The sequence below is a fragment of the Trachemys scripta genome, chromosome 2 (genome assembly GCF_013100865.1).
Source record: "Trachemys scripta elegans isolate TJP31775 chromosome 2, CAS_Tse_1.0, whole genome shotgun sequence".
NCBI lineage: Eukaryota > Metazoa > Chordata > Testudines > Emydidae > Trachemys > Trachemys scripta.
In genome coordinates, this window is record NC_048299.1 from 44163861 (window position 1) to 44235949 (window position 72089).

General features: G+C 41.4%; 3 protein-coding genes across 6 annotated transcripts in view; all 3 read right to left on the reverse strand.

Moving 5' to 3' along the window:
- Window positions 1-16952, reverse strand: part of EFCAB1 (EF-hand calcium binding domain 1) — a 25331-nt gene extending 8379 nt beyond the window's left edge. Inside the window, exons 1-4 of the mRNA XM_034760438.1 lie at window positions 16796-16952; window positions 15124-15279; window positions 10880-10984; window positions 5038-5189 (exon numbers count right to left, since the gene is read on the reverse strand). Coding sequence (XP_034616329.1) covers window positions 5038-5189; window positions 10880-10984; window positions 15124-15279; window positions 16796-16853 — 471 coding nt within the window. The 5' untranslated portion in view covers window positions 16854-16952. The remainder of the gene's footprint in view (window positions 1-5037; window positions 5190-10879; window positions 10985-15123; window positions 15280-16795) is intronic.
- A 3901-nt stretch (window positions 16953-20853) lies between these two features.
- On the reverse strand, window positions 20854-48512 carry FAM133B (family with sequence similarity 133 member B). 4 transcript variants are annotated; one of them, XM_034760440.1, is made up of 12 exons: window positions 48351-48511; window positions 43999-44096; window positions 36967-37045; window positions 35285-35359; window positions 35072-35104; window positions 34596-34664; window positions 29506-29601; window positions 27576-27623; window positions 24795-24890; window positions 23550-23636; window positions 22922-22969; window positions 20854-22140 (listed from the first exon to the last, which is right to left on the reverse strand). In XM_034760440.1, the coding sequence occupies exons 1-12, from the start codon at window positions 48372-48374 to the stop codon at window positions 22054-22056; spliced, it is 840 nt and encodes a 279-aa protein (XP_034616331.1). In that variant the 5' UTR covers window positions 48375-48511; the 3' UTR covers window positions 20854-22053. The 4 variants fall into 4 exon arrangements, with proteins under 4 accessions (XP_034616331.1, XP_034616330.1, XP_034616333.1 ...); XM_034760439.1 differs by lacking the exon at window positions 48351-48511 and adding an exon at window positions 45564-48308; XM_034760442.1 differs by lacking the exon at window positions 23550-23636 and having other exon boundaries at window positions 48351-48512.
- Window positions 48513-65904: 17392 nt separating this feature from the next.
- Window positions 65905-72089, reverse strand: part of CDK6 (cyclin dependent kinase 6) — a 189501-nt gene continuing 183316 nt past the window's right edge. The window contains exon 8 of the mRNA XM_034760443.1: window positions 65905-72089. This exon is cut by the window's right edge and continues 2240 nt beyond it. The gene's annotated coding sequence lies outside the window, so the exon portion shown is untranslated.

A 72089-nucleotide genomic window follows, 5' to 3' on the forward strand; every position in this document is an offset into this window, starting at 1 on the left:
GCAGGAAGGGGAGTTGAAGGCAACCAACAAATAAAATGGCCTACCACAAAGGAGTGTACGCTCTCAATACATGAATGATCAACTAATCCATCTCAGCACAAGAAATGTTATCTGTGCCAATGACCTATGCATCACTGCCCAAGCTAAAAATTTTGTCCAGATCGAAGCTAAACTAACATCAGCACTGTCTGAGCTCTCAGTTTGTTACACAAAGAACCAATTGCGTACCAACCTAGCCAAAAGAGAGGCGAGTCTCTTCCATCTTCAGAATCATGAGGCCAATAGACAACTAAACATTATCTGGAATGGGGTATCATTTGCCCACTGCTGGAATCCTGTCTAGTTTGGAGTGATGCTAGACCACACTCTCTCCTTCAAGGCACATGTGGAGAAGACAAAAGACAAAGTTAGCTCCCAGAACAACATACTGAGGAAACATGTAAATTCAAAATGGGGAACCAACGCAGCAACTCTTAAGTGTCACTGCACTTGCACTTTGCTATTTGATCACTGAATATGAATATCCAGTGTGGGAAAGACTGGCTCATCCAAAGAAGCTAAATCCTGTGCTGAATGAGAGCTGCCACTATATCACAGGATGTCTAAGACCAACAAATGTGAACAGCCTGTACATGCTTGCCAGAATCGTGCCGCTAGATATCAGGAGAGAATTCACAAGCAAAATGGAATGATTATGACTGGTCAAAGATACCAGACATCTGCTACATGAGTGAACCAGGGCACTTAGCCACATGAAATTGTGAAAAGGCTTCCTAGCAGCAATGGAACCGCTTAAAAATATCACCGACTACACAACTGGAAATGTTGCACACATGGTTCAAAATACTCAAGGGTGTCAACATGCACATCAATGTTGCTGAATGCCTTCATACATGTATAAAAGAATTGGTTGACTTGGAGATGTTTAAATTGCTTCTGAACAAGAGTTGGCAGCTCAAAAGTCAATATGCCTAAGTGGAGCTATTCCAGTGGCCCAGAAACATGTGATAGTGGTGAAACACAAATCATGGAACATCTGTTGGTCTGCCAGCTCCTGGAGGAGCCATGCACCATGGAAGATCTAGCTGGGCTACAGACCAGGCCATATCATGTGCCTACACTGGGAAAAAAAGTGTGTGTGTGGTGGAAGGACATGAGAACATGATCAACTGAGGAAGACATCGAGGGATTTACTGCCTCATTGAGGGAGGATGAGGAAATCACAGTGGAAACAAGTTGTTTCTCTCCTGGCAGATATTGTTCCTCATCTCTTTCCTTCTGCCTTTCCAGAATCTGAGGCTGCACTAACTGACATGGCTGGGTTGGTCTATACTGCCTCTTTGGGGAGGGAGAATCTAACTCTGGAAGGGGCAGAAGATGCAGGTTTACAAGAACATGGCTGTACATCCTCCCTCTGCCTCTCAGGTTCTTCAGTAGGGACAAAGCTGAGTCCTACAAAAAGTGGAAACTAGGTCAAATTACAAAGGATGAAATATAAACAAACACATATGTAGGAACAAAATTAGAAAGGCAAAGGCACAAAACGAGATTAAACTAGCTATAGATAAAGGGTAACAAGAAAACATTCTACAAATGAATTAGAAGCAAGAGGAAGACCAAGGACAGGGTAGGCCTGTCACTCAATGGGGGGCGGGACAACTATAACCGAAAATGTGGAACTGGCAGAAGTGCCAAGTGATTTTGTTGTTTCAGTTTTCACCAAAAAGTTTAGTAGCAATTGGACAGCTAACATAATGAATGCCAGTGAAAATGAGGTAGGATCAGAGGCTAAAATAGGGGGAACATTAACAATTATACAAGTTAGATGTTTTCAAGTCACCAGGGCCTGATGAAATGCATCCTAGAATACTCAAGGAGCTGACTGATGAAATATCTGAGCCATTAGCGATTATCTTTGAAAAGTCATGGAAGACAGGAGAGATTTCCAGAGGACTGGAAAATATAGTGCCAATCTATAAAAAGGGGAATAAGGACAATCTGGGGAATTACAGACCAGTCAGCTTAAATTCAGTACCTGAAAAGATAATGGAGCAAATAATTAAGCAATCAGTTTGCAAATACCTAGAAGACAGTAAGGTGATAAGTAACATAAGTGACTCCCCTTGTGCAACCTGGTGGAGGTGAGCAGGGGGCGTTTGTGTGAATATGTTGTAGATGACTCCATACTGTGGATCAATGGTGGTGAAGAAAAGGAAGAGACCTCTAAAGATGAAGCCATTTTGTCAAGAGTGTCCTGGCTCTGCTGTATTTTCTCTACTTGGGTAGGGGATGAAGTCAATACCAGAGAGACTTCCTTCATCTGCCATTCTGATGGCCTGGTAACTGGTGACTTAGCTATCACCAACCTCAACCTCTCAAGAAAAAGTGACTTTGGTACCAGTCCTATAGTTAGATCATTTGTTGCCATCTAAAGCATATAAGGCACCAGAGACAGGATAGATGCAGTAGATACCAAGGCAACGAGTTCCAATAGATTGGTGCCAGAGGAAGGGCAGTCCGCAGATTTAGTTGGAACTCCAGGCACATGTTTAACAGACAGTACTGAGGGATCTATGTCAGGCTGTTGACTAACCTTCAATTGTTTAGCCTCAGATGAATCAGGTATTTGCTGACTCTTGTATCTCAACTTGGTAGGCATCAGGGAGGGTGATCTACATTTCATCTTACCTCTGTAGTGGGTGCTCCTTCCCACCTGTCAGATGTAGTCAAAGCAGACGACTGGGACCTATTGGTCAATGTAGCATGGAATCTTGGGGTTGAATTTTGTCTCACCAGGGTGCTCATGGAGAGGTACTGACCGGAGGACTGACATCTTGCTACATCCTCTCTTTTGGCATCCATGGAGGCTTGTATAGAGTACTTCATGAGGAACAATTTAGGCAGGTTTCACTGTAGCTTTTGGAGTCTGCTTAGAACTTTAGAGGAGTGATATATGGACACTGCTCAAGAATATGTCCTTCCGTTAGGCAAAAAAGGCACCTGGTATGCTTTCTGTTAAGCAACATTGAAGTGTCACACTTGGACCAGGTTTTAAGCCCCAGGGATTTTGCTTCTGCTATGCTTCTAGAGCCCCCGTACAAGGGAGAGGGTGAGGTAGAAGGAGTGTTGTCTAATACTAAATATCTGACTGAAACCATTTTTTGTTGTTGCCACCAGGCAAGAGACTAATGCTTCTAACCAAATAAATAATTATCAGTACTACTGCTAACTACACAGTGCACAGAGATGTAGGTGGAGAGGTTCTCTTTCACTGCCCCAGGCACTAATTAGGAAATGAGGGATGATTGGGGTCACTCTACCCTTTATATCCTCGAGGGAAGAGGGGCCACAGGTATCTCGAGTGCAAACGCGACCCCAACAGACATGGCTGGCCAAGATGATCTGATTTCACATACATGGGATTCATGAGCACCAAGAGTGGAGTTCATATTGATAATTATTCAAAGAAGAAATTATTTTATTGTTGTATTTGAAGTTGCCCTAAACATACGAAATTTCTAACATTTGAAGAGTAGAATGATTAAATGTGAATTAAAAATGATCTTCCATTACTTTTTCCTTTGTGGTAGGAGTGAGTTTAAGCCACAAATACCCTCATAGGTTTCCCCCCTCTCCTCCCTTACATCTCTGTCTGGTGCTGCGTCAGCCCAGTCTTCTTCTACCTAAAGAGAAACAGAAGCAGTCAATGCCAATCCGACATTGGCTGGATGTGTCACTAGGGAGAGATTCAAAGCACTCTCTGTGCCTGATATTGCGCTTTCCTTGGTGCTGACAGGCTTGCTTTTAATGGTTCATTATTAACAGAACTCACATAAGACCCTGGTGTAACTTGTGAATGGCTGAATCTTCTAGTCTGACTCAGTAGCTCATTATAATAAACTGGAATAAACAAGTTTTTAAAAAAATGCTGTTGCAGCTATGCAATGCTTGTTTATGGCTCAGTTAAATCAGACAGTTTGATGAATATATCAACAATTTTTTTAACTTTATTGTTCTTGACATTCTTAATATTGCTCCATTGTTGCCAACTTTTGTGATTTTATCATGAGTCTTGTGATATTTGGTGTTTTTCTTAAAAGCCTCAACTCATCTTACTATGTGAGAATCTCCGCTTTTATACTTTAAAAAAAAAAAAAAAAAAAAATTTCTAGTCCTCTTAGGGTTAATTTTTTCAAGCTTTTCTCCATAACCATAAGTTTTAACCATAGAAAGCAAATAAGAAGAACCCTGAAATTACATTTTAAAAATCTCATTATTTAAGCCAATTTCATATTTCTGTGAGCCTGACCTGATTTTTGAATGTTTGAGGTTGGAAATTCTATTGTTCTCTCACACACATAACATTACTTGAGTATTAAACAATTTATACTTCTCACATGGCAAAGAAAGAGTATGACAATTTGCCTATGTTACTAGACATGTTGCTACAATTTTAGCATCCAATTCTGCATTCATTACTCTCAAGAATAGGCCCAATGATAAGGCCCTTAGTTTACACAAATAGTCTTGGGGTTGTACTCTAAACAGAATTAGTAAACTGGAGAAGTAAGTTTTACCTAATAAAAATCAAGTGATAACATACAATTTTAGTAAAGAATAAAATTGTAGGTGACACCTTTTAGTGAAATAAATACAGAGCAAGTTTGAGAATCATATGTTCTCACAGAATAGATCAGCTACACCTTGGAGTTTTGTCTACTGGACTTTTAAAAAAAAAATTCCCAAGTATCTTTAGTTGATCAGGAGAAAATATATTAGTGTGATGAACTGAGCAAGGAAGGATAGTTTTGTTAGGACACTGGACTGGGATTCATGAGATCTGGGTTATATTTTTGGCCCTTCTTAGACCTCCTGTATGACCTGGGCAAGTCACTTAATATCTTTGTGCCTCAGTTTCCATTTGTAAAGTAGGGATAATATTTTCCTACCTCCTGGAGTTGCTGTGAAGATCAATTCGTTTATATTAGAGAGGTGCACCTTAACTCAAATAAACTGCTATTTAGGTTTGATACTTGCCATTTTCTTCAGTGTTATTTCTACCAAGTCCTTAATTCCCTCATCAGGATCTTCTTCTGATGGTTGTTTTAGCAGGCTATTCTTCAGCATATGAAACATTTCCTCTCTTGAAATGTATCCATCACCATTCAGATCATAGACCTCAAAACAATCTTTTCAAAAGAAATCTAATTTAATTTCATACAATAATTTTCCCCAATCATTAGAGTTGCTTGTTAGTTAGTTATGTGTTAGAACAGGTAAAGACAATTTTATACTGAGTAGCTCAGGAACAGAGAAGATTTGCCATGTACAAATGTTTTATGCTGATTGTTAATTATAATTTATGGATTGTTCATAGCTAAACTTCATTTCAGCTAAAATATATAATAGAGATTGAACAATATTATGCAATGCATAATAAATGACAGATTTTAAATAATAGTTACAGAAGTGAGTGGTTATTTGGAGATAAGGAAGGCTGTAAGAAAGTTGAGTTTTTGGTCCTAAAATTGAGGACACAGTTTGTTAAAGTTGCAGTTTGGGGTGCAGGTGTGGGTGAGTGGCTGGGGAGGCTGCAGAATCTAAACTTGTTTTGTAAATGATTAAATGTCAAGTTGGCAGCAGAGTCCTTTACCCTTCAACAGGGGCTGGATACCCCCTATTCCACCAATCCACAGGGTGGAGGCCTGAGCCCTGGCACCCTACAGTTAGAGTCTCAATGCGTGGAGGAGATGATGGTGTAGAGAGGAGGGGTTTACATTCATTAGGAACTGGGGAAACATTTGGGATGGGGGGAGCCTATACAGGAGAGATGGGCTCCACCTAAACCAAAGTGGAACCAGACTGCTGGCACTAAACATTAAAAAGGTTGTAGAGCAGTTTTTAAACTAGGAGATGGGGGAAAGCTGACTGCTGCAGAGGAGCATGTGGATCGGACAGAGACTTCTCTTAGGGGAGAGTCTAATGATAGAGAATCTCCAGGTTATAGTCAGGAGCAGAAGATGGAGGATGATAATGTAAGGGCCAGATCAGATGATAGATTCTTTTTTATGTGAATGTTTAACACATCAGAAAAGGGCAGACAAATAAACAGTGACAAGTTTTTAAAGTGCTTGTACACAAATGCTAGAGGTCTAAATAATAAGATGGGTGAACTAGAGTGGCTCGTGATAAAGGAGGATATTGATATAACAGGCATCACAGAAACCTGGTGGACTGAGAGCAATCAATGGGACACAATCATTCCAGGGTACAAAATATATCGGAAGGACAGAACAGGTCGTGTGTGGGGGGGAGGGGGGAAGTGGCACTATGTGTGAAAGAAAATGTAGAATCAAATGAAGTAAAAATCTTAAGTGAATCCACATTTTCCATAGAATCTCTATGGATAGAAATTTCATGCTCTAATAAGAATAAAACATTAGGGATCTATTATAGACCACCTGACCAGGACAGTGATAGTGATGATGAAATGCTAAGGGAAATTAGAGAAGCTATCAAAATTAAGAACCCAATAATAGTGGGGGATTTCAATTATCCCCATATTGACTGGGAACATTTCACTTCTGGACGAAATGCTGAGATAAAATTTCTCGATACTTTAAATGACTGCTGGTACGGGAACCCACAAGAAAAGAGGCAACTCTAGATTTAGTCCTGAGTGGAGCGCAGGAGCTGGTCCAAGAGGTAACTATAACAGGACCGCTTGGAATTAGTGACCATAATACAATAGCATTCAACATCCCTGTGGTGAGATGTTCTTCCCAACAGCCCAACTCTTTGGCATTTAATTTCAAAAGGGGGAACTATGCAAAAATGAGGGGGTTAGTTAAACAGAAGTTAAAACGTACAGTGACTAAAGTGAAATCCCTGCAAGCTGCATGGATGCTTTTTAAAGACACCATAATAGAGGCCCAACTTCAATGTATACTCCAAATTAAGAAAACACAGTAAAAAAACTAAAAAAGAGCCACCATGGCTTAACAACCATGTAAAAGAAGCAGTGAGAGATAAAAAGACTTCCTTTAAAAAGTGGAAGTCAAATCCTAGTGAGGCAAATAGAAAGGAGCATAAACGCTGCCAAATTAAGTGCAAGAATGTCATAAGAAAAGCCAAAGAGGAGTTTGAAGAACGGCTAGCCAAAAACTCCAAAGGTAATAACAAAATGTTTTTTAAGTATATCAGAAGCAGGAAGCCTGCTAAACAACAAGTGGGGCCCCTTGATGATCGAGATACAAAAGGAGCGCTTAAAGACGATGAAGTCATTGCGGAGAAATTAAATGGATTCTTTGCTTCAGTCTTCACGGCTGAGGATGTTAGGGAGATTCCCAAACCTGAGCCGGCTTTTGTAGGTGACAAATCTGAGGAACTGTCACAGATTGAAGTGTCACTAGAGGAAGTTTTGGAATTAATGGATAAACTTAACATTAACAAGTCACCGGGACCAGATGGCATTCACCCAAGAGTTCTGAAAGAACTCAAATGTGAAGTTGCGGAACTATTAAACTAAGGTTTGTAACCTGTCCTTTAAATCGGCTTCTGTACCCAATGACTGGAAGTTAGCTAATGTAACGCCAATATTTAAAAAGGGCTCTAGAGGTGATCCTGGCAATTGCAGACCGGTAAGTCTACCGTCGGTATTGGGCAAATTAGTTGAAACAATAGTTAAAAATAAAATTGTCAGACACATAGAAAAACAAACTGTTGAGCAATAGTCAATATGGTTTCTGTAAAGGGAAATCGTGTCTTACTAATCTATTAGAGTTCTTTGAAGGGGTCAACAAACATGTGGACAAGGGGGATCCAGTGGACATAGTCTACTTAGATTTCCAGAAAGCCTTTGACAAGGTCCCTCACCAAAGGCTCTTACGTAAAGTAAGTTGTCATGGGATAAAAGGGAAGGTCCTTTCATGGATTGAGAACTGGTTAAAAGACCGGGAACAAAAGGTAGGAATTAATGGTAAATTCTCAGAATGGAGAGGGGTAACTAGTAGTGTTCCCCAAGGGTCAGTCCTCGGACCAATCCTATTCAACTTATTTATAAATGATCTGGAGAAAGGGGTAAACAGTGAGGTGGCAAAGTTTGCAAATGATACTAAACTGCTCAAGATAGTTAAGACCAAAGCAGACTGTGATGAACTTCAAAAAGATCTCACAAAACTAAGTGTTTGGGCAACAAAATGGCAAATGAAATTTAATGTGGATAAATGTAAAGCAATGCACATTGGAAAAAATAACCCCAGTTATACATACAATATGATGGGGGCTAATTTGGCTACAACAAGTCAGGAAAAAGATCTTGGAGTCATCGTGGATAGTTCTCTGAAGGTGTCCGCGCAGTGTGCAGAGGCAGTCAAAAAAGCAAACAGGATGTTAGGGATCATTAAAAAGGGGATAGAGAATAAGACTGAGAATATATTATTGCCCTTATATAAAATAGATGGTACGCCCACATCTTGAATACTGCGTACAGATGTGGTCTCCTCATCTCAAAAAAGATATACTGGCACTAGAAAAGGTTCAGAAAAGGACAACTAAAATGATTAGGGATTTGGAACGGGTCCCATAAGAGGAGAGATTAAAGAGGCTAGGACTCTTCAGCTTGGAAAAGAGGAGACTAAGGGGGGATATGATAGAGGTATATGGATGCAATCAAGCCTGTAACAGTCAATGCATGTTGGCGAAACCTATGGAAAGAATGTGTGAATGATTTTAAGGGTTTCCTGACCATTGACAGAGAAGTGAAATGCATTGTTCAGGTGGCCAGCAAGTGAGTGGTGATGGCTTCGTCGACATCCTTGAGGAAGAAACTGAAAAATTAATTGAGAGCCACAGAGAAACATTGACTAACGAAGAGTTAGAGGAACTGATAAAATCGTATGCAGAAGACGAAGATGATGACGACGAACAGGAAGAGCCAGCAAGTTGGAATCTTCATTAATTTGCTGAAGTGTTCCAAGCAGCGAAACACTTGAATGATTTAATTTCTGAATACGATCCCTCTATGGAACGAAGTCTCAAAATCACATGTAGTATTACGGACTACTTGAGACCGTATCAAGAAATGTTTGAGCAGCTCAAGAGACAACAGTGACAGTTGCCGATCACCATGGTTTTTCAAGGAAAAACAACCAGCAGTAGATGAGCATACGCAATCAACTTCTCTAGCTGAACCAGAGCCAACCACTTCGTCTACGACTCACTCTCCATCACCTCCGTCTCCTGGATTGACATCAAGCCCTGATGACCCCCCTGTAATTACCCCCTGTAATTAAAAATACAGTACAGTAACATTATATTTTGCATATGTACTCATACTGTATACATTATACATATTACTGTACAGGGTTGTATACACAAAACCATGTACAGTATACTGTACTTTATGGGTGATTTAAGGGATTTTCAAGGGTAATTTTGACGATATGCAATCTTCGCCTTACGCGCTGACTTTAGAACCTAACCCCCGCGTAAGATGCGACACCACTGTATGGCTCTTATTCTAGAATTAGGTGAGGGAAGTGAATTTGTGGAGCCCCTGACATCACTGCAGGGCACAGCACGAAACAGTTCAAAGGCCAAGCCCAGCACAAATGTAGCTGAGCCCCAGACTCATGTGTGAAGACATGGAAAGAGATGCTGCAGGCCACAGGCCTTGTTTAGACTAAATAGAAGGTATATTTTTAAACTGCGGTAGCTAACTTATATGAAGGTTGCAGGTTGAAAGGTCTGTGATAGAGATGGATATGGAGAAGACTGACAGTGCGTGTACACACACACTTTTCCCCTTCTAGCTGCAAATCTCTCCTTAATTGTCAAGTGGCTCCAAGTTTATCTTGGCTTTCAAACCATGTCAAGCCCAGCCCCAAAGAACAAATGACTCTAAACCAATCCTGACTTCTGCTAAAACCTTCTGGTCCATTCCTTTGCCAATTACACTATTAAGAAAAAGCTTTCAGTCAGCAAAATACCCACCCAACCCTCCTATTTGTAAATACTATTCCAAACTGGTTTAGCCTACTTGTATTTGTCAATACTTGAGCTGGTCAAAATATTTTCAGTGAAACATTTTTCTGTCAGAAAGTGCTGTTTTGTTGAAAGAGAAATGTTTCTTGGAAACATATCTGTTTCAATGACAGATTTGGCAGGAAGGTTTCTCAGGTCCAGTTTTGACTCTTGGAGGGATGGAGGTGGGGAAGTTAGCATGACTCTATAGCCCAGGGGCTAGGGCACTGGCCTGCAATGTGGGAGACCCATGTTCAACTCCCAGCTCTGCCTGATTTGGATGGCAAAAAACAAAAGTCCAACGGTAACAAGCTTAGGAGGACTCAACCCAGTGTCATTATGTCCACCTCTTGTATCCGACCAAGCAACTGCTTTTGCTTAAAATGAATGCAGAAATTTTAAAAAGATCTTAAGAGTTTTTAAGATTAGGTTAAAGGCTATGCTTCAAAATAACAATCTCACTATTTTAGGCTTTTACTCCAGTGTCTAGGACAGAGTGGCTTCTGGACTTTTCTGCACTGATTTAGTAGTCCCTGTGAGGCTCCCCATGAACAGCATTTCACATGCCCCAGCTTGGGCCTTTAAATGTCTTTAATTCTTGGTCTTAATATCTTGATAAAGACTTTTTTCATGTCTGTGGGCTCTCATGCAAGCACAGAAATGGAAAACACAAAATTCCAATGGTAACAAGCTTTGAAGGACTCAACCCAGTAGCATGAAATTGTTCAAAGGAAAACCCTCCAATTATCCTGAATTTTATAACAGCAGATGATTAGTATTAGTTACATTTAAAAAGTAGATTTAAATAGTCATACATTTAATTATTACTAAAAATTGACATACACATAAACCTTACATTTCATCTTTTCTTCTAATGTCCCGCGAAGAAATATTGATAAACCTTCCACCCATTCTGTTACACTGACACAGCTGTCATTGTCTGTGTCAAAAGCACGGAACACTGAAGAGAGGAGAAAAGCTAGATGTATTGCAAATAGAATACTTACAGAGGGGCAATGCAAAGACAAACAATTCAAAATGATTTTGACAAAATGAAGAAGGTGGTCTGAAATAAATATCATGAAATTCAATAAGGACAAATGCAAAGTACTACAATTAGGAAGGAATAATCAATTGCACAAATATAAAATTGGAAATGGCTGCCTAGGAAAAAGTACTACAGAAAAGGATCTGGGGGTTATAGTGGATCACAAACTATCAAGAGTCAACAAAGTAATACTGTTGCAAAAAAAAAAAAAAAAAAAAAGCAAACATTCTGGGATGTATTAGCAGGAGTGTTGTAAGAACACACAAGAAATAATTATTCCACTCTACTCAGCACTGATAAGGTCTCAGCTGGACTACTGTGTCCAGTTCTGGGCACCATACTTTGGGATAGATGTGGGCAAATTGGAGAAAGTCCAGAGGACAGCAACAAAAATGATTAAAGATCTAGAAAACATGACCTATGAAGGAAGACTGAAAAAAATGAGTTTGTTTAGTCTGGAGAAGAGAGGGGTGGGGGGGATATAATAATAGTCTTCAAGTACCTAAAAGGTTGTTATAAAGCGGAGGGTGATAACCGGTCTTCCTTACCCCTTGAGAACAGGGAAAAGAAGTACAGTAACTCCTCACTTAACATCCTCCCGCTTAACGTTGTTTCAAAGTTATGTCACTGCTCCATTAGGGAACATACTCGTTTAAAGTTGTGCAATGCTCCCTGTAACGGTGCACAACTCCCCCTTGTGGTGCCTCCTGCTGGTCGTTTCTGGGAATTAGCTTGTCCAGCCTCTGGAGCGCCCTCTGCAGGCCGGTGTCCCGCTTGTAGCTGGCCCCGTGTCCCTCCAGGACCCCAGTGCCCCTTTACCCTGGGGTTGCCCCCTGGCAATAACCCCACCAATCTCTGGGAAACTCCCAACCCTCTAATCCCCACCTTGCCTCGGTCTGGGCTACTGCTAGTCATCGCCAAGCCCCCGCTCCCTGGGGCAGACTGCAGTGCAAAAGCCACTCATCATAGGCAAGGGGGTTTGAGCTGCTGCCTTCCTCTGTCTCCCAGTACCTCTAATGGCCTTGGACCAGGCCGTGCAGCCTGGGGAGTTGCCAGCCTGGAGCTCCCCTACTCCTCCCTAACCCTGCTTCACTCCTAGTATCCTTTCTGCAGACTGCCAGGCCCGAGAGCCTTCTCCTGGGCCTCTGGCTCACAGCCTTTTATACAGGGCAGCTGTGGCCTGATTGGGGCGTGGCGCAGCTGCTCTGCCTATCAGCCCAGCTTTTCCCCTGCCCCAGCCCTCTGCCAGGGCTGTTTTAAGCCCTTCCGGGCAGGAGCGGGGAACCACGCTGCTACACTCCCTTATAACGTCGTTTGACTGACTTTACAAGGGAGATTGCACAAGTTCCTCCTCTCTGCCTCCTCCCCCTCCCTTCCTCTGTCCCTCCCAGCGCTTCCCCTGCTGCCAAACAGCTGTTTGGCGGTGCTTAGGACTTTCTGACAGGGAGGGAGGGAGCGGGGAAGCTGCCCTCCCTGGGCAGGCAGGGCCACCCGGAACGCAGGGGCCTTAGGGGCTGCAGGGCCCTGGGCTAAGGGGGCCCCGGGGCCCTGGCCTGCAGCTTTAAAGCCCCTTTCGGAATGTGGCCCTGTGAGCACGGGCCGGAAGAGCAGGGGCAGCTGCACAGCCAGTGGCCGGAGAGAAACGGTGCTTTGAAGGGGAAGTACTGTACAGTATATAATGCCTTTTGTCTGCCCCCAAAAAATTTCCTTGGAACCTAACCCCCCACATTTACATTAAATCTTATGGGAAAACTGGATTCGTTTAACATCGTTTCACTTAAAGTTGCATTTTTCAGGAACATAACTATAATGTTAAGTGAGGAGTTACTGTAATGGGCTTAAATTGCAGCAAGAGAGACATTAGTTAGACATTAGGAAAAACTTCCTAACTGCAAGGGTAGTTAAGCACTGGAACAAATTACCTAGGGAGGTTGTGGAATCTCTGTCTAACGTGTTCTTAAAAACTCCAGTGACAAACACCTGTAGGTAATGGTCTAAATAATACTTAGCTCTCCCTCAGTGCAAGGGACTGGACTAGATGACCTACTTTGGTTCCTTCCAGTCCTCCATTTCTATGATTCAATACACAAGGCAACATTTTCTTTCATTTAGTGTAAATATGAACATTTTTGGCTGAAGATATTTGTGTGTTTTGATTTGCTTCACTTTTGCAAAAATTCCCTTATTCTTGATAAAAGTATCCCATCCTGGTGAATTCCCATGCAATGTTTCCTGCTGCAATTTTTACAGTGCAAATGTTGTCTTCCCTTCTGCCTGTGAGCTGATTGCTTTGTTTATTGCTTTGCTGATGTATCCCTGTTGTCCATGGCTTGCAAGACAGACAGGGGGAGTTCACAAATCCTTGTCTAAGAAAAACCTGTTTATCAACTTTTCTGACATGCCTGCTTTAAACACATTTTAGTCACATATTTTCAGCATGTCTGTATTGTTCTTTGCATGAGTACTTGTGGCGCCTTAGAGACTAACACATTTATTTGAGCATAAGCTTTAATGGGCTACAGCCCACTTCTTCGGATGCATAGAATGGAACATATATTGAGGAGATATATATACACGCACATACAGAGAGCATGAACAGGTGGGAGTTGTCTTACCAACTTTGAGAGGCCAATTAAATAAGAGAAAAAAAAAAACTTTTGAAGTGATGATCAGGATAGCCCAGTACAGACAGATTGATAAGAAGTGTGAGAGTACTTACAAGGGGAGATAGATTCAATGTTTGTAATGGCTCAGTCATTCCCAGTCTTTACTCAAACCTAAATTGATTGTGTCTAATTTGCATATCAATTCGAGTTCAGCAGTTTCTTGTTGGAGTCTGTACCTTAATCTCTAAGGTGCAACAAGTACTCCTGTTCTTTTTGCGGATACAGACTAACACGGCTGCTAATCTGAAACCTGTTCTTTGCATGTCAACCATACATACATAATGCAAGAATATTAATGATCAGTGAGTTGATAGTTGTCCAATGTTAAGACACCTTTTAAATAAATATGACTACAATGTGTGGGGTGCACTGACCTGGTCAGGCCAGCTGAGACTCACTGCTACATACCAGAGAGCCCCTTGCCCTCTGACTTGGTATGCTCTTAGGGTCACACCTCCCCTCTTACAAAGCTGCAGGAGAGTTAGTCATTGAGTGACCCATATGCAGTGGGTCAGAACCCTGGACAGAGCGTATGCCACCATTTTTTCTTTCCCTTTTATACATACACTCTCCATATCTTATTCTTGGAGCATCACATACCAAATGTTAACCTGCAAGGCAAAGTAAGGACTGGCAGAGCCCTGAGGAGTTTATTTGGGTGGCTAACTGAATGTGGGTGTCAGAAGGTGACAGCAAATCTCTCTCTCATCGAGGTGGGAAAAACACAGTGACCTGGTTCTGGAAGAAAACATCACACACAGGTGAGCGATCATACTCAGTGCAGATGTGTCAATCAATGGCCTTTTCATAAGAAACTTTTATCTTCTGCTCTAAGCAAGAAATTGTCAATTTTTTCCATAGTTTGGATTGTATTTTAATAAATTGTCTTTTGGACTCGTCCAAATCAAATCACACACATCACTTTGCCTGCCATTCATGATCCCACTTGCAATTGTGCAACATCCTTGTGGCAACTACAGCAACTATTCTATTCTGTATAGGTTCTTATACTGCACTCATCATCATAGTATCTGAGCACCTTCTAGTAGTGCATTAAACAATATGACGAATATCTGTCACATCTGTTTTCTCATCTCCATGGGGAGAATGGTGTACAGTGGAGTGTCTTGTTTTGGAAGGATTTTTGTTTGGGGGGATGTTAATTAACATATATGCAGCTCCTCCTCCTTGTTTCCAGCTACCTTTACAGGCATCAAGGCTCTCCTCTCCAATGCTCTCGTAGAGCAACAAGAACGAGAAGCCAGCATCATGTGAACTGGGAACACTCCATGGACTACTAGCACTTGCTTCACAGACCAGTTTGGAAGCGGTTGCCCTATGTGTCTTTTACAGAAATTACAGCCTTTTTTAATCAGTTAGTCTCACCTCGGTCCATAATCATGTCATCTGTCATCCCAAATGTGACATGCAGAATGTTTCTGAACGTGTTACGATCTAAGCCAATGGTGGCATGCCGATCACTGGGTTCAACCACTAGGGTGTGGAACAGCTTTATGAGACATTCCACTTCAATTTTATTGACTGTGAAATAAAAAAAAAGTTATAATAGAGTTTATAATATTAAGTTCCATGCAAAACTAAGGAGAAGCTGCAACCTTAACATTGTAATAAATCTTTAACACGTTATAAAAAACAACAACAAAACATGAAGTAAATACCTCTCAGGGACCGCACCAGTTTCCTGAGGAGGCATGAGATGTTTGGCAGTTTTTTCCAAAAAGAGAGGTAACACTTGTTCAGCTCTATGTAAAGGAGGATACTATCATTTCATTAATGTTCAGTGGGTTTAGACTCTGTAATGCTGTCAAGGTGAGAAGTGACAAGAAGACTATTGTTTCAGTCTACTATTATATTTAGAAATATCACAAATAAAGCTGGAGAAATGCTATGTAAAGGCTTTTAAAATCAGGATTCATAATACTTTGATACTTTTTTCTTTTAACTGTTCCACATTTGAAATTGGTCTCTTCAGGATCAGACTGAACCACCAGCTCATCAGCTCCAATGCCATTTCCATTCCCGTGAAAACGGACTTCAGGTCACAAGAGAACAATATACACTTGTTTTCAATATACCTTAAAAACTTGTGTCCATATATAGCTTAATATAGGCTTAAAGAAAGAGAGAAGCATTTTCTAGCCCTCTCTCCTTTCTCTCAGCTACACATCCTTTTCTTAAATATTATAACAAATGTGTGACCAACAAGAGCTTCATGATTTTCATTGTACTGTTCACTATATTCATTTTACTGTGACAGCTAAAGTAGAGCTCACATCTTCCTACTCAAGCTAAAGGAGATTCCCAATTAGCTTTTAGCAAGGCCTTTACAAACTAATTAGTTATGACTCCGTCTTGTAGTAGGCCATGTTACACATTGGCCAGGTCTTTACAACATATAGAGACAGGTATGTTCCCCATCTTAATTTCAGAACCCAAATTTTGAGAGGCCTACAACAGTGTAAGAATTTAATAGAGATGCAGATTGAATATACAACATACTCTGTGGCAGACACATAAGGGGTGAGTGGGATCCAGTAGGGCTGATTTTGTAAGGGGACCAACATGGGTTTTCTAAGGGAGCTGGAAGAGTTTTGATGGCACTAGTTCCATGACAATGGGGAAGTGCAGGTGAATTCCTGGGGGTTGTTTCCATGGGGATGGGGCAGCTGCAGGGGAATGGGCTGGGCATTAGGGGATGGATCCATGGGGGCTGCAGGTGAATGCCCAGGGGTGGGCAGGGTATTAGGGGCTGGATCCATGGAGATGGGGGTGCAGAGGAGGTACTGGGATGATGAAGCAGGGGTGGGGGGACGTGAGTAGGGTGACCAGACAGCAAGTGTGAAAAATCAGGACAGGGAGTCGGGGGTGGGGGGAGGTAATAGGAGCCTATATAAGAAAAAGACCCCAAATCAGGACTGTCCCTATAAAATCGGGACTGGTCACCCTAGACATGAGTTTTGCTTGGGGCGGGGCTGGGAACTGCTGGGGGAGCCCGGGCCGTGGGCCGCAGCAGGCCCAGGCCGTGCCCCGCACTCACAGTGCTTCGCGGTCCTGCACAGCGACTCCGCGACCTTCTGCAGCTTCTTCCTGTTCATGGTGCTCTCGAGCCGGCGCGGCCCGTGCCCGGCAGCGGCTCTTCTCCTAGGAGCCGCACGCTGTCACCATGGAAACAGAAGACCGGGGACCAGCCAATCACAAAGCAAGAGACCGGGCCTCCCGCAGAGGGGCGGGGACTCATAAAGCGTCATTGCTCAGTAACGTTAGCAACGGCTTCCTCGGCCGCTGCCCAAGTACGGGGTGTGAGCAGGTCCTTTCTCAGCCGAACCCCGTTCACACACCTGTGCTGGCAGCAGCCAGCCTCGCTCAGCAGCCCCGTGGGCACCGGGCCCACACCGCCTGTGGGGAGCGGGCCTCCCTCTAGTGCCCCTCACCTCTGCTACGGGCTCAGCGGGGCCCGCTGCTCGAGGCGCTTCATGGCCGCCTTCAGCCATGGCCTCTCCCTCGGAGCCGCCGGGCAGCTCCATGCCCACCCCGCCTCTCGCTGTCCTGCCACTCTACCAAGGCGGCTCGCATCCCGCTCCGCCCCGCTGCTGCTGCTGCGCCCTCGGGCCGCTCTCCACCCTCCAACTCGCGGCTGCCTTAGTCCAGGCTGCCTGGCACTGGAGGCTTGAGAACCCGCCTGAAGCGCCACCTGCAGACTGCTGCTGCTGCTGAATTACAGTTTGTTCACCTGGGGAAATACAACTCCCTCCGCATCTCTCTGCTCTATGGGTCAGAGCTGTTGGCCTGCATTGTTTGCATTTTGCCTTTTCCCCCAGTTTTCGCTTTCCCCACTCCTTAATGGTTACTTATTGGGCAGCAGATAGTAGAGTGCTGCTCTAGGCAGGGCCAACCCTAGAGGGGTGCAGGGCCCCGGACAAATCAACCTGGGCAAGTGTAGGCTGATTTTTTTATACAGGTGAAATCTGGTGTGGGGAGGGGACACCAGTCCTGGGGCGGGGGGGCAAGGGATGATGGAGAGTCACAGGGTGGCACCTGTGTTAGGGAGGCCCCCTGTGCTGGGTAGGTCCCAGAAAAGGGAGGGGTTCAGGGCAAAAGGCCAATGGATGGGGTCAGTCTGCCACTGGCATGTTCCGGCAGTGTTAGGACGCTGGCGGCGGTCAAGCAAGAAAAAGAAATACAACACACGCTTCCCACCAACCCCTGGGGCTGGCTAGGCTCCCCGGCAACACCCAGGGCTGGGCTGGCCCCCTGAACTGCTAACTCCATTGCCCCAGGCTCCCCTACCCCACCCCCCAGGCCAGCCTAGCACCCCCCAACATAACACACACACTCAAGTGCAGGGCCCCCTAAAGCTTAGGGCCCAGAGTGATCATCCCAATTCACCATACCCAAGGGATGGCTCTGGCTCTAGGCTTGCACATTTCAGTGCCTCTAAGTCAGTCAATGAAGCTTGGACTGCTTATCCCTACCAGGCTTTGCAGTGAGCAAAGCTCTACTGCAGCTTTTATTTATAACCAGTGAATATGAGGCAGGAAGTGGAACTTGCACATATCACCTTATTGTTCAGAAAAGACCTAGTACAGTCCAGACCGGAGCTAAAAGACACCTCGACTGTTTTCAGAGGGTCCAGTTCAGGTGCCAAAGCTCACCCTTTAGTCACTCAGCAACTGCAACTGTTATAGTGTATTAAGAGGCTCTGGTTTGCCAAGCTTTGACAAGCCTTTAAACAATGTTCTTACCCTCTCCTATGAGAGAGTTTGGTATAATATCCTTGTGATGTTAAATAGATATTCAGACAGTGTCACCCTTTCAAGCTGTATAGAATCATAAAAGGATACATACTTCTCCTGATTCAAAGTTAAGCATCCAAATCTGAAAGTGGTGTTTCTGAAGTTAGGTGTGACTATCTTTTTAAAGGTGCTGTATACTCATAACTCCCACTGAAGTTGATGCAGGTATTCAGCACCGGTGAAAGTCAGGCCATTTTTATTTTGGTGCCTACATGTAACTCCAGATACAGGATATTTGGCCTGGGCATTCAGTGATGTTACAAATACAGTCAACTAGCTTACTTTAGAAGCACGACCTACTTTGTAATTATAACATCATAAGGAATGTCCCCTAAAACAAAAATGTATATAGAGTTAAGTACATCATGGTAACCCTTAAATGTACATATGGTATACAACAGCATTCTTGAGCTGCTCTAATGCCAACCATCAGAGAACATAAATTGGTTAGAAATACTCCTGCTACCAGAGCTCTACCTAAAAGGTTTTATGCTTCAAGGGGTTGAGTGCACTCAGCACCCACTAATTAAATGGGAGTTCAGAGCACTCAACCCCTCTTAGGTCTGAGCCATAATAAAAACTTTGCTGTGGATGAGAAAGCAAAAAACCATGATGGCTTGTGTTCCAAATAAAAACAATACAAAAATCTATGTTTACCACATGTAAAAGGTTAACAGTCAAAGGAAATAATTTGATTTCAAGCTTAAGTGTATGGAGGCTAAACATTTACTAGCTACTTTATATGATAGTACTTGACCATCTCTTAAAAAAAGGTGTTCAAAAATAATTGTAAAAATTTAAAACATTTTAAATGCACACATTGCTAGTTCTGTACTTTCTTCCCATTGTATAAACAAACTGCTAAAGTGGATGTTTTATATATTTTTCTTTAGTTTCCTAAATGTTAGTAGAAATTTTGGACTTTTCTGTTAAGAAGTTTGACACTTAAAATGCTCACATATGCTGAAAAAGACTAATAATCCAGGGTCTTAACATTCTTACTAGGATATGAATACAAACTCACATAACCGATAAGCAAATAGTTCTGGCTACATTTGCCACCAACACCCACATTCTGGTATATTGAACTTACACAAGTTAAGAAAGCTACAATACTATGACCAGACTATACACTTGCATCAGGGTTTGCAGTCCATGTGATTTGTGCTCCTAAGTAATTTTGAAAATCCCACACATAGAAACCTAATTTTAGGCTCCTATTTTTGGAAAATGTGGCTGATAGATATAAAAAGTTCACTATAACTTTTTTAAAGTATTGAAAAGCTGAATAATGTTTTTCATTGTTGATACTGAAGCAATTTGATTTTGAAGTGACAAAGATTTCATTCCACTAAAAATTTAATAAATATACCATAGTAGTTCCTGATGCGAATGTACATGCTTAATTTAACGCATGTGTAGTCCCACTGAAGTAAATGGGACTATTTATGTGAGTAAAGTCGCATACCTGCTCATGAATTTGCAGGATCAAGGCATTCATTTTCAATTTTTCATGTTTTGCCTACAGCAGTTTCATAAGATTCAAGTAAGATTTCCTACTAGTAGTAGCATTTATAATTTAGTTTATTATACATTTTAATCTAAAATTGCAATAGGACAAATTTTCAAATTAGTTTTTCAAAGCATTAAACCTGATTTAAATTACTTCATTCTGTCTTGAAGCCTTACATTTATTTTCAATAATGATGCAATTGTCTTCAAAACCGTCAATATCACCTAGCTGCAGCATGGATGATTGAACAAGAACCCTTTCAATGCGTTTTAATCTAGTAGTGATAGGAAGTCAGTTTCGTAAAATAAAAATGGATGTTTCCAAGAACTTGCTTGAAGAAGTCAATTTGACTGAAGACTCGCAAAAATATTAGTATCTTTCCTAATTCCTGTTTTTCTTTATGATCTGCAAATTTACGATTATTTAGGAAATGTGCAAAATTCTTGAGTAGCAGAAAACTATGTTTTGCACTTCAGTACTGCACTTAAGATAGTTACTAACTATCATGCATGCAAGGGGTTGAGAGGGGTTGGTCTGTTCTACAGCAGAACATTTTGGAATACCTTAAAGACAACAGCAGACCAGGCAATGGAAACAGTGAGAGGACGCGAGAGTGCGCACCTGTATAAAGCTGAAGTCCAAGGATTCTTTTAGTTTTTGTGTATGTTTTGTTAATTTATCATGTTTCTTTTCTGTTTTTGTTACTGAAGTAGTTGCAGGTGCAAGTAAAAGAGCTCAATCTGTTTGTGTCAATATTCCATGGTCCTGTGGTCCAAAAATACAAAGACAAACTTTTTAGAGTATCTTTACTGAGATTCTGGCAGTAGTTTTATATAACAAGACACATCCGCATAACAGGTCTGCCACTGAACTTGCTTAGAGTAAAATCAGCTTCAATATGAAGCTGTTAGATATCAAAACCCTGCTTTTTACATGCTAAATATTTTCAGCAAGTGTGCATTTTATCACAGCAAATGAACTTACTATAAGAATAAAGTAAATACATACATGAAACTCCACACCTGGAACATAATTCATAAAAAAAATAAATCACTAGTTACAACTGAAAACCTGTACGTTATTTAAAAATGGTACAAAACATACAAAATAATTCTAAATATCTCAATGGCAATGCAAAGGAAAAAAGCTACCAGTGTTTGCCAAAAATGTTCATTTAAACTCAAAATTACTTTAAATGATATAATGCATATTAATAGCACAGTATTCAGCATCATTTCAGTTAGTGGAGGTAAAGTCTTTAATTTTTGGATGTCAAGTTATGCTGCAGTGTGTCACTGCTCTTACTTAATGAAAAAGTACATGCTAGAGGCCCAGAATTGTTTATTCAGGAAAACCTGCTGATACCAGTTCTGATCTCCCTAGGAAATATAGCTGTTGTACTATTAAAAATAGTTAGATTTTGCAAGGATCAAAGGCACCCTAATTCAGCTAGCAAAATGGTAACACTCCCAAAAGAAAATAAAGGGCAAAATTATCATAAATACTTCTACAAAAGTAACCTTTAAAACTGTTACTATTCTATTCCCATTTCACAAATGGCAGTAGTAGTCAGCAAGTATCAATAGTCTTGTGTTATATTCCTCTTCAAGATGAATTTTTGATTTTATTTCTGCAGATTTAAAAATTGGACTATATTACTAACTTGTTAAAACACTATTTTTAGTATCTAAAAGGTTGCACTCTATTTCCTAATATTTTACATATTAGCTGGACCTCCCTCTCTTATGATTTTAAACTAACACTGGCTACTGTAATTAAAAAAAAAATTGTACCCCAGGTATTAAGCAGCAGGCAACAACAATGGACTTTTCGGGCACATTAGCACCTGGCTGGCTATTGAAAGTCTAGTAATATTTCTAAAACACTGGAAAACTCATGCAGTGTGGTAAAGTTTGCGATAATTTTCACAGTTGAAGTTTCCTTTTGTCATTGCACTTTTGTTGAAGGGACAGGCTTGATTTTTAAGTGTTATTCTGAATCTGAACTTGAACCAGCCGTCTTCTTTTTCTTCTTTTTACCATGTTTCTTGTGCTTCTTTCTCTTTTTTGTTTTATCCTTTAAAACAGTTAAATAATGTAAGTTATTTCATAAGCCAAAACCCATCTATTAAAATTCAGCTAAGGAAGTGGTGTAAGAACTTTGAAAGGGTGTTTTGTCCAAAATTATTTCAGATAAAAGATTACTAGATAAATAAATAGTATAAAACAAACAAACAAACAAACAAACAAACAAACAAACAAACAAACAAAAAGAATACTAACTTAAAAAAAATCATTCATAGTTCTATTTTGGTCTGGTAAGAGGTCTGAAATAGTCATTGTCTCTATTTTGTTTCCTAATCTTTTAAGTCGCTTGAACACTTTATGAATTTTTGAGAAATCAGTTAGATAATGGGGGTTTGTAATGCCCCATCTGATATACGCTGGTAATGTTCCATTTTATTAATGTGAACATAAGTAAACATATTTGACATTTACTGCATCTAGAAAATAACTGTATTTAGATAACATACAGATATCTCTAGGAATTATTTGGGGGAAGTTCTGTGACCTGTGTTATATAGGAGGTCAGACTAGATGATCACAATGGTTCCTTCTGACCTTGGAATCTATAAATACAGGGCCAAATTCTGTTCTCAGGTACACTGATGTAAAGGCCAAGGAGCTTCCAGAAGTAAATTGAGTTATTCTTGATTTACAACTGTGTACCTGAGAGTAGAATTTCCCATAAAATGTTCAACTTCGTAAAGAATGTTGTCGAGACTACAAAAGTACAAACGAATTTTTCACATAGCTAATACACTTTCTAAATATATGAGAATAGGAATGATACTTGCTGTTACTTTCTCTCTTTCTTCACTGTTTTTTTTCTTTTTCACTTGTACCTAAAAAAAATTATTATTAAGCTTTTGTGGCAGAACAATATTTCCAAACATACCTGTAAGTAAAAAATTTTAGCTTTGGCTATAAAACATGATGGCACAATATGGTACAGCATACAATGAAGAAATACACTGGGATATCTGTGCTATTTTCTGCAAATAATTCTATCCAGTATCATCTGGTTTTGGAAATAAAAAATGCTGAGTGCTTTCAAGGAAACAACGTCTGTCTACTTATACAACATATAGCATAGCAGGGAATTATTATGTAGATGCCAGTAAAATTATTAAAACTAGCTATGTGAAAAAATACATAACTCCAATTTTCCCTAGCCTTCACATAGTCTGGAATAGGGTGGATAAAAATGGATAATTTAAATAAAATCAATTTTTAACATTTAAATTAAATACAGGTTTATTTTAAAAAAATAAAGTTATTTAAACTTGAAATTGAAATTTACCTCTGAAATTATGACAATCTATTTTGGACGTAACTTACTATAATATATCAAAATTATTTAAATAAGAAATAATAATATTAAGCAGTACATGTTTGCTGCTGAAGTTTTAAAGAAAGACATACCACTGAACTGGAGGAAGTCACTGTCTGAGTATCTGGAACCAGAGTTTGCTGAAATGCTAACTCAGCTTTTGACAGTGGAAGCCTCTTCTGTAAGTGAAAAAGAATATTTTCTTCCTTTCAGTTTATTCCACTGGTTCAGTTCAAAGAACAGTTGATTCAAAGTTAAGAAACCAACTGGGAGTTGAAAAAGCATGAAAACTTGCTTTCCTCTTCCAAGCTATGATTAAAAGCTTGGAGTGAGAGGATGAGATCTACTAGTTCTACAATCCTAAAAGACACAGTGTCCAGAAACAAATCAGTTAAATTCACTAACTACAGATATTTCCTTTGTTTAATACATCAGTTTTAAATACGAAATATGTTTTGATAAAAAGAATCAATATCAACCATCTAGTAAATACCTCATTCATCATTTTTGCTAACATAATAAAAAAAGTAAAAATTAAGATCTCAATAAATGTAAGGTAAGCTAGATAACTGCTTGAATAAATGTGTATCGATACAGTGTATCCTACTAAGAGGTACAAAACTTACTATAAAGTCTAAATTAGGTGTAAATAAACATGTTGTAATGGTTAGCAACCAATGAAAATCAACCTTTAATAAAAAGTACAAAAGCAAAACAGAGCTAAAACGATTTAAATCAAGGTTTCCTGCTTACTGATTTAAATCATGATTAAAATCTGATTACAAGTACTTGATTTAAATCAATCCACGATGATGAAAGGATTTCAATATTAGAACAGGGACTAAACTCAGATTAACCCTCTTGATTTAAAAAAAACAAACACTGCAAATGTAATCAATGTCCAGTGATAACTAACATTAATAGAAATGAGTTGGAAATCCCCTGCCTTTGTACACACAGTAATGAAATGACAGTCCCATAAACTGTCAATATGTCAAGCATTCAATGTGATGTTAGTGAATATTATGGTATTCAGAATTGTAACTATAACAAAATAGTTCAAAATAATCATTAAGTGGTAGAGCGTTCTAACTTTAATGAATTGCAAAAGTTCTTATTAAATAGGCTAGTGCTTATACAACTTTGAGATAGGTCACATTGCTGAAATCCAATTAATCTGAATAAATTAAATTGAACAGCTTCAAGATAATACATAATTTGCCACTTAGTCTATGGATGAGTTAAGCACAGTCAAATTAGCTTACTCACCTATGCACATTTAACTTATCAAATATACTTTTTTAAAATTTGAAATCTAGGTTGTATTTCACACTGACCTCCTCTGTAGGTTCTGACTCCGATAAGGACTCAGATGATAAAGGTCCATTCCCACGATCAATTTTCTTCCTTTTCCTACTAAGACTTTTGTTGTCCTACACAAAATAAAACACATAAGTACAGCCTTTAAAATAATAGAACACTTAGACTGTGACAAAAACACTGACTTTAATGTTTCATTTAAATTATGGAATCATAGACATGTAGGATTAGAAGGGACTTCAAGAGGTTATTTAGTCCACAACCCTCCGTGTGAAGGCAGGACTAAGTATATCTAGAATACAAATATAAAATAGTCTCAATTTTATTAAAGAGAAAATTTTGAACTACTGAAGTAATTATGCATCAGCACCAAGAAACTGAATGCAGCAATCAATGCCATTGTCTAATAATCTTCAAGAGACTCTTAGCAAAAATGAATTTTTTGATACTGCTTAGCTTCATTACATAACTACTACACTTTTTTTAAGATAGGGAAAATATTGCAATACATTTTAAAATATTTAAAATAGAAATTGTATAGCATAAACAAACATTTAAAATAAAATATGTTGCACAAATTCAAATGAAATTGAGATGCAGACTACTTAGTAAATTTGAATATATTTATTGCAGCTCTTCTTGCTCTGCTACTGAGCTAAGAGTACAGCTCCCCCTACAGGTCTAACTGGGAACAGCAGTAGCTGTTTAATACCAGCTTGTAGCTGCAATATTAGGTTTTTAAAACTTACTTAAAAAAAAAAAAAGAAAAAAAAAAAGAAAGCTTAGATCCTTCAGAAGTTGATAACATTGGTCATACTTGTCCAGGCCAGCTTCACACTTGCACTGGGACAGGCAAATGGGATTTTGCAAAGCTGATATGGAACCTCCTCTTTCCACCCAGCTCTTCAAGGCTAGGAAGGGAAAAGGAAGATCATGTGCTCTCTATCCTCCATGGTGGGATCAGAGACTCAGTAGTCTTGGTTACCTCCATCTAATCAAATGAGGGGACAGAGTAGAATCCTCAGCCCTTTCTACAGGAACTGAGGAAGTGGTATTGCAAGTGAAGCAGCCAGGATGACAGGTATTGAAATAAGGGAAAATTGGAGAGAAATGTGGCAACAATCACTGTATGTGTAAACCTAAGCAGGGAGAAGAGGCGGAGGTAAGAACTGCTGCTTTGAAGATCAGCTACTGAGAGGTAACAGATTTAGTAGGGCAAGGAAAAAGTATTTCTGAATTTGGAATAGGGGGATGACATAGAAGAGAATCGGTGCATTTGGTGTGCATGAAACAGAATTGATGAGTCAGACTGAATAGAGTTACCTGAGCAGAAAGTGACTGAACAGGGGAGGTGAATGCGACACAGAGACCTGTTTGCAAAGGATCTCCGGTTCTTTGCAAACAGCTCTCACCTTGGACCTGACAAATCCACTACACCAAACATCTTACAGGATATTTATCCATAAAGAGTAACATGGAAGGTACCTACAGAAAGCTCACAATCTGTCAAGACTCAATCACTGTGAGATGTATGTATAGACAGTATTTAAGGAATAATGTATTTATATTGAAAGTACGCTCTATGGATTTGGTGTAGAACTTAGTCACTGGGGGCAACATTTCTCGATGACCCACTCAAGTACGAGGGAGTTATCACCTCTCCCTAGTCAGCCAACTAAGTAATGCAAGGTGCTATTATCTACCATTGCCATAGTCAATGGAAAACCATCAGGGACAATGACAAACAATCAAAACCACCTAAAGGCAGACAAGAAACTACAACAAGGCAGGGGTTCTCCCTTTCTGTGAACAGAAACAAAAGTCTGTTTTCAATATAACAGAGTGTAGGGAAAGGCATTCTGTAAACTCCTGGCACAGAGAGATGCTTTCATGTATGTTTCGATCCTGGTTCTTGAGAAACCAGCCAGCTCTGCAATGGACTGAACTTTGGGGGGAAATCTACTTTACTACTGGTAAGTGTCGACCCAGGTTTGCTTTTTATGATTTTGTTTTGTACTGTATTGTAAGTACTTGTTTCCATCTCTCTCTCTCATTTCTCATTAAATCTTTATTATTTCTTAAATAAACCTTCTTTTGTTTTATTTTATGTTCTCACAAGTGCTGTGTGGTTTACAGGAGCAGTAGTTTATTCTAACAATGGTAAACTGGGGTACGCCTCATCTTGGGGTGCAGGGGATCCAGAAATTCTGTGAGTAGCTAGTGTTAGGGCTGGATATCAAGGGAACGATTCAAAGGGATTCGGGGATTGAAGTGCACCTGTGGTAACCTGCTGATGAAAGAAGGAAAGGTATAAGCCCAGAGGAGAGTGCTGAGTGACTGGCAGTGTTAGGGAGCTGATGCCCCGCTACCTTAAGAAAGACTTCTCCTTGCTGGAGGCAGAGGCTAATAAGATGACTCTCAGTCCTCGGTATAAATTAAAAAAAAACAAAACAAAAACAGAAGACCACCTGAAAGCCACTTAGACATTTGTTCTTGAATTAACCCTATCTGCTTGAACAAGTTTGCAAATTTGCCACATAACTACTAATTGTTGTACTCAGCAGCTATTGGGATCAGATTTTCATAAGAGCTCAGCAACCAGCAGTTGGCAACAATTTTAATTTTTAAATAGAAGCGGAGGACCTTTGAAAATCTGGCCTCAAATGTACAAGCATAAGTTCACAACTGCCATACACGCAAGCCTTGTGCAGCTATTTAAAAAGGTGGTCCTTTGTCTATATTTGTATAAAATACAGTTTTGAGACAGATTTTTATTTTGCAAGTACTTAATATTTTACCTTTTCTCTTTCATGTTCTTCCTTTGATTTTTTCTTTTTTGTGCTATCCTAAATAGAAGGTGAAAATAATTAATTTTTACATAATGGTTTCAGCACACAATGGTATGAATCACAACAGAATCTTGACCAGATATCATTCACTGTATAAAAGGACCTACTTTTCAAAGCTGTTACGGTTGTTCTGGCTTACAGAGCTAACAAATTGCTCTGAGATATTTTACCTGGCAATTCACGTGAACATTATGAAAAAACTACCATTATGGTACAACTGCCTCTGTCCTTGCCCTGCAGTATGCAGAGACACTGCTCTTACTCTGGTAGGCCTGTGGGGAATCAAGGAATAGAATGTTGCTCAGCAGAACACGCAGACAACCTATACAGAGGTCAGCCACCATCACTCTGTTCCTAAAAATCTTTTAAAAAACCACGCTATCATGGGAGAGTCCACATGCGCTGGGTGAGTGTTGAGATGAGTTCCTGTCTGCATCCTGTAAAACTTGCCCATACCGGTATTGCCCTGGCTTCTTCTTTTGTCATTCAGTGTTGCACGCATTCTATAGCAATATGCATTTCCTCACCTTTTGGGGGCGAAGCCAGACTTTGAGGCACCTGCTCCCCTACTTGGTGTAAACTTTGCTTGTGCCAATCAGAAACGATCACAAACAGGTTTTGGGCCCCGTCCCCTATGACACTTCTATGATGTCATAGTTGGTACTTTATGGGCTGCCTGCCATGTGCAGACAGGGAGAGGAGAAAGAAAAACGAATCCTGTGTATCCTGTGTACACCCGTAACCGAGCCTGATCACCGCGAAGCCTCTCTCTCAGCTCACATGTTTCAAACAGAGTGTCTACGTTTGCCGGTCGTTATGCGTTGGTTTGTATTTGTAAGTACCAGTTATTACTAATTGCTGCATCTTTGTTTATAAATATTGTTAGTAGATACTTTAGTCATTGTGTGTTTTAAGTTTCGTTAACTCTATTAGCTAATCAAACGCTGCTCCCTTACCCCTTGTAATTATCCCCAATAAAACTTTAAATTGATTCATTTTAGTTGTGTGTGTGTGTGTGTCTGCAGCTTGCATCGTGACCCATACTCTCCTTGCATCCCTTACCAATATAGTCTATTGCCACGTGCAGCCTGGTAAATAACAGGCCTGCATTTTCTTTCACCCCTGTGTGCTCGTGGCAATCCACATGGCGTCACGAACAGGATGCAAGGGAGTTGGGCCATGCTACCTGCTACAGTGTAAACAATTGTTGACAGATGACAGGCTCCTGACAATTTGTTTATTTTCTAGTTTACACAGGATGAAGTCCAAAATTCATACCAGAAAGTTTAATTAATTGGGTAGGCACTGCTCCAAATAGAGTAAAGAGAAGGGAAACCTCCCCATAACTGCATTTATGAAAGGCTCAATTTGTGCTGCAGAGTGTACAATTTCTGAAGGGAAAGTACTTTTCCCACAGACATCTGGTAAGGCAGTATTTTGAGCACTGATATCCTGTCACACCTTCATTTAAAAAAATAACAAAAAACTACATGTGAAAACACTACATTGTCAAAGAATTAAGACATTTATAGGTTTTAAATGTTAGCTTATTTTACACTAAAACAGAGCTTGTTTGGGCAGGAAATAAGGCAAAATGTATATTTATAATTCAAAAGTTAGTGATAATAGTTTGGAATCATTGACAAGTCTGCTCTCTAAAGATCAAACTATTCCTTTTAGCCAGTGTACTGAGCTCAAATAGGGATAATACTTCTTGGAGTATGGAAGCAGAAGGCTGGAAGCATTGCTTGCTCCCATAAAGTAGCATTGTATGTTTGAAAGAGAAATAAAGAAGTGTATACGCAAAAACAAAATCAGATAATGTTTACAATATAAATAAAGGAAAACTTCCCAACACTAATACATCATTACATTTTACCTTGCTATCCGATTCAGAATCAGAAGTAGAGCTTTCAGAAGATTTCCGCAAGGAGCGATACCTCTTCTTTCTCCGTTTTTTCCCTTGTTTCTTATCCTATCCATAAACGTTTTAGAGAAAAAGTTTGTATTTGTTCACAGTGAAGCTATAACTGAATATTAAATCTGAAGAACACAGAAACCCAAGGTCCTATATGTAAGTATGCTCTCTTGATGAATACAGCACTACAGAGATGATTGGCTCTTAGAGTGGACGATATTCATAATTTTTCTGCATTTATTCAAAATTTATATTAGTGATAAATCCAAATTTTTCTAGTTTCCTTGTTTACTTTTTTCCACAGTATATTAGAGGGCCTGACTCTTCATCTTCAAAGTGATCTAGCCTAAAATGCCATGAACAGATTTTTTTTTCAAAGTAATAATCGTGTGCCTGGGTTTTATTTTTAATTTAGAGGGGAAAATATCTTTCTTTAAAGAAATGCCAATACACAATTCTATGTAAAAATCAAAGTGAATCCAGTTTATAAACCTGCCACCCAAAATAAACATTGTTCATATGGAAGTTCTTATTTGTAGTCAAGAGAATAACCTTCCTTAGCTAATGCATAAAAAGGCAAGAGTAAAACATTTAAGCAGATGCAGCCTAAAATCTACATGTGTAATATATATACTGCAAAAAACAGTGTTAAAAAGTTATCATGAACCAAAATTACCTTTTTAAAATAAGTGTTTCATTAGTAACAAGGAGTCCGATGGCACCTTAAAGACTAACAGATTTATTTGGGCATAAGCTTTCGTGGGTAAAAAATCTCACTTTTTCAGATGCATGGAGTGAAAGTTACAGATGCAGGCATTATATAATGACACATGAAGAAAAGGGAGTACCTCATAAGTGGAGAACCAGTGTTGACGGGGCCAGTTCGATCAGGGTGGATGTAGTCCACTCTCAATAATAGATGAGGAGGTGTCAATTCCAGGAGAGGCAAAGCTGCTTTTGTAATGAACCAGCCACTCCCAGTCCCTATGCAAGCCCAAATTAATGGTGTTAAATTTGTAAATGAATTTTAGTTCTGCTGTTTCTCTTTAAAGTCTGTTTCTGAAGTTTTTTTGTTTAAGAATAGTTACACCTCTACCCCGATATAATGCGACCCGATATAACACAAATTCGAATATAACGTGGTAAAGCAGTGTTCCGGGAGGGGCGGGGCTGCGTACTCCGGCTGATCAAAGCAAGTTCGACACAACACGGTTTCACCTATAACGCGGTAAGATTTTTTGGCTCCCGAGGACAGCGTTATATTGGGGTAGAGGTGTACTTTTAAATCTGTTATAGAATGTCCAGGGAGATTCAAGTGTTCCCCCTTTGGTTTTTGTCTGTTACCATTCCTGATGTCTGACTTGTGTCCATTTATTCTTTTACATAGGGACTGTCCGGTTTGGCCAATGTACATGGCAGAGGGGCATTGCTGGCACATGATGGCATCTATAACATTAGTAGATGTGCAGGTGAATGAGCCCTTGATGGTGTGGCTGATGTGTTTGGGTCCTCTGATGGTTGGGTCCTCTGCATGGACTCCTCCTGACAGTCGAAATGACAGACTACACCTCTACATAGAGTGCTTCCGCAGATGTGCACAGGCTGAAATTGTGAACAAACAGCATCACTTGCCCCATAACCTCAGCCATACAGAATGCAATGCCATCCACAGCCTCAGAAACAACTCTGACATTATCATCAAAGGGACTGACAAAGGAGGTGCTGTAGTCATAATGAACAGGTCAGATTATGAACAGGAGGCTGCCAGGCAACTCTCCCACACCACATTCTACAGGCCACTATCCTCTGATCCCACTGAGGAATACCAAAAGAAATTACACCATCTGCTCAAGAAACTCCTGGCTACAACATGGGAACAAATCTACATGGACACACCCCTGAGCCCCAACCAGGGGTATTCTATCTGCTAACCAAGCTCCATAAACCTGGAAATCCTGGACGCCCCACCATCTCAGGCATTGGAACTTTTACAGCAGGATTATCTGGCTATTTGGACTCTCTCCTCAGACCCTAAGTTACCAGCACTCCCAGCTATCTTCGAGACACCACCGACTTCCTGAGGAAACTACAATGCATTGGTGATCTTCCTGAAAACACCATCCTGGCCACCATGGATGTAGAAGCGCTTTACACCAATATTCCACATGGACTACAAGCTGTCAGGAACAGTATCCCTGATGAGGCTACAGCACACCTGGTGGCTAAGCTTTGTGACTTTGTCCTCATCCACAACCATTTCAGATTTGGGAACAACTTATACCTTCGAGTCAGTGGCACTGCTATGGGTACCCGCATGGCCCCACAGTATGCCAACATTTTTATGGCTGACTTAGAACAACGCTTCCTTAGCTCTCGTCCCTTAGCGCCCCTACTCTACTTGCGCTATATTAATGACATCTTCATCATATGGACCCACAGGAAGGAGGCCCTTGAAGAATTCCACCTGGATTTCAACAATTTCCATCCCACCATCAACCTCAGCCTGGATCAGTCCACAAAAGAAATCCACTTCCTGGACACTACAGTGCAAATAAGTGATGGTCACATAAACACCACCCTATACCGGAAACCTACTGACCGCTATACTTACCTACATGCCTCCAGCTTCCATCCAAGACTCATCACACATTCCACTGTCTACAGCCAAGCCCCTAAGACATAACTGAATTTGCTCCAAGCCCTCAGACAAACACCTACAAGATCTTTATCAAACATTCTTAAAACTACAATACCCACCCGGGGAAGTGAGGAAACAGATTGACAGAGCGAGGCGGGTACCCAGAAATCACCTACTACAGGACAGGCCCAACAAGGAAAATAACAAAACACCACTGGCCATCACGTACAGCCCCCAGATACAACCTCTCCAGCACATTATCAATGAGCTACAACCTATCCTGGAAAATGATCCCTCACTCTCACAGACCTTGGGAGGCAGGCCAGTCCTTGCTTACAGACAACCCCCCAACCTGAAGCAAATACTCACCAGCAACTACACACCACACCACAGAAACACCAACCCAGGAACCAATCCCTGTAGCAAACCTTGTTGCCTACTCTGTCCCCATATCTACTCTAGTGACACCATCAGAGGACCCAACCACATCAGCCACTCCATCAAGGGCTCATTCACCTGCATGTCTACTAATGTTATAAATGCCATCATGTGCCAGCAATGCCCCTCTGCCATGTACACTGGCCAAACCGGACAGTCCCTATGTGTCCATTTATTCTTTTACAAATCGTATGTTACATCAGTAATGGTAACATACAAAAGCCAGTAGGTGAACACTTCAGTCTCCCTGGACATTCTATAACAGATTTAAAAGTAACTATTCTTAAACAAAAAAACTTCAGAAACAGACTTCAAAGAGAAACAGCAGAACTAAAATTCATTTGCAAATTTAATACCATTAATTTGGGCTTGAATAGGGACTGGGAGTGGCTGGCTCATTACAAAAGCAGCTTTGTCTCTCCTGGAATTGACACTTCCTCATCTATTATTGGGAATGGACTACATCCATCCTGATCAAATTGGCCCTGTCAACACTGGTTCTCCACTTGTGAGGTACTCCCTTTTCTTCATGTGTCATTATATAAAGCCTGCATCTGTAACTTTTACTAAATGCATCTGAAGAAGTGAGGTGTTTTTTACCCACGAAAGCTTATGCCCAAATAAATCTGTTAGTCTTTAAGGTGCCACCAGATTCCTTGTTGTTTTTGTGGATACAGACTAACATGGCTACCCCCTGATACTTGTTTTATTAGTGTTCTTTTAATATGTTGTTGAAAAATCTATTTTGGTGCACAGAAAAATTATTAATTGAACAGATATATTAATGTCATGTTCATTTCTATACTTCTTTGTGCACTAGAAGTTTCTTTCCTTACTGTAAAGAAAGAGGCAAGTCTTCTATCTCCCTGTGAGAGCTCTGCAGATTTGCATTTCTTGTTCCCAACTGTATACTTCCTTTCTTCAAAGCATCACTTGAAAGCCACCTGGGGGCTTGTTTTATAACCAACCGTTTCACAATAAATCAAAGGGATTGCTACTACCACTCCTTCCAGCAGGTTTGATATCTCTGTAGCACTCCTAAGGCCTTGGCTACACTGGCGCTGTACAGCGCTGCAACTTGCTGCGCTCAGGGGTGTGAAAACGCCCCCCCGAGCGCAGCGAGTACAGCGCTGTAAAGCTCCAGTGTAATCAGAGCCTGCAGCGCTGCACACTTGCTTGCAGCGCTGCAAGCTATTCCCCTGGGAGAGGTGGAGTACCTACAGCGCTGTAAGAGAGCTCTCGCAGAGCGGCTACACTCGCGCTTCACAGCGCTGCCTTAGTCTCTGCTAGCCTTCTGAGTGAAGTGCCAATGCTAAGGGACCCAATCATGGGCTCAGAGCTCTCAACTCCCTTTGAATTCAATGAAAGCTGAGGGCCTGCAACAAATTGTTGGACCAAATGTTAGTCTGTTACACAATAGCAGAGAGCACAATTGTGAGGCCAGAAGTTAATTATTTTAACAAGTTTGTTTGAACATTGCGTATTCACTATATTATCATGTATTAATTTGGTTATAGGAAATATCAGGTCTTTAGCTGTAGTTTTTAAAAGGCGAAAGAGTTATAGTTTCAGATATCACAGATAAACCAATAACCCTTCAGGTATAATTAACAGGGTACTAACAGACAAATTATCTAACAGGGTACTGTTCCTGAGATGTATGGCCCCAGGCCTGCAACGACTTACTCGTGCTTAAAGGTATGCACTGAACAGCTCCACTGAAGTAAATGGGACTGTTCATAGTGTGTAAACAGATGCATAAGTAGTTGCTAAATTGGGGCCTCTGTTAAAATGCTGACTAATCTACAATCACTATTTCCATGTTAAAACAAGAATCATACATTTCTTCTTGAATGCACCACCCTAATAATAACCTGAATAAGAGAGTAAGTGGCACCAGCAAATAATAGAATTATACACTAGCATATTTTAAAAGAAAATACAAAAATTACAATTCTGGTATGTTAGTTCTCACCTCATCATCAGAATCAGATGAACTGCTGGAAGAATCAGAGCTTGATGAAGAAGAGGAAGATGAAGACAACTTGACCAAACACAACAAAAATGAAAGCTTGTGAGATGCAGCATTTTGTCTGTTTGAGAAATAGTTAAAGGAACATCCAAATACTCTCTGCATTTGCAAATGTTATCTTAGTGATCTTAGTTCCAAGAGTCTAGCCTGCGGAGATTTTCTTAAAGTAAGCTGTATGAGTGATATTTCCTCAAACAAACAAATGTATGGCATTCTAGCCAAATTCTCTATTTTTAAAGTAAGACCTTCTTATTTTTAAACCTTTTCCCCTCAAATACAAACTAAACTACCACTCTCAGATAACAGGTAACACAAGCATAGTTATTTAAACATCTATGTAAAATTCCAAATTACACTCTTATTTTGTCTTTTCAGGAACTCCAGACACGTAAAACTTAAAAACCTGAAAACTTGCTCACCCTATTTGATTTCTTCTTTTCCTTTTTCTTTTTCTAAAAAGAAAGAAACAATTTTGTTACATTGTATCATGGTCTCTCAACATGCCACAGACAAGGAAAGTAGTTCTGAATTTGCATTTTGACTTGTGTTCTTTGGTGATGGCTGTTTCAGTGTAAGAATGTCACATCAGGAAAATCCAACTCATGAATACTTTACCAGACTTAGATATTTACCTCTTTCTTTTTGGAGGAACTCTCACTTCCACCTAATAATTTCTCCCTGTGTTTTTCTAGTTCTTTCTTCCAATTCTGAAAAACAGTGATAGTGACTATTGGCATAATTTTCAAACCCTTGGTGTTAACAAGAACCTTTGAAATATTCCGTCTGTGACAGAGCCAACAAGTATTATTTTTGCAGGTTTTAAAAAGATAATTCAACTAATCCTAAACCTAGGACATTACATATTTCGTTTTATATAAGCAGATTAATATTCATTTGAGCAAAACTTGCTAATTTTCTCCTGGATCCGCCAGTTATTTAAACAAAAATATATATATATATACACAAACACCTTAATTGACTATCTGTATTAGGATATTAAACTTACAGCTGTATATACATATTTCACTATAGCAATGTGAGTAATCTGCTTTTACAAAATGAAGTACCACCAAATATGAGTGTCTCTTTATTCAAAGATGATGGGTAAGGATCTGGACAGCCTCAAGATTTCACATTGAGTATAGAGGTTCACTCAGTATTGCTTCTGTAAATTGAATGCACTGCACCCAGCAAGGGCTCCTTGCATTCTTTCTCCAAGCACCTATACCACCAAGCTTCCTGTGTGCCACCCTTATGGAATGTTCTAGGTCTCAATGGCCAGAACCCTATAAATTAGGGGGGGAATCAGAAAACCAAAAGGGGAAAATGGGGGACACCTGGAGCCCCTGCCATCTGGTTAGCACAGCCACAGCTTCACACACCTCTGGACTGTCTCTCATTCAGGCAACTGGTTGATAGCACCCATCACTTTCCAATAGAACAATATCCCCCTGCTCATCCTCCCAATAGACTTTAATGTGTCAAAACCCTGAATGATGCATCTCTGAGACAAATGGGTGAGTCGGAATGGAGATGTGCACAGAGCCCCTGGTGTGGGTGGGAGGATAGGAGACCCTGGTATGGTGGGAAGGTGGAATGCGGGACACAGAACTCAGGGGGCGGGGGGAAGGGGAAGAGCGCGGAACCCAATATGGGGGAATAGGGGTTAAGCAGAGCTTCTGACGTGGGAAAGAATGGGATCCTAGTAGGGTGGGAAGGTGGAAGAGTGAGCACACAGAATCCAGGGTGGATAGGGGAGATTGGGGAATCTCGTGTGGCTGAATGGGGGGGTAAACAGAATGTTGGCAAGGGGGGGCAGAATGGGGGATCTGATATGAGAAGTGGTGGAATGGGGGACTACACAGAACTCCAGCAGGGGGAGATTGGGTGGGAGTTACAGGGAGTCCCTGAAATATGAGGGGGATAGGAGGGTGGTACACAGGGAACACATGGAGTGGAATAGAGGGATGCAAGAAGCCCCTGGGATATGCAATAAGCTCAGCCAAAGAAGCTATGAAGTGTGCGGCCCTCTAGTGTATTACAAGAGCTCAAATTCTATTCAGGTGGCACCTTTTCAAAACTAGACCTGACCAGATATATACTGTAGAGAACAACAGGGGAAAGGAAAAGATGGTTTTTACTCTGTAACTGCTGTAATTCTAATTTAAATATTTTAATAACAAAGTTAGCTCATGAAGAATCTTACACACACACACAAAATGGGCTTTTCATCCTGCTAATGACAGTTGAATACAAAGGATCATTCTAATTTTTCTAAATGATTCACCAACACAAAATTAATCAAATCACAAACCTCATTCATCTTTTCTTCAAACTCAGCCAATGCCCTCGATCCTTTCTTTTTCTTTTCTAGTTGTTCTTTCACTTCTTCCCTTTATATAAAAATACAAAGGTTTTACACACATATCTATACATCTAAAAAACCTGAACAGACATTAAGATTTTTTTTTAAATTTCCACTGAAATGCACAGACAGTAATCCAAGTTGTTTCTTCAGTTTATCTTTAGCTGAATTTCCCATGAAAGGAGAAAGAGAGTTACCTTTGGATTATGTTAAACTTTAAGATATTATGTAAATTGTAAGTCCTGCAAATAAACTCCTGTGCAGGGTCTAGTCCTTACTTTGGTGATAGGTAATGTATGCTTGAATTTGATGTATTGTAAGATAAAATGGAGAAGATAAGATAATTTCAGTAACTCATCTTAAGAGATGGTATAATTCTTAATAAGACAATTCTGCAAGGTGGAATTCAATTCTAAAAATGTATCCAGAAAAATTTCTTTCCATGTGTGATTCTGTTAAAATTACTTAAAAAAAAAAAAAAAAAAAAAAAAAACCTGGTGAGGGCACACCCACAATTCAGGCAATATTAGCCATGACAAAAAATAGAGATGTAAAGTTTTTCTATTCTTAGGCCTGGTCTACAGTACAAAGTTAGGTTGATGTAAGTCACCTTGCATCAAATTATATCAAGTGACTAAACTCAATTTGTCTCAGGTCGATGTAACACTCTATTACGGCGAGGCAATAACACCACGTCCCCAAACGGCATTGAGCCATGGTTGACCTACTGAGGTCAACAAAGAATGAGGGCATGACCTATATCAACCCTAACAGACCTCCAGCAGCTGACCAACAATGCCTGGCAGTGACCGTTCTAATCACAATTGTGAACTCCTCTGCCCAGGGGTCTCAGAACCTAGAAGCCACATTCCTTTCTCTTTAAAACTCCCACATATTCCTAACTGCCCACTTTGGCGAGCACACCTAGCAGCTGTCCATTGTTGTGCGCAACTGGCCAACCAACCCTGCAGGCTCCATGCACTAGAAGCACGCCTGCCTGGAGTAGACAGGAGGTATTGGATCTCCTGGGCCTTTCCGGAAAAGAGTCTGTGCAGGCTCAGCTAGAGCAGTTGTGAAAAGGTGGTTATCTATAAAAAGATTGCTTAGGGGACGCAGGGTATGACAAGGATCAGCAGCAGTGCTGCATGAAAGCAAACGAACTGTGCTGCGCATACCACCAGGCCAGGGAGCCCAACAATTGATCAGGTGCTGAGCTGCAAACCTGCCACTTTTACAATGAACTGCATGCCATAATTGAAATACACCCCACCAGTACCCCGCAGACCACTATGGATAACTCTGAAGAGTTCAAGACACAGACCACTGCTGTGAACAGTGAGGAGGCCAACAAAGATGAGGACATGCAGACGGGGGGTTTCAGCTATGCTGTGAGGCAGGATCTTTTTGAGATCCTGCAGTCTAGCCAATCCCACCAGACAAGCATGGGTTAGCCCAATGAAGGGAAAGGAACCTCAGACAAGAGTGCATTTGCATTTTCCCTCACAATGTTCAAATGTAAAGACAGTGCGCCCCACCCAAGACCAAATTAGCAGGACACAGGCATCACACTGTCTAGAGTGGATCACAACCGTGAGTGCCAACCTCAGAGCAGACTGTCAAGAAATAGGGCATGAACCCCAAACTTAGATTTCACCAACCAAGTAACGAGTGTGAACTCTTCAGGCACTATAACAGTCTTAATAGGAAGCCACAGACAGTCCCCTTAGTTACTCTGATCTATCTTACCACCCAGACAAACCTGCCTCTGTCATAAATGGTTCTTTAAATCAACAATCACTATAATACTCAGGTTACTTACAGTCCCAAAGGACCAGTCATTTACCCCCAGGTCAACTGTACTGAGATCTCAAATCAAAGACAATGATTTTAGCCAATCCTGTAACAAACTAAAGGTTTATAAACTAGGAAAAAGAAATGAGAGCGTTATTTACAAGGTTAAAGTAGGTAAACGTACACACACTAATGAGGTACAATCTTAAGTTCAAAAGGTAATGGAAGCTTCTATAATAAGCAAGCTTTTATGTCTTTTAGGGCTAACTCAAGCCAAGCAGCTTGGGGACCTCCTGCTTATGTTTAGGAATCTTTGCCCCTCAGAATCCAGACAGCATAAAGATACCAATATCTCCTTAACATGCATTTTTTATTCCCTTCTCCCAGCATTCAGGCTGTGATGGAACAGGGGTTGTGCACATACCCGCTTCAGAGGTGTGGGAGAAGCAATCAACAAAGTCTTTTGTCCACAATGGCTTCTCTGATGTCTGTAGAGCTTCTTTTTGGGGGGAAGAAGATAACACCTCTTGTGATAAACTACCATTTCACACTTGGTAATGCGTCTCCCCTGCCTGTGGGGAATTTACAGTCTTTGGCTATGTCTACACTACTCAGCTTTTAGCAACATGGCTCTGTCGCTACAGCTGTGCCACTAAAAGTCATGCAGTGTAGCTGCTGTTTATCGGCTCTCCTGCCGACAATAAACTTTCACCCCCAACAAGTGGCATTCCATTGTCGGCAGGAGCACTCTGTTCACACTAGTGCTTGTCGTGGCAAAACTTTTGTCTTTCAGGGTTTGTTTGTTTTTTTTAAACACCTCTGAAAGACAAAAGTTTTGTCGTTCAATTGCCAGTGTAGACATAGCATTAGCAAACATTTGTATAGCTACAGAGCAAACATTTAAACATTACTTTATAACATGGCATGTTATAAGTAGGATTAATACATGCAGCATCCTACAAGCATTCCATAAAGTCTAAACACATTCTTATAACTCTAATATCTATTTTAACAATACTAACACATAGGTGAGCCAGACTGGTTTCCTGCTATGTATCTGTCTATGTTGAGTGAGGCCTAGGGGCCTTGGCATGAGCTGGCACCTGGTCTGCTGGCATCACAACAGGTATCGACTTTTCATTGTTTTACTTGTTTGAGATGAGGCAATGGTACAACAAACAGAGGTAGAGTTGTCATCTGCATTTCATTCCCCTGTAGGGCTGGCAAGGAGCAGGCATGCGGACCAGTTTGTTTACGTACATAGGGATGTCTCTTGTAACCTCTTGAGAGATCTCATAGAGGCACACTGCAATCCTCTCCTGAAGGTGTCTAACGATAGCAGCCTTATTTCTTCCTCTGTGGTAGGAGACTACCATGCCACTCTATTATGACTTTGGCAGGCACCATTGCACTAAACAGCCTATTGTTCATAGGAGATATCAGCTAAAGTCACCACTGCCTGTGGAAAATAGTGCCTGGTACTCGTACACATGGAAATAAGGCCCGAAATTTTATTGTTTCATGCAACCAGTGGGCCATACTCCCCATGGCTGGGGCTGCAGGGCGGTGCTGTGCAGACACTCCAAAACTGAACTTTTAATAAGCTAGTCTTATTTAAAACTTTTATAGGAATAAGGGAAGGGAGTTTTGAAACTTATTTTTTGCTTTCTGTTGTGACTGTAAATCCAACGATACATCAATCTGTTTTATCTGTAGCTGCTACCTCTATGGCGTTGAGTGGTCCCCTGCGGAATGCCTGACCATGATGAGGAGGATAAAAAGTGGACTAGAGAGGATATGTTCAGTGAGATCCTGCACGCCAGTGTTGCATTGGATTGTAAACAGAGGGCCTGGAGGGTAAATATTTCAGAAAGTATGGAGAAGGAAAGAGCAGACAGGAGAAGGGCTCAGGTGTCCCCGCAGGAAAAGGAGAGGGAGATGCACTCAGGCAGCAAACACAAATGCTGCAAACTCTTGTTGACCTACAGGTCCAACAGTCACATACTCACGTCTCTTTGCAGTCAATGAAGAACACCAATTTAGCAACTTGCTACAGACGCCAACATTCCATGTGGCATCACGGGCTGCATCCCTACCACTCCATGCCAGGGGACAACAGTAAGGACAACCACAGCCTCACATGCACTGACATGGGAGAGTCACAGATGATGTATGTGAAGCGAAAGTGGACTGAAATGGACAGGAATGTTTTCTATCTTTCTAATTTTAAAGTTGGATTCCGTTAATTTATTTTAGACATTTTTATTGTATTTTTTTAATTACACTTTTTTTGCACTGTTTTAGGTATGCAATAACTTTCTATTTTTTGGAAATGAATTTATCTTTATTACTTCACAACATATAGTGCAGAATGCCTAGCTCTACTCAAAGTACCAACTACGTGTAACTCTACAGCAGGGGTCGGCAACCTTTCAGAACTGGTGTGACGAGTCTTCATTTATTCACTCTAATTTAAGATTTCGCGTGCCAGTAATACACGTTAAAATGCCCCCATGTGGCCCCCGGCTCCCCCCTCACCTAGGGTTACCATATTTCAACAATCAAAAGTGAGGACCGGGGGGCGGCCGGGAAGGGGGGAGGGATGCATGCAGGCGGTGGTCCCCATGCACCCCCCAGCTCCCCCCTCACCGTGCTCGGGCTCTGTGGCTCCCGGGAGTGTGAGCCGCCGCCCCCCACACACTTCCGGGAGCCGCAGAACCCGAGCACAGTGAGGGGGAAGCCGGGGGGTGCGCCTGCTGCCGGTCTGGGGTCCCGGCCGCTGGCCCCGCTCAGCCTCCTGCTGGCCTGGAGTTCCGTTCACTCAGCCGGCAGCGGGCTGAGAGGGGCCAGCGGCCAGGACCCTGGCTCGCAGCTGCGTGCCTGGCAAAATCGGCTTGCGTGCCGCCTTTGGCGCACGTGCTGTAGGTTGCCGACCCCTGCTCTGCAGGATGACAGAACTCACAGGTTCAGTGAAAAACAGTGTAATAAATTATAAATGTACAGCAAGCACCACATCATTCATAAGTTCATTAAAAGACAGCGCAATATTCATAAATGTACACTAGGCACTAACAATTCTTAACAGCAACTAAAACTTCAGGGTGAGGAAGAGCACAGCCCACACTACCACATCAAAGTTCTTTTTCAAGGGCTCCCTCAGCTGCATAGCTCCAGGCTGAGCTCATAGTTCTTGTGTCTGTCTGTTCAAACTCAGTACACAGACACTCCACCTGCTCCCTTCCATCCCAACAGCAACTTTTCCCCCTTTGCTTCACAGATATTATGCAGCATACAACAGACAGTTGTAACCACTGGGAATTTTTCTCACTGAGATCCAATCTCATAAGTAAATACTGAAGGGACCCTGGATGCTGGCAATATAACAAAAGCACATTCAACTGTCATTCTGCACCTGCTGAGCTGGTAGCTGAATCTTTCCTGAGTGCTGTAAAGGTGGACAGCATATGGCTTCATGAGCCAAGGAAGCCAGGGGTAGGCAGGGTCCCCCAGAATCACTACTGGCATTTCAACACTGCCAATGATAATCTGCTGGTTGGGAAAGAAAGTCCCTGCTTGCAGCTTTCTGCAGTCCTGTATTCTTAAAGTTGCGAGCGTCATGGAGCTTCCACTCTGATATTGCTAAAGCCTCCTTGGTGATCCATCTACACTTGCATAATCAAAGAAACGTATCCCTTTCTACTGATGCTCTCTGTAGCAACATGGGCCTATGCCAAAACAGGGAAACGGGTGCCCTCTATGGCCCTACTGCTGTTCAGGACCCATTTCTGAAAATCTATCCACTATGTCCTGCATGCTACCAGAGTCAGAGTCCTGCACTGCAAAAGACGATTAATGGCCCTATACACTTGCATAACAACAGCTGCCACTATGGATTTTACAATTCCAAAATGATTTCCCACTGACTGGTAACAATCTGGTGTTGCAAGCTTTCACACTGCAATTGCTACTCACATCTCAACTGTCAATGCAGCTCTCATTCTGGTGCCTATTCCCTGGGGGGATGGGGCAAGCTTGGCACACAGATCCAGGAATGTGGCCTTTTGCATTCAAGAGCTCTGCAGCCACTGCTCATCATCCCAAAACTACATTTCACTGTGATCCCACCAGTCAGTGCTTGTTTCTCCAGCCCAGAAGCAGTGATCCACTGTCCCTAGCTGCTCCGTGAATGCCACCAATTAGCCCTGAATTGATTTTCACTATGTCTCTCATCAATCTATCCTCAAAGAAATCATCACATTGCAGACCCACAGGAAGAACTGCAAATAGTAGAGGACTGTAAGTCCGGTGTTCGCAACTTTCATGACAATAGTGCAGAACTCTGCAGGCTCCATGCATGTGTCACAGTTGGTGGACAGTGAAAAGTGCTGTGCAGGTTTGTGTGATTTAAAAAAAAAAAAGTTGTAAACTCCGGCAGGGGAGGGCGGCCGGAGCCCCGGGGGGGAGGACGGCGAGCCCCAGCCGGGGCTCCACTCTCCCCAGCGGCCAGAGCGCCGGGGGGAGGGCGGCGAGTCCCAGTCGGGGCTCCTCTCTCCCCGGCGGCCAGAGCGCCGGGGGGGAGGGCGGCGAGCCCGTCGCGGCTCCACTCTCCCCGGCGGCCAGAGCGCCGGGGGGAGGGTGGCGAGCCCCGGCCGTGGCCCCGCTCTCCCCGGCGGCCGGAGCCGGAGCACCGCGCCGCCCCCCTCTAGGTGCCGCCCCAAGCACAAGCTTGGTGGGCTGGTGCCTGGAGCCGGCCCTGTTTACGGGTGTTACACCACACTGCATCAACACAAGCAGGAGCAGTGAGTATTTGCAACGCTGATGCAAGCAGCCAAGTATGCATGTACACATGCAATATATTAACTCGGGTGACTTTCCACCAATGTATCTTGAGTTAAACAAAATTTGTAGTGTAGACATGGCCTGAGAAATTGTTGCTAAAAATGCCTACGGATCAATTTAATATATTCCTTTTCAGAAATGGTTGTTGAAATACCATCATCTTACACTGTAACAATTTTAAAAAAATATTAAATTAGGACAGATATTTAGAAAAAATGCTTTGTCCAGATACTAGGAATCCCTTTATAAAATATCACGGTTTATGTTGGGAAGGAGGGCACTTAACAAGATAGTATCTTTCATCAAATAAGTGGTTTTGCAAAAGGAGCAATCAGATATTTCCACACTTACCATGTAGGCCTTGGTCTATTCAGGTAGTCCTGTATTGTTGGCCCTGCAGATTGGGAAGGACCTCGTGATCTGGCCATGGCTATAGGATTCATATAAGCCTTAGAGATGACAAAGCAAAGTGAGAAGTAAATTGAATTACTTTGCTGCAGAAACAAAAATCCACACATAGAATTGTTTTCAATAGGTAAGGAAAATTGTGACTATGTTTCTTATAGATGGAAGGCATTTAGCCAGAGAAGATGATGATTCAAGCTGACAGGCAGACTCAACACGTTTCCAATTTAGAATTACATAATCTACTTAGCCACAAAAGGAACAAGGGCCTATCCAGTGGCCTAGTGATACTCAGCACTTCTTTTGTAAAGATTTGAGATTTCTGGATACGATGCTCTATTACAGTGCCATATATCCCTAGTCTCTTACTCTCTGGCACAGCAAAGGTAGTACATTCAGGCCTTAGACTCACTTTGGCCAAAAACAAACTGATGGTGGCACACAACCAAGACTATACAAATTAGCGATAATATTACCACATAATAAAACTACTACATATGGGATTTGTTTTAAACTAAAAACCCTAATATATGTAAATAAACAAAACTTTGGTGAATTTAGCAGCATTTAAGTACTAAATCATATGTTTTAATCCCTAAAATATTCAAGTTAACAATAGATCAGTTATAATGGCTTTATTAATCAAGCTTTGTCATCTGTTCCTCCTTTTCAAGTCCGTGTATTCTCTTTTTATGCACTTCAAAATGTGGTAAGTTTTATAAATCCAAATATTTAAAAAATCCCCAGTTTACCTAAGCAAGGAAGTGATTCCCTAACAATTTTTAAAAATTTTGGTTCACGAATATACTAGAATAATATGGCCACACTAATGCTTGTGTGCATGTATCTTCCTTTCTCTAGACAGATCTGTGTATACAAACAGATATCATGTAAGCTATGTTAAAAAAAACATTAAGTTTGAAAAGTCAAGAGCACTCAGAAGTTAAAAAATGCCAGAATTAATGTTGTCTGTGAAACCCTAATTCAGTCAATTTAGGTGTACATTATGATACAGGCAGTAATTACATGAGCACATATCATTTCTTCCATAGGACACCTGCTTCATTCAGTGCACATGATGGACCGTGTTCATTTAGTGAGAGGCTATTCAAGGTTTTGTTTTCTCCTTATGTTCTGAAGATAGAATTATCAATTTCCTCATGGGCTTTTCCATGGCACTCATGACTATAGTATGCAACGGCTTTACAAAAATTAATTTATTTTCACAACACTCCTGTGAGATAAGGGGATATTATTATCCCCATTTTACAGATGGGGAATTGAGGCAGAGAGAGATTAAGGTCAAAAGTATCCATCCACTAATTTTGGGTGCCCAATTTGAGACACCTAGGACCTGATTTTTCAGAGTATTTAGAATTATATAGCACTTTATATGTTCAAAACACAGCTCCTATTGACTTCAGTAACAGTTGTGAGTGCTCACACTTCAACAGATCACACCACATGTCTCAGTCAGACACCGAGAAACTAAGAACAGAGTTAGTGGCTACCTGTGAAAAGTTCGGTTTAAGTGGCTTGCCTAGCATCACATATGATCTTTGTGGCAAATGCAGGGATTGAAGCCATTCTTTCTCTTCCTCTAATCATCTGCCTCAACAGCTGTACATCTTCAAATTCGACAACAACCAAGCAGGGGTCCTACAGATAACAGGCCCTTTCACTATATAACCCTATTCATTCCCAGAGCAGGTCCATCTATGCACTCAATGAGGCAGGGGTCCTGTGGAAAAAATAGTATGTGATCATGTGATGAAAGACTGTATTGTAATACATATGCAGAAAGTGGCCAAATTAAGGTTGTGTAGGGAATTTCCTAACTTTTGGGTACTTGAGTTTGCAAACTCAATAATGATTTAAGAGTCTAATTTCCCAGATTTTTTTTTTTAAAAGAGCAAACAAACAAAAAACCCTAGACATTCTATATCATGTGGCATCATACTGAAACCCACATGGTTCACCAGCAGGGTTGGACCCTTTAGATCCTCTGCCACTTGAGCTAATTGAGTAAACAGCAGCAGTAAATAAATAGTAAGTTGTCATGCTTTATGTAGACCAGTACTAGAAGATGAGACGACATTTTGACAGCAATTTACACAGATATTTGCTAAATGCAGAGGAATGGTGAGACTCAGGAATCTTGGGTTTCATTCTAGGCTCTGGAAGAGAATAGTCTCTAATGTAGGAGTTCTTAACCTTTTTTCTGAGGCCCCTCCAACATGCTATAAAAACTCCTTGGCCCACCTGTGCCATAGCAACTATTTTTCTGCATTTAAAAGCCAGGTCCAGCATTAGGGCAACTGCCCAGAGCCCGACACCACCCATGGCAGGGCTCAGGTTTTGGCTTTCTGCCCTGGACCCCAGTGAGTCAAATGCCATCCCTGCTTGGCAGATTCCTTGAAAGCTGCTCGTGACTCCCCAGGGGCCACAGACCTCCTGGTTGAGAGCCATTACTCTAGTGGGCACAGAGTCTTCTGTACTTTTTCCCCCCCAAGCATGATGCCTTCTGCCTCTTTCCCTCCAACCTGTCCTTGTGCCAATATGAACTAGGGTGGCGATTTCTGTTATTTCATTTCTACTGTACCAGTGGCATGCATGGTGCTTTATGCAAAAAAGAGAAAGCCCTTGCCTTAGGCTTTGTCTACAGTAGAAAGGTTTGTCAATATAGCTATACCAGCAAATACTCCTAGTGTAGATGTAGTTTACACTGGCAAAACAGTTCTTTTCTGTTACAGCTTATACTAGATTTTTTTTTTTACTCAAGGAACTATATCAGCAAAAGCACACAACAAAAGCCAATAAAACTGCATCTGCACCAGGGCTTTTGCCAGCATAAAAATGTTGTAGGAAAATCACATTCCTAACTGACATTAGTGGCAAAAGTTTTGTAAACCTGGCCTTACAGTCCAAGGCCTGAATACTATCAATTTCTCTTTGCATGGAGACCACTATGCTCACAGGGAGCCCCACTAAAGTCACTGAAAGGATTTGTCTGCTGGGAACAGCTTGCAGGATCACAGCCTAAATTTGAAATACAGGCAAAGAAGGCGGAAAGGCTGAAACAAAATAATGTGATTTGGTTTATTTTTATCACACAACTTGTTAGTTGCGAAATTTTTATTTTAATAAGCTTAAATTAAATATGAACATGTGGCCAAGCATAAAAGTATTTGTAGATGGTTAGTGGTGGATGGCTAGTTGAAAAGAGAAAGTTTTAAGGAAGGACCTAAAGGACAGGAAGGTTGACAACCTAAAATTAAAGTCTGATCCTACAATCAGATTGATCACATGTGAGGAAGTCAACCCTTGTTTTGGGGAACAACCTACTGAAGTCAACAGAGCCTCTGTGTAGAGACAAGGAACTGTGCAGAGAGAAGGACCCATATGTATCCAATACTTTAGGCCAGAGGCCTTGTTTTTTGTTGTTGTTCCATAAATCAGCTTAGCTCACTCAATAATAAAATAATATTGGTAGGAAAATGTCTTTGCAAGGAACTGGCCAGCACCCTAACTTTTTTCATGACAGAACACGAAACAGATATCAGACAGAAACTACATATAGTCATTAGTGATTTGTGCTAGATTTGACTGGGAGATGAAAGGTTCTATCATATATGACACAAGTAAATTCCTTGGGTTCTCTGGCTGCCCAGTTTTGCAAGAATACATGATGCACAATATAGGTCTTTTACTCTGCTGGGAAACATGCCAGCCCATGTGAATGGTACCAAATGCCTTACCCAAGAATCCCATACTGCTGATAGGAGACGTTTTTAGGAGGACAATTATATTGCAATTAACACCATCATCATAGGTTCCAGTTTACATAGAGAGAGTCAAGGCTTTCATGCTGACAGGAACTGCCATTGTGATATATGACGACACTGATATTGTGCTGATATTGGGGGCTGCCCCCCATCTTGGGATCCCCGGACAGTAATTTTATAAATATGCTTTAGACAGTTCAGCAACACGAACCCCTCCTGGTCTAACCCTTGTGCAGACCTACGGAGGCGCCCGGGGGGAGAGCGGGGTGCCCCTGCACAGTCCCACGCCCGGGGATACGGGGAGTGGGATGGGGCGCCTGGAGCGGACCAGATCAGGACTTACCGGGGCCCTCTCCCTTGGCTGAGGCGCTACTGACCGGGCCGAGCCGAGCACTACACTCCGGTCTCGGCAGGCCGGGCCAGGCCCGGGCTGAGGCGCGGGACGCAGCAGCGCTTCCCCAGGCGGCCTCCCCTCGGCCCTACCAGGCCGAGCCCGCGCCCCGCGTCACTCACCACCCGGTTATCCCGCTTCCCCATGGCGCCGCCGCACAGACACCTCGGCTCCGCCGCGCGCTCCCGGCCGGGAACTCGAGAGCAGGAGGCGGCGAGGCCCAGCTCGGTTCCTCTTCCCGCAGCCCAAGCGGCGGGCGCACGGCGCCACCTGCAGGGCGCGCAGCGCTAGCGCCCCGCCATCCGCGCCCGGCCCCAGTCAGCTGGGCTCCGCCCTGCGGCTGGGCCTGGCGCCCATGCCCAGGGGCGTTACGAGCCCCGACCCTCCAGCCAGCCCGTTGTTAGGGGCACAATGCTGCGGGTCCCTCCCTGCCTTTCGAGTCGGCCAGGACCCTTGTCCGGCGAGCGGGCAGCACGCTAAGGGAAAAGCCGCCGAGGCCGAGAAGGCCATTGCAGAGCAGTTGACCCCCGCCCCTGCTGCAGTTCACGCCACAGCTAGGACTGGGACAGGAGTTAATCCACCCACCCCTGCCAGCCCAGGTAATGAAGGGGAAGTACTGCCAGGGAGTGAGGTGCCAAAAGAGGACGTGCAGGCACAAAGTGATCATTTAAATTCAGGGAAGAGCAGCAAGTTGGGGCCTGGAGAGTATACATCCAGTTCAGAAAGAAGCTAAGGCCTTGGCTACCCTTGCACATTATAGGGCAATAAAGCCACCTAGGATTTACCTTAGCCTACTACTATGTGTTAAAATATAAACTGCCTTGTCTTCACTGTGATTTTACCATGGGTATTAGATAACCCGTGATAAGAACACTCTCTCCCCTCCCACCCCCCCTCCCAATGAAGAGAAGGCCTAAGAGGCAGAAAACTGAGATTAGGAAAAAATGGTCAATTTTTAACATAATGTTCCCAAATTTCCTTACTAGGATTGGTGGCGTTGAACATGCTTATCGGTAACTGAGAAAGGAAGTGAAGAGTGAGATAGCAACACTGTAGAAATTACAAAATTATTAAATTTTGACAAGACGAGAGAAGATTGTGAAGAACTTCAGTGAGCTCTAATAAAGGCAGGTGAATACACACCACAATGGCAAATGAAATTCATTATTGAGAAATGCAAGGTGCTGTGCACTGGAAGGAAAAAATTTAACTACTTCTACACATTGTTGTGTTCTAAATTAACCATCGTCATTTTAGAAAAAGACTTGGACACTATTCTGGGTGTCTCAAAACCTCTGCTCAACGTACAGCAGCAGAGTGTTAAAAAACCAAAACCAAACAATATTAGGATATATAGAGAATGGGATGGAGAATAATACAGAAAATATGTCTTTATATGGAAAAATTATATGCCCTTATTATATACTTTGTTCAGATCTGGTCACTCTATCTCAGTGGTTCTCAAACTTTTTTTTTCCACGGACCACTTGAAAATTGCTGAGGGCCTCGGTGGACCACTTAATGATCTTTCCAAATGTTGTTTGTACCGTTAGCTAACTATTGTAAAGTACTTTGGATAAAAGTGCTATATTAAAAAACCACAGTAATAAATAAAGTTTTTTGTTCTACAAATAAAAGCATACAACTCATATTTTAATATCAGTAGTCTTACCTTCCTAATGCGATGGATGTGTCCTCTCTCCCCTGCTGGGAGGGAGGAGGGTCTCCCTTGCACGGCAGCTCCCGAACTGGAGCTGGGAAGGAGGCGGGTCTCTCCCTCTCTCCCCCACTGCGGCAGCTCCCAAGCTGGGGCTGGGAAGGATGGCTGTCTCTTCCTGACAGCTGCAGTCCTGCAGCTGAGGAAAGTTGCCTTTCTCTGGCCACTGCAGCCCTGCATGTCCCAAATTCCCCCCTCTTCTCATCCCACTCCCACCTACCACCTATTCCCCCCAAGGCCACCACCTCACCTTACGTGTGCGTCTTCTCCAGGGTCCAGGCACCTAATTAGTGGAGCCACGCCTGCGTGGCTCCACTGATTAGGTGTGTGGCCACCCAGGTGCACAGCTTAGAGGGAACTATCCGTGAACCACCTGAATGGAGCTCGCGGACCACAGTTTGAGAACCTCTGCTCTATATTAATCAAGTTATAACAGAAATTAAGGGCACTTAACAATGGATGATGAAAATGATTACAGGAAAGACTTCCATGAAAAGAGATGGAAAAATTTGGATTGTTTAGAGAAGAGAGAAAAAAAGATGGGATATGATGGAAGGATGTAAAATAATGAACAGCTTAGAGAAACCCTCATGCTGCAGGGCATAAGTAAGCCCCTAACTGATGAGGGTTAGGAAGAAACTTCCTCTATAAACATGTTATTCCATAATTGTCCATGATGGGGTTTCTTGAACCTTCTTTTGCAGCATCTGGTACTGGCCAATGTGAGAGATAGGACCACAAGACAGACCACTAGTCTGATCCAGTAGGGCAATTCTGATATTCCTACATTCTACCTACCAAAAATTTCCCCTTCAGTTTCACTTGGCTACACTATTCTCACTTAATTCTTGCCCTAAATTGTTATGTAATTTTGCTGTTCTGCTAAAAGAGCTACTGTGTGCCACTCCACAAATGGCTGCGTTTCAATAGGATGCAAAATTATTCCTGCGTAAAAGGCTGTGATATGGCTTTACCTTGGATTTTTGTGTGAGGATCAGGTCATAGTTCTTAAAAACCTTCCTTTTTTGAGATGGGGCGGGCTATTGAGAAGGTTGTGCCAAAGCAGCTCTAGTATTAGCAAGAGTTCTCAGATTTTCTTGACCCTTTCAGGTCGATTTTAGACTTGAGCATAAGTCAGACTGCATTGGTCTTGGTCAGTGCTTTCCTTCTGACTATGGACATAGACCAGCCACACTGACTCTTTTTGCCTTTCGAACCATTGGCCATGAAGTATTGCTGAAGTAATTGCAGACCTTACTATTGATGGATTGTGTCATACTGGATTGGCTCTATTTCTTTTTTTCTTAGAGGGCACAGAGAGTGCTGATGGGCAATTATTCAGTTGCTCCCAGGGTTCTCTTATGTGGCGTGCTGTCTTGTCACTCTGTCCTGTATGGGAGGCTGCTGGGGCGATCAATGGGAATTAGGTGAAATTAAATGAAAATCCATGGGAGTTATGTGCCTAGGCTTTTTTGTAAATCACACTAGGTGCCTATCTACATCTTTAGGTGCTTGAGTACCTTTGTAAATCTGGCCCTTAGTTTCTTTGTGTCTCATTTCCACAGCTGTATCTCTATCTCACAGGGGAGTAAGCAGGATAAATGCATTAATGACTGTGAGATGCTCATATACTGTGGTGATGAGAACCTAAACTAGATAGTGAACCCAGGCAGTAATATATTTCAGTGTCTGGCTGAGATTGTGCTGAGGAATAGTTGGTTGAGGGTTGATCTGCTTAAGGCAGGAATGATGCTGGTTAGCCGGGGAAAACAACCAGAGGAGGTGACATCAGCTACTTCAGCCAAGGTGTTTTTTTTTTGTTGATAAGGTTTGCAGCATGGTTATCAGACCTTCAGCTGATTCTCAGATAACATCAGTAACCAACATTCCTTTTTTCATCTCTGTTTGGTGAGGTGGTTGTGACTGTTCCTTTCAGATATGGCCCTCGCCAAAGTTATGCATGCCTTTGTAATCTTCAGGATGAACTAATGCAATGTGCTCTACTTGGAGTATGCTTATAAACCACTTGGAAAGTCAGCTAGCGAAGGATGTGCTTGCTGTTTTAATTAATGGTATGTCATGTATGGAGGTTATTATATCTGTGCTTTGTAGACTTCAATGGGTCCCTGCTGATTTCTGGGTGCAATACAAGATTTTTTATCTGGAAAGCCTTGTGGTCCTGGTTATCTAAGTGACTACCTCTGATTTAGTGCTCTAACGCAGAAGTTGAGATTTGCTGGGATGCTTGAGCTAACACTTTCTAGATATATAGGTGTGGTAATATATATAGATATATAGTTTCAGGGCCTCTCAGTTGATTCTGGAATTTGCTTCTACTCCTGCTCAAAAGAGCCTGTATTTATTTACATTAGGGCAAGCTAAAAAGTCTCTCTCTCTCTCTAATAGAATGAGAGCGAAAAGGTTGAAAAAAGGTAGCATTCTGGATTGATGGACAGAAGTTTTTGAGTTTGACATTGTGTCAATCTGAGACTGAATTAAAGTATGTAATTTAACTTTTTGTTTATATGCCTAGAAGTTCTGATAGGCACATTATACATTGAAAAATAAATTTCAGATCCTCCAACGATGAAGTGTGCTAATAATAATAGTGTAATTCCTCCCATCCAAGGACTGCAGAGCACTTCACTGCAGCATTGTTCTAGCGCATGGCAGCCAGAAAGTGAAAATAAAGGCTGACTGAACGTATAAAGAAAGAAGTGGAACTGAGTAGTTAATTTTCATTGTCTGAATTAAAGGTCAGTTAACTATAATGTTTTAGTTGTAATAATCTGTGTTATTAGTAACGCAGATAGGGCATTTTGTTATATAGAAAAGTATACTTTAAACATGATGACATCCATTTCATAGATGGCTAACTAGCTATCCTTCAGTGATACCCAGAAAATGCCGTGCAGTTAGAATGGCATGAAATTATCCCATTACTAAGTAGTTAGATTGTGAAATATTACATCTAGTTATATATCTACCTGTAATGAAAGGTTACTTTAATCACTGTGACATCCTTATTTGAAGTTTATTTAATTTTAACAGGCATGACCCGACCCCCCCCCCCCCCGAATCTCGGTTCTAGTCTCTGTTAATATCACTAGGTTATTAATCAGTTTATCCTGGTAAAACTTTTTTTTTTTTTTTCAGTTTTAACACTTCTGGCAGAGATATACTTAAAGGATGAAATTAGAGTCCACCCAAGGCCCTCAGTGGTGTCTCTGTATTGTGGGATAGATGCAAGAGCAGTGTCCCACACAAGTGGCTAAAAGAGGCCACAATGGAGGGTGTGGCTGGAGGTAGGCTAAGAGTCATTGCATCCAAAGTTCTGCGGGCAAAGAGACTTCAAAGGGGTTACAGTAGTTATTTCAGTCCATAAACTGGGTTAAGAGGCCTTTATTCTATTCTGTTTCTATTCTGTCAAAGTTCTTTAACTGTGCTCATGGCAGTAGTATCTGAGCACCTTCCAGTGGTGCAACGTGACTAACATTTGCCATGTGTTGTTTGTTCTCTCATCCTCTCCTCAGGGACCAAAGCATGTGCAGTGGAGTATCTTGTATTGATAGAGTTTTTTAAAATATTAATGTTGATATATATATTAGGGCTGTTGATTAATTGCAGTTAACGCACGTGATTAACTCAAAAATTAACCACGATTAATCGCACTTTTAATCGCACTATAAAACAACGGAATACCAATTGAAATTTATTAAATATTTTTGGATGTTTTTCTACATTTTCAAATATATTGATTTAAATTACAACACAGAATTCAAAGTGTACAGTGCTCACTTTACATTATTTTTATTACAAATATTTGTACTGTAAAAATGATAAAAGAAATCGTATTTTTCAATTCACCTCATATAAGTACTGTAATGCAATCTCTATCGTAAAATTGCAACTTACAATGTAGATTTTTTTTTGTTACACAACTGCACTCAAAAACAAAACAATGTAAAACTTTAGAGCATACAAATCCACTCAATCATACGTATTCAGCCAATCGCTAAGACAAAGAAGTTTGTTTACATTTAAAGGAGATAATGCTGCCCACTTCTTATTTACAATGTCACCTGAAAGTGAGAACAGGCATTCACATGGCACTTTTGTAGCTGGCATTGCAAGGTATTTATGTGCCAGATATGCTAAACATTCGTATGCTCCTTCATGCTTCAGCCACCATTCCAGAAGACATGGTTCCATGCTGATGACGCTTGTTAAAAAATAATGCGCTAATTAAATTTTGACTCAACTCCTTGGGGGAGAATAGTATGTTTCCATTCTCTGTTTTATCTGAATTCTGCCAATTATTTCATATTATAGCAGTCTCGGATGATGACACAGCACAAGTTCTTTGTTTTAAGAACACTTTCACTGCAGATTTGACAAAACGCAAAGAAGGTACCAATGTGAGATTTCTAAAAATAGCTACAGCACTCGACCCAAGGTTTAAGAATCTGAAGTGCCTTCCAAAATCTGAGAGGGATTAGGTGTGGAAGTCTTAAAAGGTGCTTTCAGAAGTCTTAAAAGACTCCGATGTGGAAACTACAGAACCCGAACAACTGAAAAAGAAAATCAACCTTCTGCTGGTGGCATCTGACTCAGATGATGAAAGTAAACCTGCGTCGGTATGCACTGCTTTGGATTGTTATTGAGCAGAACCTGTCATGAGCGTGGACACATGTCCTCTGGAATGGCGGTTGAAGATGAAGGGACATATGAATCTTTAGTGCATCTGGCATGTAAATATCTTGCGACGCTGGCTACAACAACGCCTGTTCTCACTTTCAGGTGACATTGTAAACAAGAAGCAGACAGCATTATCTCCTGCAAATATAAACAAACTTGTTTGTGTGAGTGACTGGTTGAACAAGAAGTAGGACTGAATAGACTTGCAGGCTCTCAAGTTTTACATTGTTTTATTTTTGTAAGTTCAACTTTCATGATAAAGAGATTGCATTACAGTACTTGTATGAGGTGAATTGAAAAATACTATTTCTTTTGTTTTTTACAGCACAAATATTTGTAATAAAAATAAATATAAAGTGAGCAATGTGCACATTGTGTTCTGTTTTGTAATTGAAATCAATATATTTTAAAATGTAGAAAACATCCAATGATATTTAAATAAATGGTAGTCTATTATTAATAGTGCGATTAATCGCAATTCATTTTTTTAATTGCGATTAATTTTTTTAATCGCTCGACAGCCTATATCTATCTATCTATATAGATAAATATGAGAAGGCAAGGTTGAAGGCAAGGCACTTGCAGCATTAGATAGTAGGAATTTGCGTGAATTCCAGTCTCTTCTGCCCCTCCACTATTACTTGGACTTTGAGCAGGGGAAGGTGATTTTCACCCTAGTTTATAAACCTTTATGACTTTAAAGATATTGGTTTGCTTATTTAGACTCACTGGACCCCTGGTAAAAAATATGCTGTACTAATTTCTTCAAAAGAACTCTGTATATTTAACTTAGTTTAAATGCATAGAAGCAAGTCGATAAATGATGCAAGTTTGATTTACATCATGAATGGCCTGTAAATGTTTTGTTCTGTAACCCTTACTCATGTGACCATTCCTTGCTTTGGTGAATTGTCCCATTGATTTCAACAGGATTATATGTGTATGGGTTGTGAGATCTTTAGGAAGATAATTACTTATCATAGAATATCAGGGTTGGAAGGGACCTCAAGAGGTCATCTAGTCCAACCCCCTGCTCAAAGCAGGACCAATTCCCAACTAAATCATCCCAGCCAGGGCTTTGTCAAGCCGGGCCTTAAAAACCTACAAGGAAGGAGACTCCACCACCTCCCTAGGTAATGCATTCCAGTGCTTCACCACCCTCCTAGTGAAATAGTGTTTCCTAATATCCAACCTGGACCTCCCCCACTGCAACTTGAGACCATTGCTCCTTGTTCTGTCATCTGCCACCACTGAGAACAGCCGAGCTCCATCCTCTTTGGAACCCCCCTTCAGGTAGTTGAAGGCTGCTATCAAATCCCCCCTCATTCTTCTCTTCTGGAGACTAAACAATCCCAGTTCCCTCAGCCTCTCCTCATAAGTCATGTACTCCAGACCCCTAATCATTTTTGTTGCCCTCCGCTGGACTCTCTCCAATTTTTCCACATCCTTCTTATAGTGTGGGGCCCAAAACTGGACACAATATTCTAGATGAGGCCTCACCAATGTTGAATAAAGGGGAAAGATCACGTTCCTCGATCTGCTGGCAATGTCCCTACTTATACAGCCCAAAATGCCATTAGCCTTCTTGGCAACAAGAGCACATTGTTGACTCATATCCAGCTTCTCGTCCACTGTGACCCCTAGGTCCTTTTCTGCAGAACTGCTACCTAGCCATTCGGTCCCTAGTCTGTAGCAGTGCATAGGATTCTTCCGTCCTAAGTGCAGGACTCTGCACTTGTCCTTGTTGAACCTCATCAGGTTTTTTTTGGACCAATCTTCTAATTTGTCTAGGTCCCTCTGTATCCGATCCCTACCCTCTAGTATATCTACCACGCCTCCCAGTTTAGTGTCATCTGCAAACTTGCTGAGAGTGCAATCCACACCATCCTCCAGATCATTAATAAAGATATTAAACAAAACCGGCCACAGGACCGACCCTTGGGGCACTCCGCTTGAAACCGGCTGCCAACTAGACATGGAGCCATTGATCACTACCCGTTGAGCCCAACAATCTAGCCAGCTTTCTATCCACCTTACAGTCCATTCATCCAGCCCATACTTCTTTAACTTGGCGGCAAGAATACTGTGGGAGACTGTATCAAAAGCTTTGCTAAAGTCAAGGAATAACACATCCACTGCTTTCCCCTCATCCACAGAGCCAGTTATCTCATCATAGAAGGCAATTAGGTTAGTCAGGCATGACTTCCCCTTGGTGAATCCATGCTGACTGTTCCTGATCACTTTCCTCTCCTCTAAATGTTTCATAATTGATTTCTTGAGGACCTTCTCCATGATTTTTCCAGGGACTGAGGTGAGGCTGACTGGCCTGTAGTTTCCCGGATCCTCCTTCTTCCCTTTTTTAAAGATGGGCACTACATTAGCCTTTTTCCAGTCATCTGGGACCTCCCCCGATCACCATGAGTTTTCAAAAATAATGGCTAATGGCTCTGCAATCTCATCCGCCAACTCCTTTAGCACCCTCGGATGCAGCGCATATGGCCCCATGGACTTGTGCACGTCCAGTTTTTCTAAATAGTCCCGAACCACTTCTTTTTCCACAGAGGGCTGGTCACCTTCTCCCCATATAGTGCTGCCCAGTGCAGCAGTCTGGGAGCTGACCTTGTTCGTGAAGACAGAGGCAAAAAAAGCATTGAGTACATTAGCTTTTTCCACATCCTCGGTCACTAGGTTGCCTCCCTCATTCAGTAAGGGGCCCAGACTTTCCTTGACTTTCTTCTTATTGCTAACATACCTGAAGAAACCCTTCTTGTTACTCTTAACATCTCTTGCTAGCTGCAACTCCAAGTGTGATTTGGCCTTCCTGATTTCACTCCTGCATGCCTGAGCAATATTTTTATACTCATCCCTGGTCATTTGTCCAATCTTCCACTTCTTGTAAGCTTCTTTTTTGCGTTTAAGATCAGCAAAGATTTCACTGTTTAGCCAAGCTGGTCGCCTGCCATATTTACTATTCTTTCTACACATCGGGATGGTTTGTTCCTGCAACCGCAATAAGGATTCTTTAAAATACAGCCAGCTCTCCTGGACCCCTTTGCCCTTCATGTTATTCTCCCAGGGGAACCTGCCCATCTGTTCCCTGAGGGAGTCAAAGTCTGCTTTTCTGAAGTCCAGGGTCCGTATTCTGCTGCTCTCCTTTCTTCCTTGTGTCAGGATCCTGAACTCGACCATCTCATGGTCACTGCCTCCCAGGTTCCCATCCACTTTTGCTTCCCCTACTAATTCTTCCCTGTTTGTGAGCAGCAGGTCAAGAAAAGCTCTGCCCCTAGTTGGTTTCTCCAGCACTTGCACCAGGAAATTGTCCCCTACACTTTCCAAACTTCCTGGATTGTCTGTGCACCGCTGTATTGCTCTCCCAGCAGATATCAGGGTGATTAAAGTCTCCCATGAGAACCAGGGCCTGCGATCTAGCAACTTCTGCTAGTTGCCAGAAGAAAGCCTCGTCCACCTCATCCCCCTGGTCTGGTGGTCTATAGCAGACTCCAACCATGACATCACCCTTGTTGCTCACACTTCTCAACTTTATCCAGAGACTCTCAGGTTTTTCTGCAGTTTCATACTGGAGCTCTGAGCAGTCATACTCCTCTCTTACATACAACGCAACTCCCCCACCTTTTCTGCCCTGCCTGTCCTTCCTGAACAGTTTATATCCATCCATGACAGTACTCCAGTCATGTGAGTTATCCCACCAAGTCTCTGTTATTCCAATCGCATCATAGTTCCCTGACTGTGCCAGGACTTCCAGTTCTCCCTGCTTCTTTCCCAGGCTTCTTGCATTTGTGTATAGGCACTTAAGATAACTCATCGATCATCCCTCTTTCTCAGTATGAGACAGGAGTCCTCCCCTCTTGCGCTCTCCTGCTTGTGCTTCCTCCCAGGATCACATTTCCCCACTTACCTCAGGGCTTTGGTCTCCTTCCCCCGGTGAACCTAGTTTAAAACCCTCCTCACTAGTTTAGCCAGCCTGCTGGTGAAGATGCTCTTCCCTCTCTTCGTTAGGTGGAGCCTGTCTCTGCCTAGCACTCCTCCTTCTTGGAACACCATCCCATGGTCGAAGAATCCAAAGCCTTCTCTCCGACACCACCTGCGTAGCCATTCGTTGACTTCCACGATTCGACGGTCTCTACCCAGGCCTTTTCCTTGCACAGGGAGGATGGACGAGAACACCACTTGCGCCTCAAACTCCTTTATCCTTCTTCCCAGAGCCACGTAGTCTGCAGTGATCTGCTCAAGGTCATTCTTGGCAGTATCATTGGTGCCCACGTGGAGAAGCAGCAAGGGTTGCAGGATTGAGCCATAAGACATTGAAAAAAATCTTTTTAAGAAGGATTGAGAGCCATAGTAGCCAAATTATGAAATTATTCTTATGAACTCATGCTAAGTAAGGAATAAAGCATGCATTAGTGTCAGAATGAGACTAATGTAATCAGTAGTTGATAGGAAGAGTTCGTGTAAGTAACTGTTCATAGATATGTGCACGCATATAATGTGTGTATACATATGTTCACTTTATACTGTATATGCGCTGCCTAGGAAAAGTATTTGTGAGACATAAAAGCTAGAAACCAATCTTGCGAAATGTCTGTATTTAATATACATTTCTTACTGCATTTGTATTCATTTTACATTTTTAGATAAAAGAAAAATATAGCTACGAAAGTGAAGTAAACGCTGAGAAAGCAGTTTTAAATATACAAACCATTTTTGCCTTTTTACTTTGAAATAGTTTGTGCACAATTGAAAAGAACGTGACACTTTTATTATATTGATTTTTTCATATTGAACCTTCAGCATCTGACAATAAATACACAACTTTGCTTTTTTAGCACTGCCAGCAGCAAAACATTCACTTCTAAAGGACTGTAATTCTGACATAACACAATATCTATAACCCTCCATTTTCCTTGATTTAGTTTTGCCTTTAATATGTCCTTTGACAGGTGATTACTTTTTGTATTTGACCACTTTCATAAACCTGTACTTGTAAAAGCTAAAGAATATGTTACATGGTAAGGTGCATGCTTGAAAGGGAATATTTTTTAAGGAACTTCAATTAAGTCAGTGTAAAGTAGCCCTATCTTAGGGAATTCTTAAAACAGAAAGCCTCATAGGGAGAAATTTTGGGCATGGAGCAAGCATACAATTAGAGCAAAAGGCTTTGTGAAAGAGCGTGCTGTAGAATCCATGTGTGGCTGCACCACTTTCCAGCCATCCTGCACAGCAGAAACAGAGCTTTTCCACTGCGTGTGGGGCCATTAGCAGCTAAACGGAGGGCTGCAGGATTTCCGGCACAGTGAGGGCATAATAAGTGTTTTATACCACAGTTTTCTTTTTGTAGCCCTTCGGTGTAATGCATATTTAACTAAAAAATTCAATACATGTAAGTGACAATTAGATAAATCACTAGTACATTTTCTGTACATTTGTAGGTGATATAGGCACCGTTTCACATATTTTATGCTGAATGAGGAGCACATAGGAATTTTTAGGCACATTGAATAAAAATAATTATGCACCTTTAAAAGAAACAGTAATACACGCACCTTACATGTTTGTACCCTGATATTAAAATAGCAGACTGAATTTCAAGTATGAAGTGATACAGTGAAATCATCTCCTGTGAATAGATATAAATGATAGTCTATGTAGTACAGTTTGCACCTTAGGTAACTTTTCATCTTGTAAAATAAAGTCATACTGAATGTTACGTTAAATGACTTGATCTAGAATACAAGGGGCCAGCTCCTCACTTGGTATAATTTGGAATAGCACCAGAGAAGTCAATGGAACTCTGCTGATTTATACCAATTGAGGATGTGGCTCAAAGGATGTAAAAATAACTTGGAACTATTTTTGATGTTTTTGACTCCACTGAAACCAGTGGAGTTACTCTGGATTTTTATCAGTGCAACTGCATTCAGAATCTGGCCCACTTTTCAAAGTAATCCACATAACACCACCAAAAACAACATTTTTAACAAGGCCTTTTGAAAATGTCACATATCTTGCAGATTTCAGAACCAATACCTTATTACAGTCATATACACACATACTTAACTTTACACACATGAGTTATCCCAGTTATTCGGTTGAGTTCATAAATGTCTGGCACACTGGGGCCTAAATTTCTAATTTTGGTACCTTTTGTACCAACATTGTGCTTATCTCCACATATCCCTATTTCACTAAGACACTTGCTTTTCATTCTTTGTATCAAAAAATAACCCATAGAAAATTTGAGAACTAACATGACACACTACCATAAGTATAATCTATTTTTGCTTACTTACTAAACTATATTATCTGTATATAAACCTGAGATGCCTGACATTGAAATGTATAGACTTAAATTATACCAGGGATGAATTTGGCCCATTAACTATAGTCCGTGTAAAGGAGTGAATTAGGCCCATTGATTTAAAATATGTTGAAACCTAGACCCTATTTCATGTAGTTGTATTTCCACAGCAGTCTTTAAGTCTGCTACTTTCATATTTCTCTTTATTTCCACAACCTTATGTAGTTTTGCCTTTTTCCAGAAACACACACAAACCTACAAGAGCAATTTTATCATTGCAAAAACTTATTTTAACCACGAGAAGCCAGGCAAACTCAGGCACTGATATAAGTATCTGTTATTGACTGGTATCTACTATGACTACTGCAAACAAAATAAAGCCAAAACAGCAGCTATGTGAAATGATTTCTAATTTTAATCTTTCAGATGATTTCCCCCCACATTATGCTATATGTACATTTAGCTCTACAATAAAATTTCAAAGTAATTTATGTTTGTTCCTTTACATATTAAATCAAACAAACAAACCCTCTAGGCATTTAAAAATACTACATCTGAACAAACTTAATTTCTAGTTTCAAAATTCAAATGTACAGTACGCAGCTTATTCAGGAACATTACAATTCATCTATCATTTTTCCTCTCTATGAAACTAGCTTTACCTCAATAACTAAAATGAATGCTAAATTCAAATAATCTATAAAACAGCAAGACCCAATGCTTTTCCTGGCAACTACATTTTCACAGGACTAGTGTATTTCAGTTACAAATACTATACATGAATTATAATAGCAATAATTTATGTTAATGTTGAATAACTTGGATATAAATGTATCCACATTAACACAGACCCCATTTGCTGGTGTCTGGGTGCTGTTACTAACCATGTGTCCTCACTATTACAATCAGTTATTAACTAAAGGCTTGATCCTGCAACACTTATATGAGTACCTTTACTCATTTGAGTAGTCCCATTCAATTCAATGGGACTGCTGAAGTGAATGAAGAAGTTATTCACATTTGTAAGTATTTAAAGGATCGAATCCTCAGACTGAAGACTATAGAGCTAGTGAGGAAATACAGATTTACACTATTGTATAGAATTTAAAAGACACACAAGGTAAAGCATATTGTGATGCTTTAAGGAGCTATAATAATATCAACAACATTCCCACACTATACACTTCAACTTATAAGACATCATTTTGGAAGGTATGATTTTTCATTTATTAGCACATTCAAAGACATTTTGCTTTTAAAGCTGTTCAAAGTAATGTAAGTATTGCATTAAAAAACAAACACACACTCAGACCCAAAGTCAGAATCAGTATTTACATGAACTGGAACAAAAAGGGCCATAAATACACTAATCTGAAAGGAACTTATAAAGAGATCAGTCTGGAAAGGAAATAATCAGTGTGTGCCTCAGGTTGATTTAAGTGCCAAAGTGATACCGTCTCTGTTAAGGGAAAAATAAATGGCAGCTTCATATCTTAACTTTAAGCATAGTTTCTATATTTCTTTATTTAAAAAAGAAGTGAATGTAACGCTTGTGAAAAGTGCCCGATTGACAACCCTGGAGACTGATGTCCTCTTTTAGGCTCTGTTCCAACTGGATCAGGCCCACAAGCCTTCTTACAAAGTGAAGCAATGATGCAAATTTCTTCACTCACCCCCAATCGTTGCTCTAAAGAGATCACCTCCCGGTGAGAGGGTAGATTGGTCTCTAGATCCTGCATCTAGTCTTTGACCTTGGTTGAGTATGACATCCAGGGTGTTAAGTAGTGCCAGTTGTAATGGTGATATTGGTGAAACAGACACCTGTCTGCTAAACGCTGGGCTGAGACCTCCAACACATTTCACATTGGCCATAAAACTACCATCAGATGGGAACAGTTTTTAGTCACTGCTGACTTAATCTGGTTCTGAATTAGTAATCTAGAGCAGCACTTCTCACCTGTTGGTATGCAAAGCAGAAGAGAGCAATGATGGGAGGATGTCATACCCTACCAGCTAAGGAAACACCAAAATCATTGGTTTGCTAGGAGCCTGGGCAGGGAAAGCAAAAGGCAGCTCATGCCATGACCTTTCCTCCTGATGCCTCTGCCTTGCCCCAAATCTCAGAAACCCCTTGCCAGCACCCAAACTCAGACATGCTTTTTGCTGTGTAATTGCAAAGGGTTGTAGGACTTGGTGGGGCATTGCAAGAAACCATGTATGGATTTTGAGTCTCAGCTAGAAAAAGGTTGAGAACCACTGACCCAGAGGCTCCGTATCTTAATATCATTCTTGCTCTTAAGACTGCTCTAACTTCTACTGGTGGACAGCAGTGCTCAAGAAGCTACTTTGCTGGCCAGAATCACCCTCTCTTCATCCCCAATCTGCTCCAGAAAGGAGAGTGGTGTAAGGCTGGCATAGCCAGCCCTACAGCTATTGAAGATTCCTCTACAACAGGGAAATCATCATTTACTGCATTAAGGCATCTAAAACCAGTGCAAAGGAGCCTTTGAAAGGGCCAAAGATCTGGCCTGCTGTGTTTAGTGAGTGATTTGCTGAATCAAGAGGTACTTGTTTTGGTCAATGAAATACATTTTGTTCATTATAGCATATTCAGACCTATAATCTCCCGCTCTTTGCTTGTGTGTCATATGAACACAAGCAGCAAGAGAGGTGAAGGTAACGATGGTTTACTGGGGCACAAGTGGTATAATTGGGATTGGGAGCATCCACCAGATGTCAGGGTGTGAAACTGACTATTTTTGATGCACTGTGAACCGATGGAGGCTGCCTGTTTTGGCACTGAACACAAATGTGTCATTTAAAGTGCACATTTGATATTGAACCTTTGCTCTTCCCTGGGGGCGAGGCTCTCCTCCCACAGAAAGTTGTATGAATGGGGCAAGATTGATGACAAAACATACAGGGCAGGAGGGAGCTGCATGGCATGCTTTCAGCTGTTAAAACTGTGACTTGGATGCCCGGGGGGGGGAGGGGAGGGGAGGGAGCGTAGAGGGTGGCCCTTGACTGGAAAGCTCTTTGGAAATGACCCATCTTAGCAAGGTTGATAGTGGAAAGTATAAATCAGAGCCAATAAAGGTAGAGGTATTGCAGGAGCTGGGGAGAAGGGAGGATTAAGATTATTCTTGGGATCTGCAGCACAGAGGTGGAGTGGGCCCTGACATAGCACTGAGCAGCAGGATGCATAGCATACAGCTGATTGCTGGCTGGCCATGTGCTGGCAGTGTGGAGATGCATCTTGAGTCTGGATTCAAGTTATGTCAGGACATTAGCCAAGGGAAAACAGGCAGGGATATACTAGGCAGGGAGTCAAGTTTCTCCTACTTGGACAGAGTGGGGCACATGCTGCCTGCTCAGATACTACAGGGATGTGCGCTATAAAGTATCTGAGTAGAACAGAGAATGCTGCTGGCTATTTGTGGTGTGGACTGTAAAAATTATTTGGGGAGGGAACGGCTCTATTTTAGTGGGATTTTTTACTAAGGACTGCAGATTTGACCCTGGTGACAGTATGTGGATATATTTTACACATTTCTCTGACATGGTAGTAAAGATCAACATTAATAAAAGTAAATCAGTTGTTTGGGGGGAGGAGCGGGGTAAGAAAAATATTCTGTGGCTGCAAATAGAAATGGTGTGACCAAAGAAAGCCCTTTAAAATCTTTCATATTTTACTATACTAATCACCAGTTCTTAATGAGGAAAAGCAGTGGTACAAATCAGTGATGTTCCTGCAAATCAGGGACACTTACAAATCCAGATGCAAAATAACAGACCATCCATCATTGCATCAACAGCGATGTAGAGGTGGTTCAACTCACTCTAACTTTTAGGGTGCTGTAGTTCCGAATACTGAAGTAGCAGCATGTTAGATGGAGGGTACAACTGATGAATAATAAATACCATCTAATAAAAGTTGTTTCTATGGAAGTCCTAGTAGTTTCTCCAAATGGAGCAAATAGAACAGACATATTTTGTGAATTTCATCCTGCAAATGTTATTTTACAAACCAATGTGTTTCAGGGACAAATCCTATCCGCCACCTCCATGTCATGGAAATCCTGATAGGCAGCAGAACCAATAAAGTTCTGCTGCACAAGGGGAGGCAGGATTTTGGGAGCCTGCTGCAAGGGCTCCTTGGTAAGACACGGGTAGTGTGATTGGCTGGGAGATCTGTGACTATGCAGATGCAGTGAGCACTACTGAGAAGCTGCTCTGCAGCTTAGGAGGAGGTGTCCATTCCCTGACACCACTGAACGTGCCCCGTCCACCTGTGCCAAGCTAATTTATTCATACTTAGTGCAGGGACCAAAATTAGGCCCTTTGTCTCAGTTTCTGCCCACCCTTCTGGACACGGCCCCAGAACCACTACATGGCCCCTCATCCTCCTCTCTCGCCAAAAGGGTGGCAACTAGGTTCACAGAGTGAACTCTAGTTCTTACACTGACATACCAACTATGGAGGCTCCATTCCTGCTGTTTTGGCATGTGGGGGATTCCTCCTCCCCTTCCTCTTGCTCCATGCCCTGCTGTGATACCTAGGCTGGGCACTGTGCAGAGGATCTGGGATAAGGCTCAATCCTGCAAAGTGCTGAGCACTCTGTGGCACTCCAGCAAAGCATGTGTTTAATGTCAAGCACTTGAGTTGTCCGTTGAAATCAACGGACTACTCAAGTACTTGATGTTAAACACGTGCTGCTGGATTGGCCCAGAGTGCTCAGAACTTTGCATGATCAAGCACCTAACATGCTAAAGCAGGGGTCGGCAACCTTTCAGAAGTGGTGTGCCGTGTCTTCATTTATTCACTCTAATTTAAGGTTTTGTGTGCCAGTCTCTTTCTATAAGTTTATAATATATAACTACACTATTGTTGTAAGTAAAGTAAACAAGGTTTTTAAAATGTTTAAGAAGCTTCATTTAAAATTAAATTAAAATGCAGAGCCCCCCAGACCGATGGCCAGGACCCGGGCAGCGTGAGTGCCACTGAAAATCAGCTCGCGTGCTGCCTTCGGCACATGTGCCATAGGTTGCTTACCCCTGTGCTAAAGCATTTAACAGCAATGAACACCATTTGTTATCCTTTTGGCATGCAGTGAAAGCAATTTCCTTGCACATACTGCTGCACATTCTGCATTTTTTATTGCAACTGACACTGGGAGTTACAACGATTCACAAGGGTAACTTTACCTGTTTTCCCCTCTCCTTTCAGTGAAACAGTATGGATTGTTTTACTTCTAATCAGTAGGACTCTACCAAATTCACGCTCCATTTTAGTCAATTTCATGGTCATAGGATTTTAAAAATCATAAATTTAATGATTTCAGATATTTAAATCTGAAATTTCACGGTGTGGTAACGGTAGGGCTCCTGACCCAAAAAAGGCCTGTGAGGAGGGTTGCAAGGTTATTGTAAGGGGGTCTCAGTATTGTCACCCTTACTTCTGTGCTTCTGCCTTCAGAGCAGAGCCCTCGGCCATCAGCCGCCACACTCCGGCTGCCCAGCTCTGAAGGCAGCAGTGCAGAACTAAGGGTGGCATGGTATGGAATTGCCACCCTTACTTCTGTGCTGCTGCTGGTGGGGTGCTGCCTTCAGAGCTGGGCATTTGGCCAGCAGTTGCTGCTCTCTGGCCACCCCACCCTGAAGGCAGCACAGAACTAAAGGTGGGAATACTGTGACCCCCTACAAAAACCTTGTGACACCCCCCAAAACCTCCTTTTGGCTCAGGACACCCAGTTTGAGAAATGCTAGTCTCCCCTGTGAAATCTGTATAGTATAGGATAAAAGTATACAAAAGACCAGATTTCAAGGTCTGTGATGCATTTTTCACAGCTGTGATTTTGGTAGGGCCCTACTAATCAGTGTTAAAATGCTATTTAGAATTAATTTATATCTAAATTCAGTTCCTCCATAAAACTTTCTTTGAACATATCAACTCTGCAGGCTCATGTATAAATACACTCCTCCTTTCTTAATCCAACATCATTTTCTGAAAAGCATCCTATAATCCCATTTCTCATTTTAGCTAAAACCATATTTTTAAAACCAGGCAACATCTTTTCTCTAACATCTCTCATAAACAAAAATCTACTCTACGATAAATCAATCAATATCAAGGTATCCGTATAAGAGACTATGTCTGCCTTCCTTAGGCATCCAAAAGTCCCATTGATTTCAGTGTGCCCATGGAAGGCAAGATCAACCCTTCATGTATTTTCTAAGATAGATAAAACATTTTATCTGAAGTGGAAAAAACAGTGACATGAGAGAGAGAGAGTGAGAGACAGGCAGAAATTTTGTTTTATATTAGCTATGCTGCACAATACTTTTAATGATGGATGGGAATGTCCTTTGCTATTCATAAATATGCCATACAATCCACTGCAAGAGTTTTATTGATATAGAACATTGTCTCAAACACATTACTGAAAGACCTATAAATATGATTTGCTCTCATGTGCTTACTGTAGAAACATTTATGGGACTAAGCCTGCCCCTGTTGAAGTCAATAGCCACTCTTCCATTGAATTCACTCAGAGCAGGCTTAGATTATGTCTACACTATGGGGGCTATAGTGGCATAGCTATAACCCCATAGTATAGATGCAGCTAATAGCAATGAAAGTTTTTTTTCCATTGTTGTAGGAACTCCACCTCCCCAAGTGATGGTAACTAGGTTGACGGAAGCATTCATGCAATGACAGCTCCATCTACATCAGGGGTTAAGTTGTCATAGCGACAGTGCTCAAGGTGTGGATTTTTCACACCCCTGAGCACTGTAGCTATGTCAACCTAAGTTTTAAGTACAGACCAGGCCTCAGGCACTTATGTCAGCAAAACACACAAAGGGTCCAACCATATCAAGTGCTGAACATCATCAGCTGCCGTTGAGTATAATAAGAGCAGAGGGGGCATGTAGGTTCTTGAAGGGCCATTTCTGAGATTAGGACCCTATTTGATTCAGTTTTAGATTGATGATTATGTTGTTTTGGTTCAAAAAGAACTGTCTTTTAAAAGGAGAAATTACATTTATGGAAAAATAGACAACGTTCGAAGTCTAGGCATGTAAACATTTGTTACTTTTAAAGAGAAAGGAATCCATTTCTTTAGCAGGTTTCTGCAAGAACTTAATCAGTGAGACAGAATTTCTCAATGTTTTTATGGTTATTCTATTGTTTTTAGTATGCATATGTTATTGTGCTGTGCATACATTGTAATTTGTATACAACGTCTACTAAGCTTTAAACTACAGGTAAGTGGTAAACATGACAAAAGTATGTGTTTGTTAATATATACACACCTTGGGTCATCTTCTCTCTTAGGGCCTGATTCAGCTCTCTCTTAAATCAATGGCAAAACTCCTAATTAATGTGAAGCACTGGGATTTGAGGGTTATCAGCACATTGTAGAATCACACCCATAAATGGGAATTGGATTAATGGCACTAAATAGCAATTTGCAACTATTGCTTTGCAAAATGTATACAGAGATATAATAAAATAAATAACTCACAGAAATAAGGTAATTATCTGCATGAATAGGGTACAAGAATGTCAGTAGCTATTTAGGCTATTAAAGTTGTGGGCATAATTTTGCATGCCTAAAATTTAATTTGCACAGTAATTGGGTGTGAAAATGCACGTGCAAAAACAAAATTGCACCAGTATTTGAGATGCTGTTTCTGAAAATATTTCCCTTAACAAAGGAAGACTGCAACACTCCATATGTTTTGTTTTTAGTATCCTGATTTTAAGCATCCAAGTGGGAAAAAAATTAATAGCTTGCTTATAGTTAAGTTAATAGTATGTTTCAGCATAGAAATTTTAATTTGCTATTATATGTAAAAAAATAATTTTCAAGTTCCCCCCAAAGTTTAATAGAACTTTTTTTTCTAATACACTGATTTCAAGACAAACTTCTACATATATAAGATCAAGAGTGAAAGTTAGCATCAAGCAGAGATGCTAATGTTGACAAGGACATTCTGAAGGTTTTGTAGCAGAGAAATAAATATGCTAGATTCCCAGCTTGTGACCAATTCAAGCTTTGTCACCTCAAATGATAACGCAACAAATTAATTCCCAATGGTATAGGGAGGTACAAACAATACCTCCCTGTGCCAGCCTGCCCCACTGCACCCCAGAAGAGCTTCATCCAGCAGAAGGCAGGTAGCAGTATCTCAGAGTTTTTGCCAGCAGCTTTAATTTTGACTGGAGGTCAACAGGAATTTGCTGGTGGGGGATACCTAGGGGCTGCCCTAACCACGTTCCTTCCCCAGCCAATAACGTGCTACTTAGCTGCAGGCCACTCGACAAAGAGAAAGTGACTGAGGCCTTGTGTCCTTGCAACTCGCCTGCGTAGACTTCCTGCCACCAGGAACGCTCCCACGGGTTCTGTGCTGGAGGAAGCCAGCATAGAACCTCAGTGAATTTGACACAGGCTCTTCAGTCTCCCTGCTCAGTCTACTGAAAGGCATGGCTGCACCAAAGCGAAACCTGTGAAAATAAGTACACTGGAACATGTAGGTCCTTAAAGGCTAATTACTGACTTGATTACACCTGCAAAACTCCAGGTGAAGTCAAAAGAAGGAGGCTATAAAAGAAATACTGGACTTTTGCCTATATAAGGACTACAGGATCAGATCCTTAGCCTGATTCTAACTACTCTGTCAGTGGGATTTAGGCAAAGGGCTTTACTAGAGTTTACTAATAGTTTTGAATCATGGAGAAAAGTATGAAATGAGAAGGATTCACACTTACAGTTTATATGGTGTAAATCACATCATAGGCCTAGCAAAAATCCATCTATTCCTGAAACTATCACATCAGAAAAACACTAGCAAAGTGGTTGTAAAGAACAGAATTTTCAGAAGAAACATCTATTTCGTTATTCAAATTCAACTCATACTAGGAACGTAATTAATTTATGTGGTCTTTTCAACCACACCATGTGATTTATGATTCATCCGATTTGTTTTCAGCTGTGAGTCAGATAAGTGCTCCTGGTTTGCTGGCTACATGACTGGAATGGCATATTTGCTGTTTATTCCACATATTAAAATGGGCACTGTATCTAGCAGCTGAGAGAATTAGCCCTTGTACAGTAAAACATGCTTCTCAAAGACAGTTGGTATAGAAGCAGTGCAAAGTAACAGGGTATACAATTTTCTGTTTATTCATACAGAAAACTCAAGTGTAAATTGAGCCTGAGGACCAGGATATGGATAGTGTCCAACACACAGAAAATGCTTGAGCAACGTATCCACTGTTTATGATCCTGTGAAAGGACTCTATGCATGTAGGACCAAATTTTCAAAACCCTGTGAAGGCAGAAATCCTGGTTTGTTGGTGTATTTTGGGGCACAAGCAGGAAACAAGCTTGGATTTTCAAAGGGGGCATCAGCTGTGTGTGCTGAAAGATAAATAGCTGGGCTTAGAATTTTGATTGGTGCATGCAAGACAAAAAAGGTGTCCACAAGCTAGTCATTGTCATAGTGTAGTCAGGTGTAAACTGGGAGGTGGATGAGGAGGTTCCATCTAATCATCCCTCTCTTGGCTCCTGGGCCAAAAGAGGCAACTACTGGCAGTAGCAGTGAGAGAAGACCAGTTGTGTGGGAGCTGAAAATAGAGGAAGGCTGGGGGGAGGGGAGGGGATCCCATGGGAGATAGCAGCAGGCAGCTTTCCTGGATCTGTTTGTTCTGAGGAGGATGAGGAAGGGGGTGGAGAGACAGAGGGAAGGCCATTGGGTCAACCAGTCAGCTGCATCTATTTGCCTTTGGCTTGGCATATCTTGTGCTGGGTGCTTTTAGATGCACAACAGTATTAGAATATGTTAATATAATATTGGCATATGCTAATGACCTGTTACTATATGTCAGTGTGAAATATGTGCAGCCCAACAGGTGCTCAGTTTCTAAAAATTGGTCTCAGGGGGCTACCCAGAGCCAGTAAGGAATCAGCAGAGGAAGCAGACACTTTCATAGTACAGAAGCAAGTACACCTGAAACTACACTATCCTCACCTTAGTGGTTTCTTCAGTTGTTGGGTCTGCTCGGCCTGCAGAATCATGCAGGATCCTTTTGGTCTATAGCTTTGCTCAACACCAAATGACTATAATGTGGGACAGTAGATGGGAGATGCTCCTTTCCACTGCTCAGAACATCTGGGCATCTACCGTAATGAACACCCTGGCTGGAGGTGCTCCAGAAGATAAAGAACTATTTTTACTTTTTTTTAATTTAATTTTTGTTGTTCAATAATTTTTAGCTGTGTTCGCCCAAGTCTGCTGCACTCACTCAGGCCAAAGTCAACGCCGAGTAGGGCTACATGCAACGGCCCCATTTGCAGTGTATGTGAATGGTTTTCTTTACTGCTGTGGTGATGGCAGGGAAGGAGGGAACTTGTGCCAGTGGGCATCTCCCTTTTGAAATCCAATTCCCACTTCCCCACCTATCACTACACACATGGCAGTAGTACCCAAGGGACACACATAGTCAGTAGAGGAAATGGGGAATAGCAATCAGCCTTGGCGTGCTTGAGAAGGGTAAACTGCATATTTTTTCCACTGAGGGGGTTTGGGAATGGGGCTTGGACGGGATGGAGTGTAACATGGAGTAGATGTATTCTACTCTGTTCTGGTTCTCACACAGCATCCTTCAGAGTAATTGCTAGCACCTCTGTACATCGGTTTTTTAGCATGATTTTAAAAACAACGAATGTTTTCCCTCCTTTATACCGCTTGCAGAGCTGCAGTGTCCAGGAGATAGTCCTCAGGCAGCTGTTAGAGGGTGATGCCAGCTAAGTGCCCTGAAGAAGTACGTACAATAGTTTGGTGCTAGATAAAATGTGGAATGTTTTAAAAATTGCTAAATTGTGCAGTAACCTTTTCCCCATTTGTTAATTTTGCAAGGTTGGCCTGGATTTTTTTTTCTGTTTTAAATAACTGTTTTAAAATTATTAATAGAAATTGTGGTTAATTTAATTGCACTATGATCCACCTTTTAAGACCACCCAGGCGGCACCCTCAGCCCTCTCTGGGCTGCAGAAACTAAGACCACGGGGCATGGGGTAGAGCCGAGACCCACCGAGTGATACCTCATTTATCCTTGGGCCTAGAC

Excerpts from the sequence above, each read along its gene's own strand:
- FAM133B (XM_034760439.1), bottom strand. The coding sequence starts at position 45,599 with ATGCTAGGCAAGCCACTTAAACCGAACTTTTCACAG. Across the intron at positions 29,602-34,595 it reads CATCTGATTCTGATGATGAG|GATAAGAAACAAGGGAAAAA; the intron begins GTGAGAACTAAC and ends GTTTATGGATAG. Across the intron at positions 23,637-24,794 it reads AGTCAGAACCTACAGAGGAG|AAGAGGCTTCCACTGTCAAA; the intron begins GTCAGTGTGAAA and ends TTTCACTTACAG.